General features: G+C 36.4%; 1 protein-coding gene across 1 annotated transcript; it reads left to right on the top strand.

Moving 5' to 3' along the window:
* Positions 1-32,171: 32,171 nt before the first annotated feature.
* LOC125661100 (uncharacterized) lies at positions 32,172-41,204 on the top strand. Its single transcript, XM_048892990.2, has 5 exons — positions 32,172-32,334; positions 35,704-35,828; positions 36,769-36,866; positions 39,419-39,640; positions 40,965-41,204. The coding sequence occupies exons 1-5, from the start codon at positions 32,224-32,226 to the stop codon at positions 40,973-40,975; spliced, it is 567 nt and encodes a 188-aa protein (XP_048748947.2). The 5' UTR covers positions 32,172-32,223; the 3' UTR covers positions 40,976-41,204.
* The last annotated feature ends 30,885 nt before the right edge of the window (positions 41,205-72,089 follow it).

Below are 72,089 nucleotides of genomic sequence, written 5' to 3' on the forward strand. Positions count from 1 at the left end.
TGTAGACTTGTTACTGTGTAATGTAATGACAGGACGTGTGTAGACTTGTTACTGTGTAATGTAATGACAGGACATGTGTAGACTTGTTACTGTGTAATGTAATGACAGGACATGTGTAGACTTGTTACTGTGTAATGTAATGACAGGACGTGTGTAGACTTGTTACTGTGTAATGTAATGACAGGACGTGTGTAGACTTGTTCCTGTGTAATGTAATGACAGGACATGTGTAGACTTGTTACTGTGTAATGTAATGACAGGACATGTGTAGACTTGTTACTGTGTAATGTAATGACAGGACGTGTATAGACTTGTTACTGTGTAATGTAATGACAGGACGTGTGTAGACTTGTTACTGTGTAATGACAGGACGTGTGTAGACTTGTTACTGTGTAATGTAATGACAGGACGTGTGTAGACTTGTTACTGTGTAATGTAATGACAGGATGTGTGTAGACTTGTTACTGTGTAATGACAGGACATGTGTAGACTTGTTACTGTGTAATGACAGAACGTGTGTAGACCTCTTACTGTGTAATGTAATGACAGGACGTGTGTAGACTTGTTACTGTGTAATGTAATGACAGGATGTGTGTAGACTTGTTAGTGTGTAATGTCAGGATGTGTGTAGACTTGTTACTGTGTAATGTAATGACAGGACGTGTGTAGACTTGTTATTGTGTAATGTAATGACAGGACGTGTGTAGACTTGTTACTGTGTAATGACAGGACGTGTGCAGACTTGTTACTGTGTAATGTAAAGACAGGACGTGTGTAGACTTGTTACTGTGTAATGACAGGACATGTGTAGACTTGTTACTGTGTAACGTAATGACAGGACGTGTGTAATCTTGTTACTGTGTAATGTAATGACAGGGCGTGTGTAGACTTGTTACTGTGTAATGACAGGACGTGTATAGACTTTTTACTGTGTAATATAATGACAGGACATGTGTAGACTTGTTACTGTGTAATGACAGGATGTGTGTAGACTTGTTACTGTGTAATGACAGGACGTGTGTAGACTTGTTACTGTGTAATGTATTGACAGGACGTGTGTAGACTTGTTACTGTGTAATGTCAGGATGTGTGTAGACTTGTTACTGTGTAATGTAATGACAGGACGTCTGTAGACTTGTTATTGTGTAATGTAATGACAGGAGGTGTGTAGACTTGTTACTGTGTAATGACAGGACGTGTGTAGACTTGTTACTGTGTAATGTATTGACAGGACGTGTGTAGACTTGTTACTGTGTAATGTCAGGATGTGTGTAGACTTGTTATTGTGTAATGTAATGACAGGACGTCTGTAGACTTGTTATTGTGTAATGTAATGACAGGACATGTGTAGACTTGTTACTGTGTAATGACAAGACATATGTAGACTTGTTACTGTGTAATGACAAGACGTGTGTAGACTTGTTACTGTGTAATGACAAGACGTGTGAAGACTTGTTACTGTGTAATGACAGAACGTGTGTAGACTTGTTACTGTGTAATGTAATGACAGGACGTGTGTAGACTTGTTACTGTGTAATGTAATGACAGGACGTATGTAGACTTGTTACTGTGTAATGACAAGACGTGTGTAGACTTGATACTGTGTAATGACAAGACGTGTGTAGACTTGTTACTGTGTAATGTAATGACAGGACGTGTGTAAACTTGTTACTGTGTAATGTAATAACAGGACGTGTGTAGACTTGTTATTGTGTAATGACAAGACGTGTGTAGACTTGATACTGTGTAATGACAAGACGTGTGTAGACTTGTTACTGTGTAATGACAGAACGTGTGTAGACTTGTTACTGTGTAATGTAATGACAGGACGTGTGTAGACTTGTTACTGTGTAATGTAATGACAAGACGTGTGTAGACTTGTTACTGTGTAATGACAGTACGTGTGTAGACTTGTTACTGTGTAATGTAATGACAGGACGTGTGTAGACTTGTTACTGTGTAATGACAGTACGTGTGTAGACTTGATACTGTGTAATGTAATGACAGGACGTGTGTAGACTTGTTACTGTGTAATGACAAGACGTCTGTAGACTTGTTACTGTGTAATGACAGGACGTGTGTAGACTTGTTACTGTGTAATGTATTGACAGGACGTGTGTAGACTTGTTATTGTGTGATGTAATGACAGGACGTGTGTAGACTTGTTACTGTGTAATGTAATGACAGGACGTGTGTAGACTTGTTACTGTGTAATGTAATGACAGGACGTGTGTAGACTTTTACTGTGTAATGTAATGACAGGACGTGTGTAGACTTGTTACTGTGTAATGTAATGACAGGACGTGTGTAGACTTGTTACTGTGTAATGTAATGACAGGATGTGTGTAGACTTGTTACTGTGTAATGTAATGACAGGATGTGTGTAGACTTGTTACTGTGTAATGTAATGACAGGATGTGTGTAGACTTGTTACTGTGTAATGTAATGACAGGACGTGTGTAGACCTGTTACTGTGTAATGTAATGACAGGATGTGTGTAGACTTGTTACTGTGTAATGTAATGACAGGACGTGTGTAGACTTGTTACTGTGTAATGACAGGACGTGTGTAGACTTGTTACTGTGTAATGTAATAACAGGACATGTGTAGACTTGTTACTGTGTAATGACATGACGTGTGTAGACTTGTTACTGTGTAATGACAGGACGTGTGTAGAATTGTTACTGTGTAATGACAGGACGTGTGTAGACTTGATACTGTGTAATGTAATGACAGGATGTGTGTAGACTTGTTACTGTGTAATGACAGGACGTGTGTAGACTTGTTACTGTGTAATGTAATGACAGGCTGTGTGTAGACTTGTTACTGTGTAATGACAGGACGTGTGTAGACTTGTTACTGTGTAATGGCAGGACGTGTGTAGACTTGTTACTATGTAATGTAATGACAGGACGTGTGTACTCTTGTTACTGTGTAATGTATTGACAGGACGTGTGTAGACTTGTTACTGTGTAATGACAGGATGTGTGTAGACTTGTTACTGTGTAATGAGGAACGTGTGTAGACTTGTTACTGTGTAATGACAGGACGTGTGTAGACTTGTTACTGTGTAATGTAATGACAAAACGTGTGTACACTTGTTACTGTGTAATGACAGGACGTGTGTAGACTTGTTGCTGTGTAATGTAATGACAGGACGTGTGTAGACTTGTTACTGTGTAATGACAGGACATGTGTAGACTTGTTACTGTGTAATGTAATGACAGGACGTGTGTAGACTTGTTACTGTGTAATGTAATGACAGGACGTGTGTAGACTTGTTACTGTGTAATGTAATGACAAGACGTGTGTAGACTTGTTACTGTGTATTGACAGGACGTGAGTAGACTTGTTACTGTGTAATGACAGAACGTGTTTAGACTTGTTACTGTGTAATGTAATGACAGGACGTGTGTAGACTTGTTACTGTGTAATGACAGGACGTGAGTAGACTTGTTACTGTGTAATGACAGAACGTGTGTAGACTTGTTACTGTGTAATGTAATGACAGGACGTGTGTAGACTTGTTACTGTGTAATGACAGGACGTGTGTAGACTTGTTACTGTGTAATGTAATGACAGAACGTGTGTAGACTTTTTACTGTGTAATGTAATGACAGGACGTGTGTAGTCTTGATACAGTGTAATGTAATGACAGGACGTGTGTAGACTTGTTACTGTGTAATGACAGGACGTGAGTAGACTTGTTACTGTGTAATGTAATGACAGGACGTATGCAGTCTTGATACAGTGTAATGTAATGACAGGACGTGTGTAGACTTGTTACTGTGTAATGACAGGACGTGTGTAGACTTGTTACTGTGTAATGTAATGACAGGACGTGTGTAGACTTGTTACTGTGTAATGTAATGACAGGATGTGTGTAGACTTGTTACTGTGTAATGACAGGGCGTGTGTAGACTTGTTACTGTGTAATGACAGGACGTGTGTAGACTTGTTACTGTGTAATGACAGGGCGTGTGTAGACTTGTTACTGTGTAATGACAGGACGTGTGTAGACTTGTTACTGTGTAATGTAATGACAGGACGTGTGTAGAGTTGTTACTGTGTAATGACAGGATGTGTGTAGACTTGTTACTGTGTAATGTAATGACAGGACGTGTGTAGACTTGTTACTGTGTAATGACAGGACGTATGTAGAGTTGTTACTGTGTAATGTAATGACAGGACATGTGTAGAGTTGTTACTGTGTAATGTAATGACAGGACGTGTGTAGAGTTGTTACTGTGTAATGTAATGACAGGACGTATGTAGACTTGTTACTGTGTAATGTAATGACAGGACGTGTGTAGACTTGTTACTGTGTAATGACAGGGCGTGTGTAGACTTGTTACTGTGTAATGACAGGACGTGTGTAGACTTGTTACTGTGTAATGTAATGACAGGACGTGTGTAGAGTTGTTACTGTGTAATGACAGGATGTGTGTAGACTTGTTACTGTGTAATGTAATGACAGGACGTGTGTAGACTTGTTACTGTGTAATGACAGGACGTATGTAGAGTTGTTACTGTGTAATGTAATGACAGGACATGTGTAGAGTTGTTACTGTGTAATGTAATGACAGGACGTGTGTAGAGTTGTTACTGTGTAATGTAATGACAGGACGTATGTAGACTTGTTACTGTGTAATGTAATGACAGGACGTGTGTAGTCTTGTTACTGTGTAATGTAATGACAGGACGTGTGTAGACTTGTTACTGTGTAATGTAATGACAGGACATGTGTAGACTTGTTACTGTGTAATGTAATGACAAGATGTGTGTAGATTTGTTACTGTGTAATGACAGTACGTGTGTAGTCTTGTTACTGTGTAATGTAATGACAGGACGTGTGTAGACGTGTTACTGTGTAATGTAATGACAAGAAGTGTGTAGACGTGTTACTGTGTAATGTAATGACAGGACGTATGTAGTCTTGATACAGTGTAATGTAATGACAGGACGTGTGTAGACTTGTTACTGTGTAATGTAATGACAGGACGTGTGTAGACTTGTTACTGTGTAATGTAATGACAGGATGTGTGTAGACTTGTTATTGTGTAATGTAATGACAGGACATGTGTAGACTTGTTACTGTGTAATGACAGGACGTGTGTAGACTTGTTACTGTGTAATGACAGGACGTGTGTAGACTTGTTACTGTGTAATGACAGGACGTGTGTAGACTTGTTACTGTGTAATGTAATGACAGGATGTGTGTAGACTTGTTACTGTGTAATGACAGTATGTGTGTAGACTTGTTACTGTGTAATGTAATGACAGGACGTATGTAGTCGTGTTACAGTGTAAACTAATGACAGGACGCTGGAAGTACATGTTCCAGTAATTTTTGCAGAATGGATGTGTAAAATAATAAAGCTTCTAGTTTCTAGATTTTGCACATTTTTTGTGACAATCGTTTCTAAAACTGCAACATGTCTGCGGTAAGGCAGAAGTTCCAAAATTATCTCTGCATTGTTTGTAACGCTTTGGGAGTTTGTTTCGTTTGTGGGTACTCTAGGTAATATTGTCGATCAGTGATGAAATGAATCCTAGTAGTACTTCAGCACTTCTACTTATGTTGAACATGGGGAGGTTGAACTCAGTGCAGGGAAAATGTTAATTCGCAGTAAATGTCGTACGCTGTACGGAGAGTCACTCGGCATACCAAAATATCTGTCATTTTCTCTCGTCATTTTTTTTTCTTTTTTCGGTTTAAATCGTTCTCGTCGTCTTTCTCTGAAATAAATCAATAAAAGCCACATTATTTTTCATGTATTTCCGTCAAATTTGACAAGTAAACGATCAAAATTGTGTTTATGTCAGATAAAGACCCCTGGATACCTAAATACCAGAATAATTAACGAACGCATGCTTTACATTTTACTTAACATTCCGTTCACATTAACGAGTCTTTTTCACAACAAACAATATAGGTATGTAAAAAAAAATATCTTGCTGTGGTAAGAGGAAGTTTCAAACGATACATGTCATGCTGTCTGAGGGAGAGTGCAGGCGATCAGTGTCTTTATATCGGATATTTGTGATATATTACATGAGATTTGATATGATTACCTACCACATATCAGCGTCTATATAGACAATATAACACGCATCAGAAAACTTCATACTGTGCAAAACATTTTTTTTTTTTGTATGAAATGAAAAAGTAAATCTAACTAACAGTTACCAATTTCATACATTGCATAAAAAATACAGGCAAATCCGGACCCCTGGACAGACCAGAGATGGGATCAGATGCCTAACAGGAGAAAGCACCCCCTGTTGACCGGTTACACCTGCTGTGAGCCCTATATTATGATTGGGTAAACGGAGTAATTCATAGTCAAAAGCAGTTGGCAAAGAACGACCTAACAATTGGTATCAAACTCGTCACACAGTATTTGACCCCACGACAGGTTGTATTTGTAAATTAGATCAATATAACGGCCATAGAAATCTTCGGAACTCTCTAGTTGAGGAGATAGAAAAAAATAGAATGATGAATTGTAGCAAAACTATGTGAGATGCGTTTAATTTTGGATGTGAGGCGAAACACAGATATGTCCAGCGATGCCAGGCAATCTCCAGTGATCTTCCTCAAGGTGTGCGTTGTAAGCTCCGCAGAAAGTACACACACGTCTAGGCATTAAGATTATAGTCATCAATGTAAGCTCTGCAGAAAGTACATACACCTCTAGGTATTAAGCTTGTAGTAATATTCACCTTGTTTTAACTGGTAAAATATCATGAAATTCATATGTTGTTTGTGCTTCGAATTCCTGGCTAACGTAATTTGATAATTCGATCATTTATGAAGTGCACACGTCCTACGAGAGGAGATATTGTGTGACTGTCACACGCTGAGTGTCACGTTTAAATATTACAAACATGTGTTTCATATCATATCTCATTATTTTTCGGTTAAACCAATTTTCGGAACGGGATTCCATGGACATAAATCAATAAACACCAATCTGATATCGTGTACCATGACAATTTACAGGTTAAAAATTGCTCAAAGCCGAGAGCAGGATACATATCGAAATATGTGCTGGGTTTATTTCAGGACCTTCCGACAACTAATGCATTCTCAGCGTTGTTTGTGTGGGGTTTTTTTATTATCATTTTTGTTTTGTTTCGGGGTTTGTTTGTTTTTTTTGTGTGTGTCGTGTTCTTAGAATGAGCTGCTTAGATTACAATGTTGAAGTCATTATAAAGTACATGTTGTATCATATAAGTATAGAAAGTCCAAATTAGGTCATGCAAGGTGAAGATAACGAACAGTGATCAATCTCATAACTCCTATAGGCAATACAAAATAGATAGTTGGGCAAACACGGACCCCTGGACACACCAGAGGTGGGATCAGGTGCCTAAGAGGAGATTGCCTTCGTTGTTTAAAAAAAAATTAAATAAATTTAAAGCAAAAACCAAAAAATAAAATTCAAATTGAATGACTTATACACTCTTGGTTGGAGGGGGGGGGGTAGAAAAAATTTGATATATAAAATAGACATCTTCGGGGAAAACATCAAACTTTCTGTATTTGTGTTTACTTTCATTATCTAATTATACTCAATCTATTCTAAATATCACACTGTAAACGTATTATTCAGAACAAGAGAGATAATATACAAAATATGGTTGATTTACCGAAATCAGGCTGATTTAGAAATGCATACACTTATTAGTCCAATGACCGAAATAAGATTTATTAAAAGTGTACATCAAATATCAATATGTGTCAATCAAAGCAACTAAATGTGAAAACAAAATGTCGCCGAGAACGTAAAGGAAGCCTTTACCATAAAAACATTAAAATAAGAAATTAAACTGCAATAATTTCAATCAAACCGAAACAACACGTGCCCGAAATTCACAGCAGACGTTTTAGGTGGTTTTTCTAATTTTATGTATTTTGATAAATTTCAAGAAATTTAATTTCAGTTTATTAGCATGTCTCTTGTTTCGTGTTTACCTATACTTAAACTCAATCATTATATCCCCTGATTCCCTATATTTGTATCTAATCATTACCTCCCCAGATTCTCTATATTTGTACCTAATCATTACCTCCCCTGACTCCCTATACTTGTACCTAATCATTACCTCCCATAATTCCTTATACCTAATCATTACCTCCCCAGATTATCTATACTTGTACCTAATCATTACCTCCCCTGATTCTCTATACTTGTACCTAATCATTACCTCCCCAGATTATCTATACTTGTACCTAATCATTACCTCCCCTAATTCCTTATGCCTAATCATTACCTCCCCAGATTATCTATACTTGTACCTAATCATTACCTCCCCAGATTATCTATACTTGTACCTAATCATTACCTCCCCAGATTCTCTATACTTGTACCTAATCATTACCTCCCCTAATTCCTTATACCTAATCATTACCTCCCCAGATTATCTATACTTGTACCTAATCATTACCTCCCCTGACTCCCTATACTTGTACCTAATCATTACCTCCCCTGACTCTCTATACTTGTACCTAATCATTACCTCCCTTGCTTACCTATACCTAATCATTACCTCCCCTGATTCCCTATACATGTACCTAATCATTACCTTCCCTATTTAGCCGCATGAGTCAGAAAGTTGCCTAAGATTATCGGATTTGGTAGAGTTTTTTGGAAGAAGAGGGTGCACTTTCTCGTATCCCTGAACATGATACATAGTCCATATACGGCAAATAGAATAAATTTGATCACATTCTACATGGTATGAGTGTAGAATTCAGTCCTTTGCATGATCGACTTTGACTGCACGGGGTAATGTCTTCCGGCATAATTCGATGTTTGTGAATAAGTTCAGTACAAAAAATACACACGTTTTCAGTTCAAGTGTCATTATTAACGCCACTCATCAACATGCATCAACTGATGTAGGAATTTATAGACATACAATATGAAATCGCTGTCACTTTGAAATAAATATCACTCCGCCGAGTTCAACCAAAATAGTCCCATAAAATGCCACTGATAAATCACGCAATTTACTTGGAAAGAAAAAGACAAGCATCAGATAAATATTTTAATATTGACAGAAAATGGCAAATTCCATCTCTTATTGGCTTGATAGAGACATGTCTTTGTTTTTAGATAGTGCGTCGTGAAATATGTACCTGAGTGATACGATTCTCTAATAATTGTGCGGCTTGACTTTAAACCATGATCTCGTTGTTTACAATTAACTTCAACACACCGAGTGAACCTGCAATTCAGACTATTAGACAAGTAAGAGATAAATGATTCATTAAATGATATTTATTTCTCTATTGTTAGATAACAACAGAAAATGAATGTTTAAGATTACAGCGTTCATCAATTCAGTTTTCTGTGCCGCTTACACAGTTGTTTGCAACACGCTTTTCGTTGTCCTAAGAAATGCCGAATATTGGGGGAGAGAAATTTTTGTTAGAAGTCTTGATACAATGACTGAAGAAAAACTGTGCGTTTAAGAGACGGATAAATTCCCTCGTGAATGAATTCGGGGATGTGTCTTCATGAAAACTGAAGATATCGATAAACAATCAATCTCATAACTTCCATTAAGAGGGCCAACACGGACTGTATGAAAAGTACAAATAACGAAGATTGATGAAGCTCATAAACCCCTTAAAGAATACAACATTAAGAAAAGGGCAAACGCGGATTCCTGCACAGTGATCAATCTCATAACTCATATAAGCAACACAATATAGACATTTCGGCAACCACGGACCCCTGGGCAGACCAGAGGTAGAACCAGGTGTCTAGGGGGTGTAAGTATCCTTATCGACCTGTCATACCCACCGTGAGCCTTATGTCTTGATCAGGTAAAGCCGGTAAACGGAGTAATCCGTAGTCAAACCACATATGGAGGTAATAATGGAATATTGCTACATTTTACATTCTTAGCATGTCTTTCCTAGTTTCGATATTTTTTATCTGTCGCACATGAATACAAACTGCCAAATTTAATGGCTACCGTTCATTCGAGCGTTCCATAGATGATTTCTAAATGTTATAGTTTTCAATGACTGATGTTTCCTTTAAATGAAAGGTGAAGATAACGAACAGTGATCAATCTCATAACTCCTATAATCAATACAATATAGATAGTTGGGCAAACATGGACCCTTGGGCACACCAGAGGTGGGACCAGGTGCCTAGGAGGAGAAAGTATCCCCAGTCGACCGGTCATACCCTCAGTGAGCCCTACATCTTCATCAGGTAAAAGAAGTTATCCGTAGTCAAAATCGGTCAATAAATCACAATTAATGTCTTTAAGTTTTCGTGTTTGTTTTGTACCGTTTCGCTTCCCGTGATTTGTTTACAGTTCAATTACGGTGACACTACTAGACGAAGATGAGGGAAATCCTGATGAATTAATCGTTTCTCTTTTAGCATTGCAGTATTTAAAATAATTTTTTGTCAATTAAGATTTGTAACGAATACAATGAACATACACTTTATTGAATACCGTACTTTGCAAAAATTTATTGAATAATTGAAACGTCATGTTGCATTTCGTCGATTAGCATAACCTTGAAAAGCACGTTTGTAGTTTCCATTGAATCATCTCGAATATTCAATAAAAATGCTTTAAAGGATGATTATAGATTTATCAATACCGGTATGAAATGAAATGGTATTTTACCGGTAATATTGAAACAAGTCCTGAGTACAGTATTGAAATGCGCATCTGGTGCATCAAAATTAGTAATGTATAAGTTTTACATTACGACCTCTGGGTCGAGGTCTCTGCTGGTGGACTGTTAGTCCTCGAGGGTCTCTACAGCACAGTAGCTAAGTACTTCGTTACTAGCTTGACAATACGGATGTATATTTAATTGTTGTGATAAAATTTAGAAATTCATTTCAAAATTAAGGATTATATCACTCATACATAGCTCTGATCCTTAGACGAATTTGACTCCAGTCTTTGGCACTCTGTTTTTCCTTTTAGTTCTTACAAGTTTATTGTTATTTCGGATTTCCAAACTTTCGGCTTTGAGCATCGCTGAAGAGACATTATTTGTTGAAAAGCGCATCTGGTGCATCAAAATTAGTACCGTATAAGTTTTACATACTGAGTGCCGGTGTCCAACTATAGACCCGACATACTGAAACACCTGCTGAGCTGAAGAAGTTTTACTTCATCATTACAACAGGTATCCCATGAAATGTTGCTAGCATGGATTTAAGTTTTGCTCTTGCAAACATTGAATTGTTCTGCGTAAGGATATGTCTGTTCGTCTGTCTGTTTGGGTAGAGATAATCATATAAAGAGGGTCTACAGATAAATAAGTTGTTAGAATCAGATTTTGGCACATTTTATGGTCGTTATTTGCGAACACAACATGTCATACCATTATCTTATACGTCTTCCATATCCGCTTCATATTTGAATATTATATTGAACATTGATGTCAAAGGCAAACTAACAGCAGAACTTTATGACAAGCGGGATGATTTCAGCTTTTCCATCGTCAACTCCCCATATCTATGTAGCAATATCCCATTACCATCTGCATATGGTGTTTATATCTCTCAAATGATTCGATACGCAAGAGTTTGTTCTGTGTATGATCAGTTTTTAAATCGAAACAGGCTACTGACAAATACATTCAAGTAATGTTACAAGGTTTTCAACGGTCTCGTTGAAAGTCAACATTTCGTAGATTATATGGTCATTATATTTATAATGATCTGGTTTACACATGTAAGGTACTGCATGATCTAATGCTGTCTGGCGTGTGTTAGCATTCGTTAGACCATTATTTAGCATACATTGCTCAAGGTAGGTGTAACCGGTCAACAGGGGATGCCTACTCTTCTTAGGCACATGACCCCGCTGCTGGTGTACCCAGAGGTTCGTCTTTGCCCCACTCTTAATTTTCTTTTCTTTGATTTCTAAGATGGAAAGTTGACGATAAAGAACAAAGATCAGTCACACAACTATATGAAATTCAGAGATGAGTAAACAGGGACCCCTGAACATACCAGGGGTGCAGTCAGATTCCTTGGAGGAGTAAACATCCCCTGTCGACTGGTCACAACCACCAACAGCCCTATATCAATCAATGCCCTTCGCTTCACAAAAACCCTTGATCTTTTTATTTAAAGGAAATACATTTATGAAAGGTGAAGATAACGAACAGTGATCAATCTCAGAACTCATATAAGCAATACTAAATAGATAGTTGGGCAAACACGAACCCCTGGATACACCAGAGGTGGGATCAGGTGCCTCGGAGGAGTAAGCATCCCCTGTCGACCGGTCACATCCGCCATGAGCCCTACATCCCGATCAGGTAAACGGAGTTATCCGCAGTCAAAATCAGTGTACCAAGAACGGCTTAACAATTGGTATAAAACACAGTAGACAGCATATGACCCAATGATAGGTTGTATTGACGAATTACATCTGAAGACATGACAGTGATACGTTCTATTAATAATGGTAAGAACTGAGGGCAATCGGCAATAAAGTCGTTAAAGGGACATGGGCACGATTTAAGCTTATTCTTTTCAAATTTTATCTTTCCATTTTCAATGTTTAGAATCCTTAGCTAAGACATTTTTGATGGTCAGCAAAATTTTGAATTTCAGTTGTCGGGGTACATGGGAGATACAGGGCTCACAATTATTTGTTATGAAAACAAGGTTATTGCTATGTCATTGTTTACATTAAATTTACTTGTAAAACTTCATATAAAACAGAAATTTCCATTTACAATTAATTCTGAACACAATTAAATAGTTTGTAGTGTTTAGCACAAATCATTCTCTTTAAACATGCTATTTTCTAATGAGCAATTTATATGTAAGCAAATATATGACACGGGCCTTGTTTACATAACAAAGAAATGCGAGTACTATATCTCACTTGTAACTCAAAAACTGCGATTCAAATTTTGATTGACCACTAAAAATACGTTAGTTAAGCATTGTAAACAATAAAAATAGAAAAATGAAATTGTTAGCTCAACCGTGTCCATGTCCCTTTAATACCTACAACAATCTTCTCATATAACCTACAGCACCTTACATAATATAATATAAAATCCGTACATATCCTTACATAACCTACAACAAGCCGTTATATAACCTACAACAAGCCGTTACATAACCTACAACAAGCCGTTATATAACCTACAACAAGCCGTTACGTAACCTACAACAAGCCGTTATATAACCTACAACAAACCGTTATATAAATCTACAACAAGCCGTTACATAACCTACAACAAGCCGTTATATAACCTACAACAACCCGTTATACAACCTACAACAAGCCGTTACATAACCTACAACAAACCGTTACATAACCTACAACAAGCCGTTACATAACCTACAACAAGCCGTTACGTAACCTACAACAAGCCGTTATATAACCTACAACAAGCCGTTATATAACCTACAACAAGCCGTTACGTAACCTACAACAAGCCGTTACATAACCTACAACAAGCCGTTATATAACCTACAACAAGCCGTTACATAACCTACAACAAGCCGTTATATAACCTACAACAAGCCGTTACGTAACCTACAACAAGCCGTTATATAACCTACAACAAGCCGTTATATAACCTACAACAAGCCGTTACGTAACCTACAACAAGCCGTTATATAACCTACAACAAGCCGTTACATAACCTACAACAAGCCGTTATATAACCTACAACAAGCCGTTACATAACCTACAACAAGCCGTTATATAACCTACAACAAGCCGTTACATAACCTATAACAAGCCGTTATATAACCTACAACAACCCGTTATATAACCTACAACAAGCCGCTATATAACATACAACAAGCCGTTATATAACCTACAGCAAGCCGTTATATAACACACAACAAACCGTTATATAACCTACAACAAGCCGTTATATAACCTACAGCAAGCCGTCACATAACCTACAACAAGCCGTTATATAACCTACAACAAGAGGTTACACAACCTACAACAAGTCGTTACATAGCCTACAACAAGTCGTTATATAACCTACAACAAGCCGTTATATAACCTACAACAAACCGTTATATAACACACAACAAGCTGTCAAATAACCTACAACAAGCCGTCACATAACCTACAACAAGCCGTTATATAACCTACAACAAACCGTTATATAACACACAACAAGCTGTCAAATAACCTACAACAAGCCGTCACATAACCTACAACAAACCGTTACATAACCTACAACAAGCCGTTATATAACCTACAACAAACCGTTATATAACCTACAACAAGCCGTTATATAACACACAACAAACCGTTATATAACCTACAACAAACCGTTACGTAACCTACAACAAGCCGTCACATAACCTACAACAAGCCGTTATATAACCTACAACAAGAGGTTACACAACCTACAACAAGTCGTTATATAATCTACAACAAGTCGTTATATAACCTACAACAAGCCGTCACATAACCTACAACAAGCCGTTACATACCCTACAACAAGCCGTTATATAACCTACAACAAGTCGTTATATAACCTACAACAAACCGTTACATAACCTACAACAAGCCGTTATATAACCTACAACAAACCGTTATATAACCTACAACAAGCCGTTACATAACCTACAACAAGCCGTTATACAACCTACAACAAGCCGTCACATAACCTACAACAAGCCTATATATAACCTACAACAAGAGGTTACACAACCTACAACAAGCCGTTATATAATCTACAACAAGTCGTTATATAACCTACAACAAGCCGTCACATAACCTACAACAAGCCGTTACATACCCTACAACAAGCCGTTATATAACCTACAACAAGCCGTTATATAACCTACAACAAGCCGTCATATAACCTACAACAAGCCGTTATATAACCTACAACAAGTCGTTATATAACCTACAACAAGCCGTTACATACCCTACAACAAGCCGTTATATAACCTACAACAAGCCGTTATATAACCTACAACAAACCGTTACTTAACCTACAACAAGCTGTTACTTAACCTACAACAAGCCGTTACATAACCTACAACAAGCCGTTATATAACCTACAACAAGCCGTTATATAAACTACAACAAGCCGTTACATAACATACAGACACAGACAAATGCAGCGGAAACCAATTATAATAATGAGAACATCAACACTGGCAAGACTACAAGAAGTCGTTATATAACCTACAACAAGCCATTGCATAACCTACAACAAGCCGTTACATAACCTACAACAAGCCGTTATATAACCTACAACAAGCCGTTACATAACCTACAACTAGCCGTTACATAACCTACAACTAGCCGTTACATAACCTACAACTAGCCGTTACATAACCTACAACAAGCCGTTACATAACCTACAACAAGCCATTATACAACCTACAACAAGCCGTTACATAACCTACAACAAACCGTTATATAACCTACAACAAGCCGTTATATAACCTACAGACACAGACAAATGCAGCGAAAACCAATTATAATAATGAGAACATCAACACTGGCAAGATACCAAGATTCTGAAACAAAACCTAAGTAATTTTGCTATGTGTTTGATTCCAAAAACAGAAAGCCTCTTCAGCATTCACCAGTGGAGGTAACATAAGGTTATTGGAGATATAAAGAAATAAATTATCTATGTTAGTGGAAAGAGTTCCTTGACTTTTGCGAAATGAGTCTGCAGTTTAACGTGAGGTATGAACAAAACAACATAGCGAAGAAAAAGAGCTAACCACCAATTGCACTTATCAAACCTGGAAAAGAGAATTTAACCTCAAAAAATAAAAAAAAAATTACGGAAACCGCAGGAGTGATCACCGCCTAGTGTCAGAACAGAATACCGAGAATTAATGCTATTACCACTTATTTAGTGAAAGAAATGAAATATTTTTCTACAACTTGGCGTTCATGTTACAGGGAGAATTGTTGTATACTATATATGGGGAAAATAAATCGAGGTGGACAATTTTGCTGTATTCGATGTTTAGACAAATCCGCAAATCTAATAAATCGTGAATATTTTTATTTTTATTAATCTTTAATACACAATGTGTTTTTAAAAGGGGGGCTTATAGTGATTCGAATGAGCGAAATTATGAACCCGTGAATGTGTTTAAAATGGAAAACCGCGAAAATTACAACCCGTGAAATTATTCCCCTATACGGTACTTCTTAACATTTGTACACTATGTACACTGATCATAAATTCTACCCAAGAAAGAGGACAAACCCGGAAGTCTATTTATAGCTTCTCTCCTTCTCATATTAATTCTATGGTCGTTATAACGATATAATTTGCCCATACAACTTATCATTGGATCAAATGCTGTCTAACGTGTTTCATGCCGATTGTTAGGCCGTTCTTGTCACACTGGTTTTAACTGCGGATTACTCCGTTTACCTGGTCAGGATATAAGGCTCACGGAGAGGGGGGGGGGGGGGTGTAACCTGTGACAAACGGATGCTTACTCCTCCTAGGCACCTGATCCCCAGATCTGGTCAATGGCGGATTTAAGGTAAATCGTGATATATTGTTTAGAAAAATGTACTCAACGATAAAACAAGAAATAATTTCATCCACTCATGAAGAAATAAAGACAAAATGTTTTGATTTCTTGCATTACTTTATTGGTAGAACTTATTTATTTTTTTTCGAAAAAACACTTAATTTGCGTCATTTATTAATTTCACCTTATAAAAAATGATAGAAAACAGTGCAAATGTACCCACGGACCCCCTGCTTCATAAAGTGGCCCCCCGTAACCGCAATTCCTGGATCCGCCTCTGCTGGTGCATGTGTGTCCGGGGGTCCGTGTTTGTGCTACTCTTAATTTTGTATTCTTGATAGGAGTTATGAAATTGATCAGTCTTCGTTATCTTCTCCATTTCACTTGATACTTTGAACTTGACCGGTTCCCTGGGACACAGATAAGCTATCGCATGTACACCAGACCACCAGGGATCCTGTTACTGGAAAAGATCAGAAACTGGAAAAAAAAAGAAAACAAATCATTAATCTTTAAGGTTTTGCTTTGTCATTTAGATTTGTCATCTTATTTTTGGCGTTATGAATTTCCATTTTAGTAAAAGTTGTCAAAAAAAGTAATCATCGTGAATTATTAATATTGATCTGTAAATAAAGGAAATATTGTTACGGTACTTTTTTGTCATAACGCTATTTTAAGGTCACGTGATTTGAATAAATGTCAAACAGTTCCCCCGTATTTTAATAGAGTAATTATCATTTTTGAGACAATGATTATTAGGTCATATATTTCTTTTTTAATTTGTATACAATTAAGTGGACTTGGCGTCGTTTCCTTATAATGTCGTAATGTGAACGAGGAAAAGAATTGAAAAGAACGAGAGAAAAAAACCAAAACATCAAAAGAAAGTTTTTCGTATGCAATTCCAAACTTCCTTTTCCGCTTAATTTCAGTCATGTACCTAATCTCATTTGATGGTGTATTTTCAGGACAATGGCATTATTTAACTTAATTCTTATATTTCCTCTACACTTTATTTGACTTCATTCTTATATTTCCTCTACACTTTATTTGACTTAATTTTTATATTTCCTCTACACTTTTGGGATAGGTTGTCTGTTATGCTTACACTTATTATGAAGTTAACATTAATTACTATATCAACACGTCATCAAATGCCTGGATTACACGATAAATCTAGTCTGCTCAGTGCTGGCTTAGAATCATTTTCATTTAAGATAAATAGACGATTTCCACGAGTTTGTTGATTCCATCTCTGGTATATCCAGGGCTGTGTGTCTGTCCAACTCTTACTTTTGTATTCCTTGATATAGGAGTTATGAGATTGATAACTGTTTTTTATATCTTCACCTTTTCCTGACAACAATCACATCTAGATAATAATAATTAAAACTAGACTGTCTTAACGGTAATATCAACCACGGTTATTGCAAAGATCAAAGGAATGCCGCGTTCATTATTTTGCGATATACCTTCGTACACAATAAGTGAATATGAGGAAATGAAGCACATCTCGTTTGCCCTTCCGTATTTCGTTAATACATCAAATAGGGGCGGATCCAGGAATTGCGGTTACTGGGGGGGTCACTTTATGAGGTAGGGGGTCTGGGGTCCGCCTGCAGGCCCCCAGTGGGTCCAGGGCGAAGCCCAGGGGCGAAACCACCTGAAGCTCCTGGATTTTACAGGCCTTGAAATATGTCTCCTATATAGACATTTGTACTATTTTCTATCATTTTTTATAAGGTGAAATTAATAAAATGACGCAAATATTAGGGGGTTTTGGAGAGAGAAAAAGTTATCCCAAAGTATTTCAAGAAATCAATTGATTTTGTCATTTATTTCCCCGGGAGTGGAAGAAATCATTGCTTCTTATATCGTTTAATATATTTGACCTTAAATTTGAAAATTTAAGCCACTGACAAATAAAGTTGATAACTGATTCTTAATTATTTTTTTTTAATCATGAAAATTAATCAATATATGTTGCAAAACAAATAAATGACTGAAGAATAATTGTTATTCAGTATCAATCAGTTGTCTACATTCCAAGATCGATATACACGTAAACAACATGGCGATCCGCAGATAAGTCGACCCTCTTCCATGCATGTGTATATCGATCTTGGAAATTTATGAATGACAGAAGAACATTTGTCCCACGGTCTAATTCGATCGTCTGCATTCTGAGATCGAAACACATGTAAACATGTCGATGCACGGAAAAGTTCCATGTATGTGTAGTTTTTTCTTGGACTGTGTATTGAACGCAGTTGATATAATCCGCCAACAGCAAACTAATGACAAAATTAAATCTGGAATACCCTACCTTTTGTCGTCAGCAAAACGTGTAAGCCTAGTCCGTGTCGTAAACCGCAATGACGTCACGATGACCGAATTCATAGCTGTATATAGGTAAACGTCTTGGCCATACAAAAATAAAGTTTTCATTTTCATATATGTTGTAGGATGACCTCCTCGATATATAAAGGCCTCGGCTTTAATATTTTACAACGTTTCTCGACCTCGGAGGTTATCCTGCAACTTAAACGAAAATGCGATCTTTATTTCTTAATTAAGTGGGTCATCCACGTGATTTTCATACGATAGCCTATATATCTGCCTGTGCATTTTCCAAATATTTCCAGAATTTGTATATGTAAAATGTACATTTCACGTTTCTACGGAAGCATATTAAGTCCGCAGCAGTATCTTTTTTTTTTTAGTTTGTTATAACAAATTGATAATTTGTTATAACAAATTATTAATCGATTATAACAAATTACTAATTTCTTATAACAAATTACTAATCTGTTATAACAAATTACTAATCTGTTACAACAAATTACTAATCTGTTATAACAAATTACTAATCTGTTATAACAAATTAATAATCTGTTATAACAAATTATTAATTTGTTATAACAAACAAAAAAAAGATACTGCTGCGGCCCTAATATGCTTCCGTACGTTTCACTCTGACAACGCACAATTTGTAAACGGTTTTGAAATTTGTACACACAAAATATACTTTTGACATGTACATTGTTCACACTTAACAGTGGCGGATTTAAAGGGGGGGGGGGGATATCTTGTTTAGAAAAAAAGTACTAAACGATAGAAGAAGCAACAATTTCTTCCACTCCCAGAGAAAAAATCTTTTGATTTCTTGAATTACTTGATTATGAGAACTTAATTTTTTTTCCAAAAAAGCCTTAAAATTTGCGTCATTTTATTAATTTCACCTTATTAAAAATGATAAAATATAGTACAAATGACTAAATAGGAGACATATTTCAGGCCCTATAAAATCTGTAAAATCCAGGAGCTTCCGGGGGCTTAGCCCTCTGAGCCCCCACCAGGGCTTCGCCCTGGACCCACTGGGGGCCTCGAAGCGGCCCCCAGACCCCCTGCCTCATACAGTGGCGCTCCCCGTAACCGCAATATACAATCGATCAATTAAAATCACAAAATAGTAAAACGAAAAACTTTCAACACACACACGTTTCCATTAAACATCTGACTGGATGGGGATCATTAGAGTGCATGTTAACCGGCAATGAAATTCGGACGTGTAAATTTACATGTACAAATTCCAAAGAGATTTTTAAAAAATGTACAGGGTGATATAGGTAATCGTAGTTTCATTTGTCTAGAATATATATATATATATATATATATATATATATATATATATATATTCTTAGAATTGAGCCTGCCCCCAGGATTTAATTTGTGTAAACAAGCGGAACCACCTTCCATTGAAAGGATCAGTCTCCAACCCCAACCCCCACCCCTCCAACCCCGGGGGTATGCATGCAAGTTTCGTCGCTGTAGAAAACATCGAACAACTTACTGAGCCCGCACACAAAAAATATCACTCCTAAAGAAGATATAGGTCAGCTGCAGAACAGAAAATTCACGACTGCAGAAAATATATATACGACATGGGGTCTATGTTCTATGATGATCAAGGTGTGCAGATTTTCTGTACTTTACGACAGAGCGTGTGTTCCGCGTTGTGAGCTCTTTAGTGTATCAAGCTGTGAAATGTAGCCGCAGACCCACACATCACCAGGTGGATGACTCATCACTGACAGCTGGTAAACAAGTGGTTTAATTTAAGAGCTTTTAATGAATCAAAAGAGAGTTTTTAATGGATCAAAAATTATTAAATTAAATATTGAACTTTAGATCGTGGTTTCCGGGAGACAGTTACTCCTACCGACTTTTCAATTCCAAGAATTGACAGTCCAGTCTATATTTCATTTCTCTACCCCCACCCCCTTGTAATCTGTTATTCCTTTTGTACGGAAAAATTGCATGTATCAACATTTGTTTCAAAATTGTATACCAGAATGCATGAATACGAAATATCAACATAACTTTACATTTTGTCACCAACATTTATTTTAAATTATTTATTCAAAAATATACTTTTCCAAGAAGAACTCTTTCCCCCTTTTAATCGTTTAGAATGTTGAACAGGATATCCCGGGAACACTGTTTATTGATAAATGGACAATGTTTGAGTACAAAATTACATACAAACATTTACAACGAAAATACCGGTCTTCTGCAGAAATACACTGCGGCTGAGATTGACGTACCATTTCCAAGAATTAAAGACCACGTAATCACTTTCTTTTTCTTGTATTATCCAATTATTATTTCTTAAACCGTGTACCAATGTGTGGCCAACGTGTCATATGGTAACCGTGTATCAGTGTGTGGACAACGTGTCATATGGTAACCGTGTATCAGTGTGTGGACAACCTGTCATATGGTTTTTCCTCTCACTTTTATGTGACATTTTCAAAAGTTTAAAATGAAAGGTGAAGATAACGAACAGTGATCAATCTCATAACTCCTATAAGCAATATAAAATAGATAGTTGGGCAAACATGGACCCCTGAACACACCAGAGGTGGGATCAGGTGCCTAGGAGGAGTAAGCATGCCCTGTTGACCGGTCACACCCGCCGTGAGCCCTATAAAATGTATATTTGGTTCCTCATCTAAAACGATGCAACATTTATTGTATAAAAACCTTCACACTCATTTACTTTGTTGCATTGTCTTCAGAGACATTTTTTGTACTTAAATTGACTTGACTATAACCTACTTTTCTTTCCCCTTTTAAGTTTTAAAGGAATCTTAATCTGCAATGTGTGACTTGAGTGACTTGATGTAAAATATTTGTAACACCGGAAATCCCCGTCTAAACAGAATCACGTGACATGTAACACCGGAAGTCCCCGTCTAAACAGAATCACGTTATCATTCTCTACCCAGTGTTCCGTGCGCTCCTCGCACTATACCTCTGTCAACGGCTTTTTACAGAAATCCTGTAAAAGTTTCTTTGATCCAACATTTATGTTTTGGACTAAATATTTAGTCATATTTTGATATGTTTTTGGTGCAATCAAATTGATGCTTAGTGTAAATTGTTTAAAATCGCCGTTTTCTGATCATAAATTTGGAACTACTTCGTAATATGCGTATGAATGTAGGATATACACGTGGTGGAGATTTAAATGTAAACATGGAATCAAAAGTAAGAAAAGCTGTAAAAATACGATAAAACTTGTAAATAAGAGACAAACAGCTAAATGGTAAATATGCACTTATTAAAGTGTCAATTGGCTATGAAAAGAGCCTGATGTATCACCTGTTGCCTGAATTTTATTTAAAGGGAAAGGAAACCGAGAATGATTGTTTATATCATGTGATTATATTGTCACGTGATTCCAAGCGTTGACAGAGGTGTATGTGAAGCTTGCGTAACACGCGCTCTGGTGAGAGAATGTCACGTTATAAGTAACACCGGAAGTCTCCGTCCATACAGAATCACGTGTCATGTAACACCGGAATTCCCCGTCTAAACAGAACCACGTGACATGTAACACCGGAAGTCCCCGTCTAAACAGAATCACGTGACATGTAACACTGGAAGTTCCCGCTTAAACAGAATCAGCGCTCCATAAAAGGTATACCGGTGTGAAGTTGTTTTTTTTTTATGAAATATATTTCTTACATTTGATTTTTTATTTCATTGCTATCGGAATTATAAGTCGTTACAATAGACGCGCTATTTTTATTAGGATTCTTACGCGCGTTATTTACAATTGTAGCGCGTTCATGAGGAAAATGCCCATCATAATTCTTAAAGATATCAAATGGAAAAACATTGAAAATTATTATATAAATATGAAGTAAATAGTTATATGGATATGGAAACCCAGATTCGGCTCAGAATGCGAAAATGAAGACGACGATATGGAGGAACAGATGTGTCTTAGCAATGCTACACTCGATATAAACTGGGGGCCGTTTCACTAACCGATCGTAGATCGTAAACGTAGACTTAAATGTGAACGTAGCACGTAAGACCGTTTCACTAAAAGTTACGATTTGCGATTTACGATCAGTATTGATCGTAACCCTACGAGTGGTCTAGGGTTATCGTAAGTGTTCCTACATGCACGTAAATGAGCAATATGGCCGCCATGCTGGCCCCGCCTGAGATCATTTTGTGGTAGTATTTACCTGACCGAGTTTGTTTATACTTTGTAGGAAGAAAACAATCACAATGACTTGCAGTCTGCTTTTGCACAAAAATATTGTACAGTCCGAGCCCGAACCTTAAATCAATTAGAGTTGTCCTTCTTTGTTATGCACACCCACAAAAATGTCAGTCTCACAGGGGTCAAGTTCGTTTTGGGCCCGGGCTCTGTGATACCACAAATATAGTAAATTAATTGTATCATAGAGTTCGGGTCCAAAACGGGCCTAGCCCTTGTTACCAGTTTGCTGAAATAAATATAAAGACAATGCAAGATCGAATTCATATTTTAAAAAGTGAGGGGGGGGGGGGGGTAGTCAATATATCAAACTTTGCATGTAATAATAACGAGAACAGATATTGGGGGAGGGGGGGTATAGTTACATATTCCTGCATCACCGTTAGATCACATGTATATTTAACATTAGAGGGGTTCCAAGACATTATTATTCTCATGTTCAGAAATTAAATTTCTTTAGAAACAGTTGATTTAATGATCCAAGACGTTGCGATTCCACGTACTCAGTTTTTTTTCCCCCGTCAGATCAATACCTTTGATGCAACTGACTAACTGCATAATACATGCACATTTTAAGGAAAATATGATAATAAAATGATTTGGTAATGGGAGAGGGGTTAAAATCCCAATTTTGCAAGTGGATCGTTTCTGTGCTTTTATGAAGGTCGTTAGAAATTAAACATACAGACTAGACCTATATGTATACACAGACAAGGGAAGGGTCATTATCGGACCCTTGGGGTTCCGACCCCTTTTTATAAAGTGAAGTGCACTCCCGTGGGGATCCGGGTTAGAATAGGTCCTCAGAACCTCTTGCTTATCGTAGGAGGCGACTAAATGGGGCGGTCCTTCGGATGAGACTGCAAACACTGAGGTCCCGTGTCACAGCAGGTGTGGCACGACAAAGATCCCTCCCTGCCCAATGGCCGTAAGCGCCGAGTATAGGCCTAAAATTTGTAGCCCTTCACCGGCAATGGTGACGTCTCCATATTAGTGAAAATTTACGAGAGGGAAGTTAAACAATATAAAAATCAATCATCATAAAGTGTAATATCAATAATAATTTTTAATAAATGATCTAGATTATACATCATCACGTAAAGACAGAAGTTATCATATGTTTACATGCCTAAACGGAAAAAATATATATAAATGACAAACGCATGTGGAAAATAAATTTCAAGTCATTTTAGGGACAATTGAGCCCATGATTTGTTTGAAATTTATACAAATAAGTGAATAGATATGTCATTAGTGTTACAGCTTATTTTACAACAATGATTAAACGCCGGAGTACGTACATATCCATGGTTTGATGCAGGGTAAAATTTCCTATACTTGTGTGCAATTTTATTTTCATTTTATGATTTCCTTTTATCAATATAATTTCATTTTCTTATTCATTTTTTTTAATCCGTTGAAGATAGTTTACTTATTGATGGAAATTTGGCTCACATGAGCAGATCGATACATGGCATTTAAAATTCTAAAATGTAATTCTTTTATGTTTTTTCTTATATCACCCCCCCCCCAACCCAATTTTAGTTACATGAAAGTCAATAAAAAATATTCTATCAATTGTTTAAACATTCTAGGAATTTTCTTTACGTTACACTAGAGATCGGGCTCAAAATTTCCATTATTTTTGTTGACAACTTGCATGGGTTACTGCAGACGATAAGGATATGTTTAAAACCATGAAGAAATAATGAATGAATATTTCTTTCCATTATAGGATTAATTTTAAATCTACCTCCATAGAGAAAAGAGTTCTAAAAAGTCAGACGTAAATCGCAATCGTAAGTGTTACGACTACGTTAGGTTTCGTGAAACGCTCGTATACGTGCGAGTCAAATGATCTTAAACGTAATCGTACGTTTACGATCTACGATCGCTTAGTGAAACGGCCGCCTGGTTCCTAACTTTACGTAACAATTGTTCATGTGATACCTATAGCTATGATTTCTATATTGCTTCGACAATGCTTTAGGTTTGCACTCCGTCCGTCTGTCCATTTGTCCGTATGTCCGTCAGATCAATATTCCGCACGTTTTTCTCTCTTCTTGCAGATGAGTTTTGTATATTTGGTACATTGTTTTGCCATATTTAGTATCGGTCCTTTGATTAAAGTTATGTCCCTTGGACTCAAAAAACGAGCATGGACCTTTAGTTTATATCCAGGTTTCTTATTTCTGTAGATAAGAGTACTACACTCATTTTAATTTCTAGCATAGTTAATACAATAAAGTAGCTAAATTATTCGTGATCACTTACATTTCACAGTTCATTGGCAATTTGAATGTCAGTTGTCGAGGTATATGGGAGATACAGGCCTCACTTTTTTTGTTTGTTATGTAAACAAGGTTCGTGTCATGTGTATGTTTACATAGGTTGGATAAACTAGTAAATGTTTCGTTTAATGTAGATTTTCCAGTGTTTGACACCTCTCGTTTTCTTTTACACATTATATTTTCTGTTGAGCAATCTATATGTAAACAAAAACATGACACGAGCCTTGTTTACATAATAAAGAATTGCGAGTGCTGTATCTCACCTGTAACTCAACAACTGATACTCAAATTGTGGTTGACCATTAGATATACTTTAGTTACGCGTTGTAAACAATAAAAATGGCAAAATAAAATTAGAAAAAATTTCCAGCTCAAATCGTGTCCATGTGCCTTTAAAGACTGAAACCTAATTATAAATGTGTCTTTTTCAGGTCTAGTTTTTGTACCTGAAGAGTAGTTGATTTCCAACCACCCCTATCCCGGTTCTCCAACACACACACCCCCCCCCCCCTTTACCATAACCTGCATAATGAATTTTGAATATGGTTACGCCCCAGTAATTCTGCGAGCGGTAGGAGACTATGTATTACCATGCTCTCAACATGTCTGTTCCTTGAGACACTTTTTACTGATTTGCACCAAATGACTGCATATATTTTCTTTTTGTGTTGTAATATTGCAATGCATTTCTTTGCATCCGTCCTAAATTCTAATAATTCAGTTAAACTTCTAAAATGATAGACGAATTGTTAACATACACCTCGACACAATTATACATCTAGATACCGCCATTGAATTAGACACCACCACACACATCAACGCAAACACATCAACAGTCATTAACATTGACACCTCTATACACCTAAATACACGAATGTAAGTGAAGATAACGAACAGTGATCAATCTCGTAACTCCTGCAATCAATACAAAATAGATAGTTGGGCAAACACGGACCCCTGGACACACCAGAGGTGGGATCAGGTGTCTAAGAGGAGTAAGCATCTCCTGTCGACCGGTCATACCCGCCGTGAGCCCTATATCCTGATCAGGTAAACGGAGTTATCCGTAGTCAAAAGCAGTGTGCGAAGAACGGCCTCACAATCGGTATGAAACACGTCAGACAGCATTTAATCAACTGAGAGGTTGTATTGTTAAGCTAGATGTACATCGTAATAACGATATAACGCTACATGTGTGCATATAGACACACATAAACATACACCTAGACACAGGAAACTATCATTAACATTATGTATTATTTAATACAAAGTTGCAATCTGATTTTAATTAGATTCTATGATCCGCTCACGTTGATCGCTATACTAAGGATCCCTAGATCCGTGTGGTCGTATCCTACAGGGTCTGATTTTAATCATATTGTGCAAAGTTGTTGGCAAGAAGATTCCGGAAATTCCTTTGATTATCATTGTTTTTGTATTATCTCATTTTCCTTAAAGGAACTGGTTCACGATTTAAAAAAAAATGTTTTGCATTTTTGATGTTAAACATTTAAAATATACCTCATTTAATGTTGACGGCCAAAATTTTGACCTTCTGAATGCAAGGATGAAAGCACAATTTTAGCCTTAAATCTCAATCATAGGCTCGAGTCTTTTTATGTATAGAAACACACCATAGAAATATTAATTTTGTACTATAAAGCATCTTGATTTTCCCTAGTCACAAATTTTAAGTTTTAGGTGACACATTCTACCCTTAGAATGCTTGAAATGTGAAAGATATAATAAACTTCGATCGATAACCATTTCTTTTGAAAATTTCTTAAACAATAACATACTGCAATCTTTGTTTACAAAACAAATAACAAACTCTTTAAAAAGTGAGATTCTGTGATCATGGATAACCTTAATTTATATGGTAAATCTTTTAAGTAGTAGGTTTTGATCATTAAAAGTAAAAAACAAAATGTTGGGGGCAAATCGTGAATCAGTCCCTTTAATACGAATAATTATCAAAAATATATTTTCTAAAATAAAAGTCAGAACCACGAATCATGACAACCATGATTTACGATATTTTCTAATTATCTAATTCCGTTGATGAGTATATAATGTTTGATAATCATAACTTCCCGATAACATTTCACTGTCCACGAATTCATATAACATGATGTCGATATTTTTATTTTTTTTTTTAGTTTGTGTTAATGTGAACAAATATTCTGTTTTTCACTCGTATTTGATAATAAAACGGTCATTTATGATTTACAGAAATATTAAAATAAAAACTTCACGAAGAAAGCTAACTTATCATAATAAGAAATTATGTAATTCTCGTCGGTTTCCTCGAAGAACCTTTATTTTTTTTAACAAAACCACTTTAGATATATTTCTAAGTATAGTCATTCTCTGTGATAAATCGTTATTTATTAACTGCGTTACATATTTTTCTCTCTCACTTCACCACGAAATGATAAATCACGGATGCTAATTAACTCCCTCGTAAAACCAAAAAGCTACAGATCTAATTAACTCCCTCGTAAACCAGAAAGTTACAAATACACCGTGTTGATTGCATACGTGTAATTGCGGTTCCCCCGATTATAAAATATGCCTTTTGTAATACCACCACATTGACCTCGAACTACAAATGGCATGTCATGGTGTGACCTTTTAACATAGTGGGGAGACTATTCTTTCAAACAAATATGTTATTGAATGGAGAATGGATCGGTTATGATAATTGGGATATATATATTATTTTATATTTATAGCGATTAAAATTCAGCTTGACTTCCCTCCCCCTCCCACTCGGGGGACAACAGAGGACATTACAATTGCAAAAAAACCTTTCAAGGTGCGTTAGGTGTAAACAGACAGAGAATTTGAGCCCCGTGCTTTGCACTTGGTGTCGCACAATGTTTTTCTTCATGGAAAACACTCCTAAATTCGTCCATTTTCTTCAAGTAGAGGTACATGTTGTCGTAAAATAGAGTTAGTGTGTATTTGTGTCTTGCAGTTTTTACGAAACTATGCCCGCTGTTAGCTCTGTTAAAATCACACATTACTAGCGACATCTACATATGAAAAAAAAAATTATCAAAAGTTTGATATTTTCGGAACCCCTACATGCATTTCGTTATAATTCAGTTTAAAATATTTCAGGTTTCGCTATCAGGTTTTTTGTTTTTTTTTTTGTTTTTTTTTATACAGTTTTTATAAAGTTTTTTTTTCCTGCCGATCTAGACAGACGTCCGCCATGGAAGTTACGAACATTGACAAAACTTACTGAAGGTCCATCTATGTTGAGATCAAGTTCCTGAGGTCATTTCTGCTTCCGGTCCACAAGAAAATGTATCTCCCTTTATTTTTAAATTTTTGTTTTGGAACACTCAATGTTAGTATAGTCCTCTTTTGCCTCTACTGAACGAATTGTATCAATAAAGTCTACACCAATGCTATCATTAGTACCGCGAGTCACGAGGTATTACCGTGGAATCATAAAGTGGTGGCTCCATTTTCGAAAAGGTTATAACGACAGTTAAATCGCAACGAAATATACAATTTTCATGATGTTACGGTATACAAAAACAAAATCACAATTCATCGGAACTGGAAAATCTCCACAATTCATTAAAATTGGCTCCCTTAAATTCCCATCACGTTACAGTATATGTTTCAATCAGGGCTCATGGAGGATGTGACCGGTCAACAGGGGATGAGGCTTACTCCTCCTAGGCTCCTGATCCCACCTCTGGTATATCCAGAGGTTCGTATAAAAAATTGCCCAACTCTTTATTTTGTTTTCCTTAAAGGAGTTGTGAGATTGATCAATGTTCGTTATTTTTCGCCTTTTCATTATATCAAAACAATTTTAGTAAGATTTAAGCTCTGATATATGTAAGTTTAAATTCAGAATTAAAGAATACGGGTGTTAATTATGTATTTGAAATGAATGTTTGTACGTTACGTTAACTCTATTAATCATCAAAATATCTGTCAGGAAACGCAAGTTCGCGCAATTTCATTTTAACTCAAGTTTATTTTTGTTCAAGATCTCGGTAAATTGCTTTCTATTAATGGACGCCGTGTGAAAACACACCGTTTGTACTCATGAAATACGATGTCATGTTTGTAATCATCTTCCGGTCATTCATACATTTTTTAAGTTTCAATTCCTATTTCAATCAGTGAAATCAACATTGACGTGTTTCACAACGGATATTAGGCATGTAAATTGCTTTCTTTTTTCACAGACGCGCAGAAGAGAAGAAAACGCATCGTTTGTTTCCTTTCTTCGGAACTCCTAGGTAATTAATGGCGATGTTTTTGTATGTTTTTCATTTGTTGAATAAAACCAAAAAATCATTGGACATGACCGTCTAAGACTCATTGTTCATGAACGGGGAGAGCCATCACGTGACCTCGTCCGTTACAATACATCGCGCCAAGCCGTGGATTGTCACGTGGTTTGTCTTTCTTCAGTTGAAGTTTACGAATTCTTTCAATTTTATTAAATAATATAAGACCAGAATTTGATAACTTATTATCAAGTCTTTATCTCTTTTTTTTTAAAATTTTATTTTACATAATTGAACTACCTTCCCTTGTAAATTGGTTGTTCGGGCACCTGCTGAGGTGTGTACCTATATAAAAAAAATATATTAATGAATATTAACGAAAATTAAATACGGTTATATTATAAATGATAATAATAATAAGACTTTATATATACAACTTTACCCGATCAGTGTATTTGTAAGACATAACATATTTACAATATGCATACATGTATAAAAAGCAGATTTTAAAATGTGTATCAGAAGTATAAACTTTAAACGCTATACAACGAATGGATTAGAACATTGTGATTTTATAGCCATGTAGAGCTAAGCATGGTATACATGTCATGTAAAGCTAAACATGGTATACATGTCCACATGTATAAACTTTTCAATGTTACATTTAGACATTGCACGACATTGGGCTTGTCTTATACTAATAAACAACTCGTTCCTGATAATGATTCCTGAAAACTGCAGATAATTTTAAAATGAGTTTGTTTTGTGTATCGGGAGAAAAAGTTCTGAATTCGAATCCCAAGTGTAAAACATATGAATCCGGATTTTTAAATTTAAAAACATCACGAATATAATGAAGAGGTTTTGAACAATGGAATACTTTTCTGTGAATAACGTAATTCATAAAGAAAAATTAACTTTAAAAAAAAAAACATGTATGAAATATGTATGAATCCGGATTTTTACATTTAAAAACATCGTGAATATAATCAAAAGACATACCATGAAATTTAAACAATGGAATACTTTCCTGTAAATAAAGTAATTTATGGGGAAAAAATTTACAATTCTTTTTTTTTATACTTAAAAGCATACTTTTTAAATTATTTAAGAAATAAATTCCAGTTCGAAAAATACACGAATGCATGAACTGCAATGTTTCACGCCGACATAGGTCATGGAGTGCGGTCGAGTTACCTTAATGAATAATACTGAAGTGAAGCATCGTAGTTTATACCTTCATGTATTTTTTTTTTTTAAATGAAATTTATTTTTCATATTTACATTCCACATTCATTTCTGTCGTTATTCCTAGTCTGTAGGATAGACACACTAAATGTCTGTAATCCATACGCGGGCCGTTTACAACTACAGCGCGTTAATGGGAAAATGTATACATGTATCACTTTTAATTTGTAAAGATATCATAGGCAAATGAATTGAATACGTAAATATTTTTGAAATATAATTAGCAAAAGCCCAGTTAAATCTGGAAGGAAACAATTTTAAATTCAAATTCAACAACTTTACTGAAAAATGTAGTAATATTATTATTATATTCTTACATTTAATAGTATTTTGAAATTTTGGGGCAATTTTCCAAACTAAGATAATCTTTCATAGCATTACAAAGGTATTTATACTTATATGTATTTACACCTCAATGTTATCAGAACGTCTCCGTCTCTCTCTATATATATATGTAGAACGGCCCTGTGGAAAATTATAAAGGAAAACACTTAATGAAATGCACATGTTGTTAACAATGTTTGAAAAATCTGTTTGGCTGTCTAAAATTGTGCAGACTTCTTCCATTATGTGGGCCTTATGTACGTTATAATTTGTTTATGTCGTTTTTGTTTGTATAATTTTATTTTCATTTGGCAGTTTCAGGTGTATCCATGATTTTTACATTTTTTGTTGATAACTCCATTTCATACTCAGACTCAAATTGAAGTGCCCTTATTTAAAACATAAAACTGCGAAATTTTAATTTATCTTAATGTGAAATTAGAACGACAGCAAAACGTCTCTCTCTCTCTCTCTCTCTCTCTCTCTCTCTCTCTCTCTCTCTCTCTCTCTCTCTCTCTCTCTCTCTCGTATTTGAGATCCACTAAAATTTCTTAAGGAATTTATGCTATGAAGTTTGCTTTTTCACATTACATTCTATTATCGTAATAGTATGTGTATTGCATCAGTCCACAAAGAATATACCGTATACACACAACTTCTCGATATTATTCCGCTTACCTTATTAAATGTTTCATCGATTATGATAAGAAAGATTTTTTTGCTAGTTTTCCATCGTATTAATCACATAAAATCACTCCGATAATCACAGCACTGTGGGCGTGTCTATCTGAGTGGTATCTGATAATTGACATGCATATTTTATGTGAATAAATCAAACTTCAAACCTAAATCCGAAAGACAATTACTATTTTTGAGACGCCCCAGCTAAAGAAAAAAAAATGAGGAGGTTTTTGAACCACCCCCCGTGACGGAGAAGAGAATAAAAGTCAAAAGTTGGACCATTGTGTAATAGTGTTAGTAAAGAGTTGCTTAAGAAACTTAAAACCATGAACACAGTTTTGTTAATTTCTTGCTTTTCCATATTGGAAGTGACCTCCTTATCACTATTTAAACGGTCATGTACCGTGACAATAGATTCGGACTTTGTGACCGATCGGGTGAGTAGTTTTTGCAACAATATGTTTGCATCTTTTTATTTTTCTTTGTCTGCAAATGTTAAGTAATAGGGTGAGGTCAATGTAACGTTATCTTATTTTTATTTTAATCACGAAGTACTTAAAGTTGATCCAGAAATTAAAAAAATAATCATCTTGATAGCGGATGATAAAATAAAATTTTAATAAAAAATGAGGCACTAAATCATAAAAACGTATTATGATAAAAAATTGCGTCCTTTCAGCAAGGAGATTAAAATCGTTATAGGTATAGATATGTTAATTATAATTAATAATAATACAATGCAATAATGATAATAAAACGACCAAATTGTGGCTTGTCAAGGTTTGACACCAATCCATTTCTCGACTTCAATGCTTGTCAACAGACACATAGAAACATGCACTGGGGATACTTACGTAAGGCATTTTGTTGTAGTCGGCAGGTATCGTATACTCGTGTGATAGAAAATTCATACCATCGAAAATACGTGATAATCTTAGAGAAATGTATACCGTATTCGATAATGAATCTGAATTTGACTGTTTTTTACTTTTCTTTTCTTTCTTTTTTTTTTTTTTTTTTTTTGGCATTTTAAAACAAATGTAAAAAAAAAAAGAAAAGAAAAAAAAAGAAAAGAAACAACTATCTCGATAGGTTTTTAAAAAATGTAATATTTTTTTTGGGGGGTGGGGGTAAAGTAAACTGTAAGACTTCATGGTAATTGATAGTTTACCTGATATAAGCGTGAGCGTGCGAATATTTCAACAATTGAATCTCGTAACAACACCAGGTCTCTATTAGAACTTCAAACATCTTCATAAAACCGCAGATACTAGCTGGATTTTTTTTTATCCGTCACAGCCACGCATAAGACATACGTAACATTGTTATTGACCGTCCAGATACAATATAATTATGTTATTCACCGTCCAGATACAATATAATTATGTTATTGACCGTCCAGATACGATATAATTATGTTATTCACCGTCCAGATACAATATAATTATGTTATTGACCGTCCAGATACGATATAATTATGTTATTCACCCTCCAGATACAATGTAATTATGTTATTGACCGTCTCGATACAATATACTTATGTTATTGACCGTCCCTATGCAATATACTTATGTTATTGACCGTCTCGATACAATATAACTATGTTGTTGACCGTCCCGATACATTATGTTTATGCTATTGATCTTGGCGCCTCACTGTGGCTCGTTATGCCATTGTGTTGTGAATTGTAGTATCGCATCATTGTACCACCTCGTGGCTCGTTTTGCGGCCTCGTTCTGACTTGTTGCACCTTGCTTAGCCGCCTCGTTGCGGTTCCCTTTGCCGCCTCGCTCTGACATGCTGCTCCTTATTGTTGTTCGTTTAGCCGCCTCGTTGCTGTTCGTTTAGCCGAGGCTTGTTGCACCTCGTTTATAGCCACCTGGTTGTGGTTTTTATTTTGCCGCCTCGTTGTGGCTCCTTTTGTCGCCTCGTTGTGGTTCGTTTTCGCCTCGTTGTGCTTTGTTTTGCCGCCTGGCTCAGGCTTGTTGCACCTCGTTTAACCACCTGGTTGTGGTTTTTATTTTGCCGCCTCGTTGTGGCTCCTTTTGTCGCCTCGTTATGGTTCGTTTTCGCCTCGATGTGGTTTGTTTTGCTGCCTCGTTCTGACTTGCTGCACCTCGTTGTGGCTCGTCATTGTGGGATGTCCAGGAAGGTGCATTCTACAGCGTGTAACGTGGAATGTTTGACACCATGTGGATGTGTCAACAACGACAAGTGTAAATGAATTGAATCCTAAAATACTTCACAATGCATGTGCCTCACACACCTTTAATTGTCAATGCCAAATATAGCGACCAGCTGACATTACTCAGAGCTCTATGACCCGTGTTATATTTTGTGCTTAATCTCGTATCCACACACTTCTTAATTCATAATGACACGAATTTATGGGCTCGCTGTAGTGTAACACATATCTTGTTTTATTTCCTGTTATATTTTTCCCTTCCCTTAGAATAAATGAGCGAAAATTTCTAATGTGAAAGGTATTTTTTCTGCACAAAATTAGATTATCCTTGATATGGAATCAAGTGACACATTTTGCCTGTATATTATATCATTTTTGACATGCTTGTAATCAGAAACTTTCAGTGAATATTACAATATTACGCAGACTTTCTCATTGCACTCTTTTCAAACTAATGAGTTTCAAAAATTACGCTAATAATGTTTGACGACGTATCTGAAAGTCTAAAGTTTTACAAAATGTATACCCATTTGAGAGCGACTAGGTGGTTTTTTTCTTTCTTTTTTATGTACATTTTTTTTCATTCTATTTATCTATTTCTCTATTCTAATTTTTTTTTAATCATTTGGTATTTTGATGAACACTCAAAAACCGCGTGTCGTATTCTTTATAAATCGGCGTCTGGAAATTCAGTCACGAAATCAAAACAGTTCACCTGATGCGTTAAATAAGACCGGCAGTTTATGACATGCATTAATGCTAACCTACAAATATCGTGCTAACAGGCTGTCAAATTATAAAGCCTGACTACACCACGGCATCGCATCGCTTGTTTCATATTTCATTAACACCCAGACTCCGCTGTGTGTGGCTCGTCTGCTAACCTGAATCTACTATTTTAGTTTTTAAAAATGTTCATTGTCTGCCGTCTATTTATAAATCGACGAAAACAACCTCAGTTATTTTTAATCACACATTTCCTTTACCTTTTTAAATATATTTTTTATCTTCATGTTTGCGGAACTCTATTTTGAAATTGATGTGTCTTTACAAATCAACATTTTCGAATGGCTCATCACTTTTGTTAAGATATTTTGATAACTTTTAGAATATCCCCAGGGTCCTATTCGCCCGCAGTATCATTTTCTATAACCGCTTTCTTGATTAAGGACATATTTTCCAGTTCCTATATCTACATTTGGTGACATGGAATAAGATAAATTAAACCAAAATAATTAAAATCAAACTACTTATCGCCATTAACCAATGAAAAACTCAGTTCCCCTGCGTCACACACACACTAATCTTATTAGTAAGACAATATTGTCCTGTATAGTATAAAACCATAAATTACATGAATTATTTTTGGCAATATTTTCTATTTCTAAATTACAAAATACCATAGATTCTCAACAAAACCGTCAGGAAACTTTCAATCGCAAACATATATAATATGTCATTTAAATCAGAAAAAACCCATGCATTTTTTATTAATTAGAAAATAAGCAGATTTATGGCTAAATATATAATACTTCTACTTTTAGTATAGCACAAATCATGTTAATTCTCTCGTAACACAATTAGAACTAATTAATTTTCACGGATCATTTCCTGTATTTAGTTTCTCGGGGACTGGTACATGGTGAAAAGGAAGCCAACCGGAGCCAATAAAATATCCGTACAGAAGTATGCATGGCACGTGACCAGGGGCCAGGGCAACGTCCTCAACGTCCGACAAACGGGAAGGTAAAGCGTTATTTCTGTCAAACGTAAAATTAAGTCTTCTCTCCATTGGGTTTAATAATGGACTTCAAAAAAATGAGATTTTCAACCTTCAATCTGGCTTTCATTATGCAATTCTTAAATTCGGATTTTACTACGCATTCTTAAATCTAAAGCTTGAATTTTAAAATGCATTCTTAAATTTGGAACTTGAATTTTAAGATGCATTTTTAAATCTAGAATTTAAATTTTAAGATGCATTCTTAAATCTAGAGTTTGGATTTTAACATGCATTTTTAAATATAAAGTTTGGATTTTTAAATGCATTCTTAAATCTAAAGTTTGGATTTTAAGATGCATTCTTAAATCTAGAGTTTAGATTTCAAGATGCATTCTTAAATCTAGACTTTGGATTTTAAGATATATTCTTAAATCTAGACGTTGGATTTTAAGATACATTCTTAAATCTAGAGATTGAATTTTAAGATGCATTATGAAGTATAGACTTTGGATTTTAAGATACATTCTTAAATCTAGAGGTTAGATTTTAAGATGCATTCTTAAACCTAGAGTTTGGATTTTAAGATGCATTCTGAAATGTTGAATTTGGATTTTTTATGTATTCTTAAATCTAGAGGTTGGATTTTAAGATGCATTATTAAATCTAGAGGTTGGATTTTAAGATGCATTCTTAAATCTAGAGGTTGGATTTTAAGATGCATTCTTTAATCTAGAGGTTGGATTTTAAGATGCATTCTTAAATCTAGTGGTTGGATTTTAAGATGCATTCTTCAAAAATCGACACATATATATCTTATAAGCAACGAGAACGTTTTACTATTATTTATTTTTTTATTACAGATTTACCATTGACGGAGTACGCAAACCTTTATTTATCTTTATATTTATTTATTTATTGTTTTTTTTATTCATTTATTGGTTTTTATTTATTTATTTATTACAGATTTACCATTGACGGAGTGCACAAACCTTGCTTTAATAAGAGCGCAACACTGACCCCAGGGGCGAACAACGGGGAATTTATCTGGCAATCCAAGACGAGTAAGCACCTATTCATTCTAGCAACTCTAGTGAAAATAACATACTTATTCCAGTGAAAGCACGGTTAAACTAGCATCCCATAAATTAAATCCTTTATTCCAATAGATGCACGGTTAAACTATCACCCCATAGATTAAATCCCTAATCCCAATAGACGCACGGTTAAACTATCACCCCATAGATTAAATCCCTTATCCCAATAGACGCACGGTTAAACTATCACCCCATAGATTAAATCCCTTATCCCAATAGACGCACGGTTAAACTATCACCCCATAGATTAAATCCCTTATCCCAATAGACGCACGGTTAAACTATCACCCCATAGATTAAATCCCTTATCCCAATAGACGCACGGTTAAACTATCACCCCATAGATTAAATCCCTTATCCCAATAGACGCACGGTTAAACTATCACCCCATAGATTAAATCCCTTATCCCAATAGACGCACGGTTAAACTATCACCCCATAGATTAAATCCCTTATCCCAATAGACACACGGTTAAACTATCACCCCATAGATTAAATCCCTTATCCCAATAGACGCACGGTTAAACTATCACCCCATAGATTAAATCCCTTATCCCAATAGACGCACGGTTAAACTATCACCCCATAGATTAAATCCCTTATCCCAATAGACACTCGGTTAAACTAACACCCCATGGATTAAATCCCTTATCCCAATAGACGCACGGTTAAACTATCACCCCATAGATTAAATCCCTTATCCCAATAGGCACTCGGTTAAACTATCACCCCATGGATTAAATCCTTTATCCCAATAGACGCACTGTTAAACTAGCATCCCATAGATTAAATCAATTATCCTATTAGACACTTGGTTAAACTATCACCCCATAGATTAAATCCCTTATCCCAATAGACACTCGGTTAAACTATCACCCCATAGATTAAATCCCTTATCCCAATAGACACTCGGTTAAACTATCACCCCATAGATTAAATCCCTTATCCCAATAGACGCACGGTTAAACTATCACCCCATAGATTAAATCCCTTATTCCAATAGACGCACTGTTAAACTATCACCCCATAGATTAAATCCCTTATTCCAATAGACGCACGGTTAAACTATCACCCATATATTTTGTCTGAAGTATAGACTTGTCATCTTGTTTAATCAAACTCAACCACTTTGTCCTTTTACTACCATGTTTTATATAAATTCTTTCTATTGTTTTATTATTTCCTTTATAGCTCTTGTAGGTCTTTTTTTTTGGGTATATTGTCATTGATCATTAGCACACACATTGTACAGCGCATAGAAATTATATGTGATTTTGCGCTTTATAAATGAATAAAATAATAATAGATTAAACCCCTTACCGAAAGGAAGACAGAGCCAAACTATCAACCAATAAAAATATCTTACTTCAACAAACTCATATCCAATTTATTACCAAAGAAATTGAAATATTGACCTCGATCAACACACAGCTAAAATATCACACAACAAATGAACTCTCTCATTCTTGTGGAGTGAAAAGAGGAAAATATTACTACTCAGTTTGTTCTTATACTGGAGGGTTTAGCTTTCTAAAGCCAATCATTTCGAATCCCTCCACCCAAGCCTCTCAAATAACATACATTATAACACACATTATGACATACTTTATGACACATTATAACATACATTATAACATACATTATGACACACATTATGACATACATTATGACATACACTATAACATACACCAAACATATTATGACATACATTATAACATACATTATAACATACACTACAACATACATTATGACATACATTATAACATACATTATAACATACATTATAACATACATTATAACATACATTATAACATACATTATGACATACATTATAACATACATTATGACATACATTATAACATACATTATAACATACATTATGACATACAATATAACATACATTATAACATACACTATAACATACATTATAACATACAATATAACATACATTATAACATACAATATAACATACATTATAACATACAATATAACATACATTATAACATACAATATAACATACATTATAACACACACTATAACATACATTATAACACACACTATAACATACATTATAACACACATTATAACATACAATATAACATACACTATAACATACACTATAACATACATTATAACATACATTATGACATACAATATAACATACAATATAACATACATTATAACATACATTATAACATACATTATAACATACATTATAACATACATTATAACACACACTATAACATACATTATAACACACATTATAACATACAATATAACATACACTATAACATACATTATAACATACATTATGACATACATTATAACATACACTACAACATACATTATGACATACATTATAACATATATTATGACATACATTATAACATACATTATGACATACATTATAACATACATTGGTTTCAATAATAACTTTTAAGATACCTTTACGCTGTGTTTAGACATAGAAGCACAGACATATCCACAGAAACTACATATAGCGTGATTTCTGCTTGTAGAGGTCTCAAGGGCGGATATAGAAATAATTAAATTGGAGGCGGATCTAGCGTTTGTGGATATGTGCGTCCCCAGCAAAACATCGGGGAAGTGTGGCGCCTTCGTGTTAGCGAGAGACGATAGTCCTAGTGAACAGGAAGTAGCGGCCATTGATGCGGGAATTAACGCTGAACTTTGTGAAGATAGTTCTAAATTCAACAGCCTGATAAATAACGATGTCGAGAGTAAGTGCACCTGTACTTAACATTCGGTATTTTTCATTTGACCTCTTCTGTTTCAGAAGGTAGAGAGGGCGTCAAATGTAACAGACCTGGGAAATAAGATGTGGATAAAAAGTGGGGGATACGTACAATTTGAAATTTCAAATTTATCTCATCTAATTTGAAAATAGAGTTTTAGAAGAAAGTGATCATATATAAAATTAGAATCCCTGCTGGACTCGAACCCACGATCTACAGATCGGTGGTTGACCAGTTGTTTGTTTGTTTTTGCTCTTTTCTAAGTCGTTCGTTAATCTGCTGAGCTACCAATTAAATTTAAAACTAATATACAAGTATTGCTACTACTTTCATTCTTATTTCAAAAAGAAGTCAGCCATTATAACCATGTGTTACGCCTCCTTAAATATTTGAACAGCGTGCTTCTAGTTGTGCGTATTTGTCACAGCTCATTTCCGATAACATTGCAACACACATTTGATTGGTTGGTTGGTTGTATATTGTTAAACATCGTTCACTTACCGGTGAATGGCTGCAAAATTTAGGCCTATGTTCGGCGCTTATGGCCTTTGAGCTGGAAGAGATCTTTGTCGTGCCACACCTGCTGTGACACAGGACATCAGTTTTTGCGGTCTCGTCCGAAGGAACGTCTTATTCAGTCGCCTCGTAAGATAAACAAGGTGTACTTAGGACCTAATCTAACCTATTCTATCCCGGTTCCACACAGGGTAAAACATATTTTGAGGGTCATAAAAGTTTTGATTTTGGAAGCAAAGTCATAATTTGATGTTTGAAAATTGTTATAATTCCCCTGTATGCCCATTATTGGAATTAATGAAAACAATCCACCATGGTCACATGAAAATACATTGGCCTCTTAAATCCTCTTCGAGTATGATATAAATACATATAATGTCCATATGATATATCTCTCCGTGGGGACCTGTGTTAGAATAGATCCTCAGTACCCCTTGCTTGTCGTAAGAGGCGACTAAATGGGGTGGTCCTTCGGATGAGACCGCAAAATCCGAGGTCCCGTTTCACAGCACGTGTGGCACGATAAAGATCCCTCCCTGCTCAATGGCCATAAGCGCCGATCATAGGACACAATTTTGCAGCCCTTCACCAGCAAAGATGACGTCTCTATATGAATGAAAAATTCTCGAGATGGACGTTAAACAATACACAATCAATCATGTCTGATATATCACGTGATGTAAATTCGTTGATATGATACACGCGGTGTAATATACGTTGATAAAGTATATATCACATGCCATGCGATATAGATATGCTGACATGCGTCTATTTTACCTTTTTCTCTTTTCAGTATGTCCATAGTGCCAAAGAGTATCCTAGATTTTCAGCAATTCCACACCTGTACATAGTTTGTTATGTAATCGTTATCTAATAGTTATGTGATAGTGAAGCAATAGTTATGTGATAGTTATGCAATAGTTATTTAATAGTCATGTAATCGTCATGTAATAGTTGTGTAAAAGTTAGTTGTAGTTAATGTAACATTGCGGTAGTTGTTATTTATACTATTGAATAAAACATTGGAAAAACACACTGTTTCCTGTTTTATTTCTTTAAACATGAATTCATAGGCCGTTCTTTACACACTGAGGTTGACTACGGGTTACTCCGTTTACATTATCAAGATATAGGGCTCATGGCGGGTGTGACCTGTCGACAGGGAATGCTTATTCCTCCTAGGCACCTGATCACACCTCTGATATATCTAGGGCGTCCGTGTTTGCCCAACTCTCTATTTTGTATTCTTTATCGGAGTTATGAGGTTGGTCTTTGTTCGCTATCTTCACCTTTTCATGTTCAGAAAAATACAGTAACAGCTGTTTTTATTATATCTTATATGTCTCAGGTGATAAAAAACATGTGAACCTTCATAGAATGTGTGGAGGCGAGGACCACGTTAATGTTTCCAGAAGGTGGTCAGGTGTTGTTCTGGGATATCATGCCTACTATTACTAAACACAACGTGTTGCTTGATTGTATGCTGTTTAACGTCCCACTTGAGAGTTTTTCACTCATATGGATACGTCACCACTGCCGGTTAAGGGCTGCAAAATGTAGGGCTATGCTCGGCATTTATGGCCATTGAACAGGGAGGAATCTTTATCGTGTCACACCTGCTGTGACTCGGGACCTCGATTTTGTAGGTTTCGTCCGGAAGACAGTCCCATTTAGCCGCCTCTTACGACAAGCAAGGGGGTATTGAGGACCTATTATATCCCGGATCCCCACAATGATAAAGAGTTAACGAACAAAGGAAGATATCGAAAATTCATAAATCTCATTACTCCTTTAAAGAATACAAAATTTACAGGACAAACACGGACCACTGGACACAATATTGAGGTGGGATAATTTGCCCAGGAGGAGTAGGCATCTCCTGTTGACCAACGTCCAGCCTTACATCTTGGTCAGGTAAGTCGAGTAATCCGTAGTCAAAATCAGTATGTAAAGAAGTGTCTAACAAATTGTTTGAAACACGTCAACCCAGTGATAGCTTGTATTTGCGAGATCGATCATCATAACGACCATAGAACTTATGAAATGCTGACTTTAAACGAGACTGCTGAAACCCCTGTAACATCAACTTGTTTGTCAGAAGCCTGCCTCGATTTAAAAACTTATCATACACAAGCTGACGTCATTCCGTTTGTCATGTTTTTAGTTTACCGTTGAAATATATGTTCAATAAAATATCTAAATAGGAAGCAGATATAGAAGACTCCGTGGTGTCTTTTATTTGGAGTTCACTTGGATATATCGATTCAACATATGAATGAAAATCAATATTGTTAATAGATTATCCGTCGTCAATCTATCTGCAGTAAATGTAATCACTGACAGTATAGGAGTGAAGTATTTATTTTGACAATGAAATGACAATCACGTATTATTTTGAAAGTACTATACGGTGCAGTAAATATACCACTACATGACGTGTAAGTAACATAAAATGTCTTTCTTTGAATATTACATTTAATTTAACGATAGACATAAAAAAAAAATATGGGGAAAAAAGCTGTATAAAATATTCAGTATATCAAAACATGCATTTACACAAAATGAAATCATGTCAAGAAAAATATTATTGTCAAGATTGTAAATGCACCAAACGTGACGATGAAGAAAAAGGCAATCTTGTATGAGTGTGTACTTTTAATTTCCGTATTAAAGGTAATTTTTCATCTAAAATAAAGGTTAGATAAATCAAATTTTAAAAAAACCAAAACACGATGACTAAGACGACATGACATTTTGTAGGATTTGTGTTATTTTAGACATTCTGAAATATACCGTAAACAGAATCAATAAATCACTTATAATTACAAAAAAACAGGTTTTAACTAGATAGCACCAAAATTAACGTGAGCTGACATTTGTATATTGTCTTTTATGACAATACATACAAACTAATGTCTACTAATGTCATGCATGGAGTGTTTTTTTTAATTTTTTGTTCAGTAAATATTCAAAATAAACTAGCATATCTTTTAAGCTCCGATTGCATGTCTCTTTCCGTTAATTAGCAAATGTAAAATTTTATATGATTGTGGGCGTTTTAAAATAGCTGTCAAAAGTAAACCTTCAACGTTTATATCAACAGCAATTTACATTTTAGTTCAAATTTTTGGGACCCAGATTATCATATCAAAGAATGAATTTCAAATTTTTGAATTATAAGCAAGAATTGAGTTTAATTAAAACAAGGATTTATCAATATCAAGAAGAAGCGTGTTAACATAATTATTCATATCGAGGTCAGTATTGTGTATTTTGTTCGGTTTTTTTTTTTTTTTTTTTTTTTTGGTGGTTGGTTGGGGGGGGGGGCTCTTCTTTAATTTTAGATAAGACTCAAGAGAATTTTTTTATTGGAATATGACAATATTTACGTCAAAGTGTACTTGATGAAAAAAAAAGATGTTATTTTGTTTGTTTGGTTTTTGTGTTGGTTTTTTTTTTAAGGGGGGGGGGGGGGGGGGGGCGCTGCCTCTTAGATGAAAAAAATAAATAAATAAAACTGAGTTGCATGAAAGATTCCGAGAGTCCAACTTATGAATATATTGTCACGTCACGTGATAAGCATGAAATGTCTTCAGATACACCGAAACCTAAAGCAAACTCGGTCATAGCAGCTCAGTTCCCTCTTCAGTCGCGTGTTCCAGGCGCTAATCCTGTTGACCAAATGATTATCGCTGCACAATCGATAGGAGACAAATTCAACCACGACAAACACTCTACAGTTTAACATTACGGTTCCGATAGCTCAGTGGTGGGGCATGCATAGTGGTGGAGCGTTCGCTTCGGAACCGGGAGGTCGTGAGTTCGAGCCCCGCTCGTGCCATGGTCACATCAAACCTATATCGTAAACATAGGTAGTGATTGCTCCTTCGCCAAACGCTCGGCATTAAGAATTGAGAATCACGGGACTTTCGGATAGGACCTTAAAAAACAGAGTTCCCGTGTCGCAACAGGCGTTAGCACAATAAAAGAAACCTCAATGCTTCGGCCTGAGCACTAAGCATAGGTCTAATTTGTGGTACTTCACCAACAGCTGGTGACATCTCAATATGAGTGAAACATTCTCGACGGGACGTAAAAACCAGCAACCAACCAATTATATAGTATTAGACAACTAGTACTGGGAAACCCGAGATAAATACACGCCATGCACATGCGCAACGAATTTACAGATGATCTGACAGTGGTTTACAGAAGAACTGACTAAGTGTAGTTGTACTGCACAGAAAAAAAATTGCCGGCATCGAGGATTTCTAATTTATTTTTTTTTTTTATGTTAAAGGGGTTGGTGTGCTTGTTGGTTGGTTGTGTATTGTTTAACCAATCGCAACTACTCGGCCATTTCCGCGAACGAAAAATAAACAGATAGAAAGAATCCTTCTTAAATTGTTCGCCGGAAGTTACGGCGCATATAGTGCACAGCAATATGGAGGGTCAGCTAGAATTTGCTATGCAAAAATTAAGTATATTTATATAAGGCTTTTTTTAAAAACTGTTTGTAATTGATCTTTACATGTACCTTTCCCATACTGAATGTCTCTTGTGTACGCTCAGCTTTTCCACAGAAGAAATTACATTTATAATTGGTTTAAAACAGTTTTTCGCTTTAACTGCGAGGGTGGGGTTTCAGCCAATCTCTTATTCGATTTGTGGATCGGCGATCCAGAATTCCCAATACCAGTCAAAATATTTTTTCGAATATCAAACACTTTATGAAGCAATTTTAAGCAAAATTCACATACTACATAGTCATGAAGTTAGTAGATTAAAGTTAATGTCATAACGGAATAAATTTTGAATGCTGTTCCTTAAATCAAATAACTCCGCCTTTTTACTATACATGCAATAACATTTGCTCTTTTTCTCATGGCATCAAACACACATGGGAGCTGCTGTGTTTTGTTACGTCACGTGTTTTTAAGGAAATCACCGAATTCATCCGCCGTCTAAATCCGAGTTTGTTTTTTTTTTTTGGGGGGGGGGGGGTCTTTTTTTTCTTCAAATTGTTGTTTAACGTCAGACTCTAGAATTTTTCACTCATATGGAGATTGAAAGGATGTAAAAATTTAGGCATATGATCGGCGCTTATACTCAATGCAGCATTTGAACAGGGAAGGATCTTCATCGTGCCAAACCTGCTGTGACACGAGGCCTCGGTTTTTACGGTCTCGTCCGAAGAACCGCCCCATTTATCACCTCTTACGACAAGGAAGGGTTACTGGATACCTATTCTAACCCGGACCCCCCACGTGAATATATCAAAGATGAGACAAATTCGAACTTAACTTTTACTTATTTCTGCAGATCTTTTTTTTTCTTTCCTTCAAACAATGCACCAATAAAACAAAAAGTAAATAAATCAGACACGGCTACACAGATTACGGCTATCATTGTCACGTACACTATTCGATAACACGTGGGTTGAACCCAGCTATGATCGGGTAAGGTCAATAGGTCATATGTATGACGTTTTAGGCTGCTCGATACGTTCGATTCATTATCGGGTTAACTCGGATCGAAAATCAACTTATATTGAATTAGACATTAGAGAAAGACGAACACGGTCTTCACCAGAATGTCATCCAAAACTACTCGGATAAAACCGTAGGTACAGTGGCTGCACTGCGCCTACAAAGTAAAATCAGGAAATGGTGAAATTCAAAACTGTCTGTATTCGTACTAGGAAACCCACACAGAAAAAAATTATCGAACTGACACATCGAAAGTCTTGTCAAGCGGAGAACTCGAACATTGGAAAAAAGTTTGTAAGGCAAACAATTATATATAAAAACCCTCAGCAAATTCATTTGTGGTTCTTCTGAACACGGTGAGGAGTAGGACAACTGCTGATTCAATGGACACCTGGATGTGTAGACATTTGTGGTCTGAGCTAATCTAATTGTAAATTATAAGCTGACTTTAATTAAACAAATTGTGACCTATATAGTTCTAATGAGACGCATTTAGTTAATGGGGGCGAAATAGACACATCTGATGGCGGTTACACGTAACATACATTTCAGGCGCCAAAACCTTACAAAACGTTGTCATGTTGGTGAAAATTAACTTGGTTAAAACATACGATGAAAAGGTGAAAATAACGAACGATGATTAAGTCTTTTTTTTGGGGGGGGGGGGGATGCATGACTTTCGTTACCGTGTCCTGTCATATCATGACGAAGTTCAAAGGTCAACACAGGATTATTAGGTAGGTATCGTACTCGTTTCATGTTTGAGCAGATCTCAAGTGTTCCATAAAAATCAAATCATAAATGTCACTGGAACATAGGTGAAAGATGAAGATAACGAACAGTGATCAATCTCATATACATGTTATAAAGAACACAGTCAAGAGTTGGATAAACAGACACCTGGATATACCAGGGACCAGCTGTCTAGGAGAAGCAAATACCCCCTGTCGACTAGTCGCACCTGCCGCGAGCCCAACATCTCGGTAAGGGAAACAAAATCAGTGTGCCAAGAACGGCCTAACAATCGGTATGAAACACGTCAGACAGCATTTGGCCCAATGATAGATTGTATTGGTAAACAAGATCGTTATAACGACCATAAAATTTGAGAAAAGCTTACTTTAAGCAAGATTGCTGAAACCCCAGTAACATCAATTTGTTTGTCAGTAGCCTGCTTCGATTTTTCAAACTGATCATACGCAGAATAAGCTCTTGCGTAACGAATCAACATCATATGCAGGTGATAATGGAATATTGCTACATAAAGCTGACGATGGGGATGCTGAAACGTTCGTCATAAAGTTAGTTGTTAGTTTGTCGTTAGCATTTATGTTCAATGAAATATCTAAGTACCGGTACGAGACAAACAGATTATCATCTCATAATAAGCTATTGCGAAAGACATTTCTATGTCGAAGCATTATTTTACAGACTATAAGTTCTACAAAAGGTACACACACACCCTAAAATATTGAAAAAATACGCATCATATTTTTATAAAGCATACTAAAATATTATGAAGTTTGAGTATTAAATTTGATCAAGATATAGGGCCCACAGCGGGTATGACCGGTCAACAGGAGATACTTACTCCTCCGAGGCACCTGATCCCACATCTGGTGTGTCCAGACGTCCGTTGTGTGTCGAACTCTCTATTTTATATTGTTTAGAAGAGATTTATCACTGTTCGTTATCTTCATCTTTCATGTTGAATACTCTACGGTGAAGAAATTCTGTAGGAGCACGATTCAGCAATAAATGTAATGCTATCCTTTATTTAATCTTATTCATTTCACTAATTTTTTTTGTTGTGAAAAATTTGCCATTGGGACGTAATGTTTCTCTCAGGTTCGTTGGTTGGTTGGTTGTTTTACGTCACTCATATTGTGAGTCACCAGCTCAATTTGATGGTTTCTTAAAAGCCATTCTAATTCTACGCACAAGCAATTTAAAGATGATATTAAAAAGATGCTGGAGTTCCTCATTGACAATAGCTGCGAAGTTTTTTTTTCGATCAGGTCTTCGAATAGTCTGATGGAATTCCCATTGGTACGAATTGCGCTCCTTTATAAGATGAACTGATTTTGTTTGTTTTTTTTTTTTTTTTTGTATTCCTATGAGGCAGAAGTATTCAAAAGCATTGACTACGGACACCTCTGTTTGCCTGATCGGAATATATTGAGCTCACGGTGGGTGTGACCGGTCGACAGGGGATGCTTACTCCTCCTAGGCACCTTATCCCACATCTGGTATGTACAGGGGTCCGTGTTTGCCCAACTATCTTTTTTGTGTTGCTTATAAGAGTTATGAAATTGATCACTGTTCGTTATCTTCACCTTTTATCTACATGAAAAGACGCCATCTTTCTCGACATTTAGATAAATCGACAACGTCTTATCTATTAACAAAACTCGCTTTCATTCATATATCGATTTGTCTTAACCCAATGCAAGGTGAAGATAACGAACAGTGATCAATCTCATAACTCCTATAAGCAATACAAAATAGATAGTTGGGCAAACACAGACCCCTGGAGACACCAGAGGTGGGATCAGGTGTCTAGGAGGAGTAAGCATCCCCTGTTGACCCAATAAAAGACACCAGAGAGTCATCCATATCTGCTCTATATTTGAATATTTCATCAAGCATGGATTTTAACGGCAAACCGACAACTCAACATTATGACAAACTGGATGACATCAGCTTTTCCATCGACAACTTCCTGTTATTTGGTTTCAACTGTCTCGTTAACGTAAGCATTTCTTAAATTCCATGGTCGTTATAATGATATGATTTGTAAATACAACCTGGCATTTCATCGAATACTGTCTTACGTGCTTCATACCTATTGTTAGGCCGTTCTTGGCACACTGATTTTGATTACGCATTACTCTGCTTAACTTATTGAGATAGGGCTCACGGCGGGTGTGACCGATGAACTAGGCATGCTTTCTCCTCCTAGGCATCTGGTGCCATGTTGGTGTGTACAGGGATCTGTGTTTACCCTAATCTTAATTTTATATTCTTTTCAGGAATTATGAGATTGGTCATTATCTGTAATCCTGATTGATTGGTCCTATCTTGCTTAACGTCTCACTCGAGAATTTTTCACTCATATGGAGACGTCACCAAGACCGGCGAATGGCTTAAAATTTAGGTCTATGCTCGGCGCTTACGGCTATTGAGCAGTGAGGGTTCTTTAGAGTGCCACATCTACTGTGACACGGGACAGCCGTTTCTAAGGTCATATCCGAGGACCCGTGACATTCACACCTGATGCCGAGCGTTTGGCGATGGAACTGTCACTACCTGTTTTAACGACTTAGGTCTGTTGTAATATTGCCTTACCGTACCGGCATACAATAGAAACGCCCCATACTCAGCGTGAGACTGTTTTCGGAAGTTTGGATTCATTGACTATGACAAAATTAGTCTCTGTTTTCTGGTCGCCATATTTCGTTCGTTTGTGTTCCACTATGTCCCAGTTACATTTAAGATTTGATTGTGAACTGCAAAGACATTTCTGAACACTGCAATCCGCTCTTACATGACAAGAGTACGGCACCTACCTAATGATCACGTATTGACCTTTGAACTTGGTCATGATATGACGGCACACTGTAAGGCTTAACACAATTATATGCTTCCGGTAACCCAACCAACCTTACTTTATAGCCCCCGACCCTAATTTCTCTATGGGTGGACAGAGAAAAAAATATAAGTCCATAATTCGGGGGTTTTCGACATCGGTTTCACTTTGGAACCGATGTGGAGGCTAAAAAGCTATACAAAACAAACGTCATGTCTATCGCCAGCTCAATATTGATTTGAGACTCCTCTGACTCTTACCACCACTATCATAATGTGACATGTGCGGGGAGATACCGAGAGGACTCCATATTGAGAAGTGGGAATTTCAGCGACACCAGTTGATGTTGGTTTGTCTACCTTTTACAACTTTATTTCGCGGGTCTGCCTTCCAAGATCTGGTGATTCAGTACCCGGATGATCAATCTACAAGTTAACAATGACTAATATCAAGCTATCGCTGTTTACGTAACACTTAACACCAACAAATGAAGCATCACTTTGACTTAGGTTCGATTTGTTTGCGCATGACGTCAGCACGCAAATGCACACAATTCCAATCGTTGTCAAAGTCAGTATGATAATCCGACAGCTGAGTCCTCGCGTCTTGGAAGGTAGATATAGATCCGCGAGGGAAAACAAAGTTTGTAAAAGGTAGGCAAAGCAGCGACAACAACCGGTGTAGCTGAATTTCCATTTGTCAATCTGAGCACCCTAACTCCCCCATGTCACAATATAAATACGGGGATAAGAGTCAAAAGAATCCCCGATTAGCTCGATATTCGCAATCAAAATTGCAAAATGTATTTAAGCAGCTAGAAACTGAAAACGTGCTTACACCGGTATATGCTGAGAGCACCGTCAAAGTTTGACAGACGTCTTTGAGGAAGAACATGAGAACTTCGCACGATGAAATGTTTCAGGGAGTTTCAGATGCATTTTTTCTACCAAAAAAAAAAAATACCGATCCAAATTTTGAAGATGTTATCGGAAACAAAGATATTTTTAGGCCTAATGAAAGTCATGCATTACAAAAAGAGACTCAATGGCATGAGCTTACTAGTGTGGATGCGATTAACTCATTGATTACCAAGAATGATCTTTTTCACAGAGCACAATATGAAATAATGTTTGTGAGGACTTTTGTGAAGTTATCGTGGGGGCATTGACTATCTCAATACCTGCGTTCGACTGGTCCTCAAACACCCCGGGTCTACGAACCTAACGGAGTCTCGAGGTGACAGATTTCCGCAAAATTCAGTGAACGCGCGTGCACAAAAAAACCCAGCTTGTGAGAATGTCAATTTTTAAAACCAAGGCAGGCAATTGACAAGTCAATAAGTTAATGTCACAAGGGTTTTAACTTTCTCGTTTAAAGTCATCATTTTGCGAATTCTAGTCATTCTGTTGATCTAATTTGCTATCACAGGGTTGAATGCTGCCTGACGTGTTTCATACCGATTGTATACTAATTTTGACTACGGATTACTCCGTTTACCTGATCAAGTTATAGGACTTACGGCGAATGTGACTGGTCAACAGGGGGTGCTTACTCCTCCTAGGTACCCGATTCCATCTCTAATGTTTCGAAGAATCCGTATTTGCCATACTCATCATTTTATATTTATAAGAGTGGTCACTGTTCGTATTTCTTAATTCTTTCATGTTTAAAATCGTGATATTGCGTTGAACGTCAATCATGCTTAAAAAGACCTCACTTGACCATTTTGCCAATGTGTAGTTTGTGCAAGCCATGACGCTGCAAAGGAGTTTATCATGTCCAAATATATATTCATTATCAACGCCTTAATTAATCCGAACATGGTGTTTGGCGTGTCAGCTATATATTTCGGTGTCAGCTGTATATTTCGGTCTGAAGAGATTGACACCACCGTCTCCTGATACAAACGAAATCATGTTAATTACCACACATAAATAGGGTCACATCAGGAAAAGACCCTGTTAATTTCAACATTTTATATTGTTTTATTTCATGTCGATTTCCTGCTTCATGCCATGATCAGGAGAGATTCGCAAGCCGTGGCGTACTTTTCAAAGAAACTTACTAATAAGCACAGGCTCATTAAATCTCCTTGACAATATAAAACATCATCTTCTGGGATTGGTAGTATTTTTCATGGAATAATTAACACACTATTATCTAAAGAAACCTACAATTATATATCATTTATTAATGGTGTATCGGTAATAAATCTATGTATTATATATCATTTATTAATGGTGTGTCGGTAATAAATCAATGTATTTTATTTCTTGATATAGGAGCTGACATTTTACTTCACTTGAGAACATCTATACTACAAAACATCACTTTAGTAAATAAAAGTGTAAACTTTATTCGTATTACTAATTACAGAAAATTATTCTTTCGCCTTCGTTGACCGTGAGCGAATATAAAACTGTAAATTTAAAACCTCTGGACTATAATTGCTATAATTCCCTGTGTTTGGGCGAATTCAAAACGGAGTGGAGCAGTTTACACGTGTAGAAAGGCAAAATAAAACAAGAGGCGAAAATAACTGTATACTTGAAATCAAAACTATGGGGACATGTAGCGGTTTTTTGCGTAGTCTGTTAAACAATAATGTTACTTGCCCGTATTATGTGTTTATACCTCTGCAATATGTAGCTCAGTGGTAGGGTGTTCACTTCGTAACCGGGGAGGTCTTAAGTTCAAGCCTCGCTACTGCCTACTTTTAAGACGTAAACATAGTGATTGGTCCTTTGCCAAACGCTTGGCATTAAGAAGTGAAAATCACGGATCTTTCGGGTATGACATTTTAAAAAAACGGAGGTCCCGTGTTGCGGTTGGCGTTGGCACCTTAACGAACACTCACTGCTACGACCCTGAGCGCGAAGCATCGGTCTAAATATGTGGTACTTCACCAAGAGCTGGTGACGTCTCAATATGAGTGAAAAATTCTCAACGAGACGTAAAACAAACAGAACACAACCCATAAATTTGTGTTTAGAAAGAGTTTTGACCGACATTCTTTTTTTTTTTTTTTGGTACAGATCTAGTTTTTTTGTTTTTTTTATTAAATTCTAAATATCAAAATTTTTTTAAACAGTGAGTTTTACTTGTCAAACATGTTACTTTGTCAGTTAATTAAGTATAGTTCGTAAAGATTAACAAGAATAAACATAAATAAGAGTGAAGGTGTCGTCTGCAGACAGAATTAAGTCAAACATCGCCTTCAGCTTTCAATTTACATGTACACATTGATTACGAACGCTTAATTGGTTGCGATATTCAAGGCAATATTTAAAACGCATTGTGGTACAAAACTCTCAAAAGTTGGTTATGAAAATATGAATGCTTAATACGCTGATTATTGTGGTAACTAATATAAAAGAACTGTGAAATTACACTGAAATATGGGCTTAAATTACTTACTGGATCTCTAGAGGTTCGTAGTTTGTATATTGTTTAATATAGGTCGCTCGAGAATTTTCCACCCTTTTGGAGACGTCACCATTGCCGGTGAAGGACTGCAAAATTTAGGCCTATGCTCGGCACTTGCGGCCTTTTAGCAGGGAGGGGTCTTTATCGTGCCACACCTGCTGTGACATGGGACCTCGGTTCCCCCCCCCCCCAGTTTCATCCGAAGGACCACCCCATTTAGTCGCCTCTTACGACAAGCAAGGGGCACTGAGGTCCTATTCTAACCTGGATCCCCACGGGATCTTGCAAGGATGAATGTATCGTATATCTCAACAAAAATCGTCAAAAAGAATGTTATCAATTACTATTTATGAAAATTCAAAGCAAAGTGGGATTGATTGATTTTTAATTGTTTTACATCCCGTCGAGAATTTTTCACTCATATTGATATGTCAGCAGCTGTAGATGAAGTACCGCAAATTTAGACCTATGTTTAGCGCTTACGGCAATAACAGTCAGTCTTCTTTATCGTGCCAATGCCTGCCGCGACACGGGACCTCTTATGTGTGTCTCACTTCTAAATGCCGAGCATTTGGCGCAAGAGCAATCACTGCCTTTGTTAACGTGTTCGGTTGAAAACGACCATGGCACGAGCGGGTCTCGAACTCGCGACCTCCCGGTTACGAACGCTCTACCACTCATTTACTGGTAAAATCATGTAGTCCTGAAAGCGAGAGTTGAGGAGAAGAACTGTTAAAAGGGGCGTGACCACGATCTTGATGCCAACAATTCCAGAGATATTAGTATTTGTTTAAAACTTGACAACAAATCCAAATTTAAAAAAAAAACTGCCACAAACTGTATTTCAGACATTCACATATCAATTTCAAAACAAGACGTATTTTTATATATCACGTGTCTCAACTTCTGGCCTCGATGAGGAAAAAAAATTCAACGAACATCTGTCCCTTATTCTTTGTGATTTCTCCAATGCTTTTTAAATCTTGGTGTTTCCCTTTCCGCTCGTGGGATCCTGGCTATGACAAGCGTGCTGACAAACTCGATTTAGGCAGCCGGATTTTATGTAAATACAAAGTATATCTAATTTAGAAATATTCTTAATTCACTTATTCATAAAATATCTTTATTTTATAACAAAACACATGTACTGTCAATTTCAATCGATCAACAACCGTGGACATGCCCCTGTAACATGTTCACTTAAAACATTCCATTAAACAAGAGGCCCAAGGGCCTAGAATCGCTCTTCTGATAAATTGTACAACCCCACCATTTCTATTCTTAGCCTCTTAGTATTCTAAATCTTTAGTTAAATCCTAAGAATTCAAAAAAAGTAGGTCAATGTGACCTACTTTTTGGTTTAAACATTTCGAGAACCCAAGAAATATTAACTGACAAAGTTTGATGATTTTAAGCCAATTAGTATCTGAATATTGAAATATAGCTGTCAAATTCCAATCGTAGGTCATGGTGACCTACTTTTTGATCAGCGTACTCCGAACATGCAAGACCCATCAACTGACAAAGTTTGATGACTGTAGGTCAAATAGTATCTGAAATATATAAATATAGCCGTCAAATTCCAAAAGTAGGTGAAGGTGACCTACTTTTTGGTCAACACCCTTCAAACATGCAAGACCCAACAACTGACAAAGTTTGATGACTGTAGGTCAAATAGTATCTGAATTATATAAATATAGCCGTCCAATTCCAAAAGTAGGTCAAGGTGACCTACTTTTTGGTCGAAACCCTTTGAACGTGCAAGACGCATCAACTGACAAAGTTTGATGACGGTAGGTCAAATAGTATCTGAAATATATAAATATAGCCGTCCAATTCCAAAAGTAGGTCAAGTTGACCTACTTTTTGGTCGAAACCCTTCGAACATGCAAGACCCAACAACTGACAAAGTTTGATGACTGTAGGTCAAATAGTATCTGAAATATATAAATATAGCCGTCCAATTCCAAAAGTAGGTCAAGGTGACCTACTTTTTGGTCGAAACCCTTCGAACATGCAAGACCCATCAACTGACAAAGTTTGATGACTGTAGGTCAAATAGTATCTGAAATATATAAATATAGCCGTCCAATTCCAAAAGTAGGTCAAGGTGACCTACTTTTTGGTCGAAACCCTTCGAACATGCAAGACCCATCAACTGACAAAGTTTGATGACTGTAGGTCAAATAGTATCTGAAATATATAAATATAGCCGTCCAATTCCAAAAGTAGGTCAAGGTGACCTACTTTTTGGTCGAAACCCTTCGAACATGCAAGACCCATCAACTGACAAGTTTGATGACTGTAGGTCAAATAGTATCTGAAATATATAAATATAGCCGTCAAATTCCAAAAGTAGGACAAGGTGTCCTACTTTTTGGTCGACACACTCCGTAGACTCAAGATGCATCAACTGTCAAAGTTTAATGATTGTAGGTCAATTAGTGACTGAAATATATAAATATAACTGTCAAATGCCAAAAGTAGGTCACAGTGACCTACTTTTTGGTCGATACACTCCGAAGACTTTAGATGCATCAACTGACAAAGTTTGATGATTGTAGGTCAAATAGTGTCTGAAATATAGTAATTTAGCTGTCAAATACCAAAAGTAGGTCACGGTGACCTACTTTTTGGTCGACACAAACCGAAGACTGAAGACACATCAACTGACAAAGTTTGATGATCCTAGGTTTTACAGTGCCCAAAATATGCATCTAAAATTGAAAATGTGAAATTTGAATATCTGCAAAATTCAAAAAGTAGGTCACTGTGACCTACTTTTTTTATAAATATGTTTCAAGGCCTCAAGATGCATCAACTTACAAGATTTGATGATTCTAAACCTCTCGGTATTTGAAATAACAACTTAAAATATATCTATAAATGATAAGCCATAAAATTCAGAAAGTAGGTCACGGTGACCTATTTTTCAGTTGACGCATTTCAAGGTCCCATGATCCACCAACTGACAAGTTTTGATGATCATAGGCTTCAAAGTGTCCAAGATATGCATCAAAATTAATTTTAAAATAAATACCTGCAAAATTCAAAAAGTAGGTCACCGTGACCTACTTTTGAGACAACTTGACACAAGGTCCTAAGATGCATCAACTGTCAAAATTTGATGATCCTAGTCCTTATAATGACTAAAATATCAAAGATTTAAGGAAATATAAATTTAGTTCAACTTTGAAGTGACCTTGAGACCACGCCCTTTGCCCCAGGGTAATGCCTTGAAGAATTTTTAATCTACAACATATCCTCATCCTTATGTGTAAGTTTGGTGATAATCTGCCCAGTGGTTCTTGAGAAGAAGATTTTTTAGCAACCACTACTTTTGTTTGTATTTTCCTGATTATCTCCCCTTGTTAAAGGGTCACATCCCTCTATTTAGTATGTATGAAAGCCCTTGGGCCAATGATACCCTGTAAGAAATTTGAAAAAAAATGGCCAAGGGGTTCTTGAGTTATAGCCCTTTTTCTAAAAAGTTTACGCACAACGCACAAATGGCCATAGTATTAGCTCTTTGAGCCTTCGGCTCAGAAGAGCTAACAAGCAGCATCTGGTAAAAAAAAAAATTAAAAACTTTTTAAAAAAAAAATTAAGAGTTTTTTGCGCTAAGTAATGACTAACAGAATTAAGACTATCATCGTTCAAGGGCGAAATCAAATAAAAGATCGATGTCGGGTAAAGAATAAAAACTTAAGGTTGATCGATCCTTGTGTGATGTCATAGGTTTTAGTAAACAAATCTTTATTAAATTAACTTTGCGTATGATAGAAGCTTATGTGTTCTAAGGATTTTATTCACTGTTTAAAATAAAAGAAAAGTGGTGTATTATTGATAGTGAAAAGGTTCATACCTCCCCTAATAGATAATCAATTATTTATAATAAAAAATGTTGTCAAGGGCAATAACTCCTATACTGGTATTTCCTCTACTTTATGTCTATCATACAATGTTTTCCCTAACATCCAATTTATACATATTCATAACTATGACGTAAATTTATAAATAATTATAATTAATGATTTTCTTTAGGGGGGGGGGGGGGGGGGGGGACTGCCATCTTAAAAAAGGTGGCAACATACACATTTTCTTTGGTTACTAATCAAATCAAATTATATTCAACTAGTTCGTATAGGGAGTGGTGTGAATAAAAAATATAGAAACAATTTGTCCGACATCCTTTCACACGATTTATTTCTATAGAAAATGAATTTTTAATGTACATTGATGTGATATTTAAAAATATATACACACGAGTATATGGAGTGACATAACAATAGAACATGTTCATTTACATTTATGTACAGGGTACTGAAAATGTTTTTGGATCAGGATTCATCCTATCTAACTTTAAAAATGTATGTCTTAATCAAAACTGTATCGATTTAGTTTTGTCAGATATTGAGCTGCTCGTCTTGTCCAATTTCTTAAATACGTTTCGGTTTCCAAGCATTGTTAAAAAAAATACGCAAAGAAACCCATAAAAACAGACGACGATAGTGAGTAAAACAGACGATGATAGTGAATAAAACAGACGATGATAGTGAGTAAAACAGACGATGATAGTGAGTAAAACAGACGACGATAGTGAGTAAAACAGACGATGATAGTGTATAAAACAGCCGATGATAGTGAGTAAAACAGACGATGATAGTGGATAAAACAGACAACGATAGTGAATAAAACAGACGACGATAGTGAGTAAAACAGACAACGATAGTGGATAAAACAGACTATGATAGTGAGTAAAACAGACGACGATAGGGAGTAAAACAGACGACGATAGTGAGTAAAACAGACGATGATAGTGGATAAAACAGACAACGATAGTGAATAAAACAGACAACGATAGTGAGTAAAACAGACAACGATAGTCGATAAAACAGACGATGATAGTGAGTAAATCAGACAACGATAGGGAGTAAAACAAACGATGATAGTGAGTAAAACAGACGATGATAGTGTATAAAACAGACGATGATAGTGAGTAAAACAGACAATGATAGTGGATAAAACAGACAACGATAGTGAATAAAACAGACGACGATAGTGAGTAAAACAGACAACGATAGTGGATAAAACAGACGATGATAGTGAGTAAAACAGACGATGATAGTGGATAAAACAGACGATGATAATGAGTAAAACAGACGATGATAGTGAATAAAACAGACGACGATAGTGAGTAAAACAGACGACGATAGTGTATAAAACAGACGACGATAGTGATCGAGTAAAACAGACAATGATAGTGAGTAAAATAGACAACGATAGTGGATAAAACAGACGACGATAGTGATCGAGTAAAACAGACGATGATAGTGAGTAAAACAGACAACGATAGTGAATAAAACAGACGACGATAGTGGATAAAACAGACGACGATAGTGATCGAGTAAAACAGACAACGATAGTGAATAAAACAGACAACGATAGTGAATAAAACAGACGATGATAGTGAGTAAAACAGACAACGATAGTGAGTAAAACAGACAACGATAGTGAATAAAACAGACGATGATAGTGAGTAAAACAGACGATGATAGTGGGTAAAACAGACGACGATAGTGAGTAAAACAGACGATGATAGTGTATAAAACAGACGATGATAGTGAGTAAAACAGACAACGATAGTGGATAAAACAGACGATGATAGTGAGTAAAACAGACGACGATAGTGAGTAAGACAGACGATGATAGTGAATAAAACAGACGATGATAGTGAGTAAAACAGACGACGATAGTGGATAAAACAGACAACGATAGTGAATAAAACAGACGACGGTAGTGAGTAAAACAGACAACAATAATGGATAAAACAGACGATGATAGTGAGTAAAACAGACGACGATAGTGAATAAAACAGACGACGATAGTGAGTAAAACAGACGAGGATAGTGGATAAAACAGACGACGATAGTGATCGAGTAAAAAGACAATGATAGTGAATAAAACAGACAACGATAGTGGATAAAACAGACGACGATAGTGAGTAAAACAGACGACGATAGTGAGTAAAACAGACGATGATAGTGAGTAAAACAGAAAGCGATAGTGAATAAAACAGACGACGATAGTGGATAAAACAGACGACGATAGTGAGTAAAACAGACAACGATAGTGAGTAAAACAGACGATGATAGTGAGTAAAACAGACAACGATAGTGAATAAAACAGACGATGATAGTGGATAAAACAGACGACGATAGTGATTGAGTATAACAGACAACGATAGTGAATAAAACAGACAACGATAGTGAATAAAACAGACGATAATAGTGAGTAAAACATACAACGATAGTGAATAAAACAAACGATGAGAGTGAGTAAAACAGACGATGATAGTGAATAAAACAGACAACGATAGTGAGTAAAACAGACGACGATAGGGAGTAAAACAGACGACGATAGTGAGTAAAACAGACGACGATGGTGAGTAAAACAGCCGATGATAGTGAATAAAACAGACGACGAAAATGAGTAAAACAGACGACGATAGTGGATAAAACAGACAACGATAGTGAATAAAACTGACGACGGTAGTGAGTAAAACAAACAACGATAGTGGATAAAACAGACGATAATAGTGAGTAAAACAGACGACGGTAGGGAGTAAAACAGACGACGATAGTGAGTAAAACAGACGATGATAGTGTATAAAACAGACGATGATAGTGAGTAAAACAGACAACGATTGTGGATAAAACAGATGATGATACTGATTAAAACAGACGACGATAGTGAGTAAAACAGACGATGATAGTGAATAAAACTGACGATGATAGTGAGTAAAACAGACGACGATAGTGGATAAAACAGACAACGATAGTGAATAAAACAGACGATGATAGTGAGTAAAACAGACGATGGTAGTGAGTAAAACAGACGACGATAGTGAGTAAAACAGACGACGATAGTGGATAAAACAGACGACGATAGTAATCGAGTAAAACAGACAATGATAGTGAATAAAACAGACAACGATAGTGGATAAAACAGACGACGATAGTGATCGAGTAAAACAGACGACGGTAGTGAGTAAAACAGACAACGATAGTGGATAAAACAGACGATGATAGTGAGTAAAACAGACGATGATAGTGAATAAAACAGACGACGATAGTGAGTAAAACAGACGACGATAGTGGATAAAACAGACGACGATAGTGATCGAGTAAAACAGACAATGATAGTGAATAAAACAGACAACGATAGTGGATAAAACAGACGACGATAGTGATCGAGTAAAACAGACGATGATAGTAAGTAAAACAGACAACGATAGTGAATAAAACAGACGACGATAGTGGATAAAACAGACGACGATAGTGATCGAGTAAAACAGACAACGATAGTGAATAAAACAGACAACGATAGTGAATAAAACAGACGATGATAGTGAGTAAAACAGACGACGATAGTGAATAAAACAGACGACGATAGTAATAAAAACAGACGATGATAGTGAGTAAAACACACAACGATAGTTAGTAAAACATACAACGATAGTGAGTAAAACAGACGATGATAGTGATTAAAACAGATAACGATAGTGAGTAAAACAGACGACGATAGTGAGTAAAACAGACGACGATAGTGAGTAAAACAGACGACGATAGTGAATAAAACAGACAACGATAGTGAATAAAACAGACGACGGTAGTGAGTAAAACAGACAACAATAATGGATAAAACAGACGATGATAGTGAGTAAAACAGACGACGATAGTGAATAAAACAGACAACGATAGTGAGTAAAACAGACGAGGATAGTGGATAAAACAGACGACGATAGTGATCGAGTAAAAAGACAATGATAGTGAATAAAACAGACAACGATAGTGGATAAAACAGACGACGATAGTGAGTAAAACAGACGACGATAGTGAGTAAAACAGACGATGATAGTGAGTAAAACAGAAAGCGATAGTGAATAAAACAGACGACGATAGTGGATAAAACAGACGACGATAGTGAGTAAAACAGACAACGATAGTGAGTAAAACAGACGATGATAGTGAGTAAAACAGACAACGATAGTGAATAAAACAGACGACGATAGTGGATAAAACAGACGACGATAGTGATTGAGTATAACAGACAACGATAGTGAATAAAACAGACAACGATAGTGAATAAAACAGACGATGATAGTGAGTAAAACATACAACGATAGTGAATAAAACAAACGATGAGAGTGAGTAAAACAGACGATGATAGTGAATAAAACAGACAACGATAGTGAGTAAAACAGACGACGATAGGGAGTAAAACAGACGACGATAGTGAGTAAAACAGACGACGATGGTGAGTAAAACAGCCGATGATAGTGAATAAAACAGACGACGAAAATGAGTAAAACAGACGACGATAGTGGATAAAACAGACAACGATAGTGAATAAAACTGACGACGGTAGTGAGTAAAACAGACAACGATAGTGGATAAAACAGACGATGATAGTGAGTAAAACAGACGACGGTAGGGAGTAAAACAGACGACGATAGTGAGTAAAACAGACGATGATAGTGTATAAAACAGACGATGATAGTGAGTAAAACAGACAACGATTGTGGATAAAACAGACGATGATACTGATTAAAACAGACGACGATAGTGAGTAAAACAGACGATGATAGTGAATAAAACTGACGATGATAGTGAGTAAAACAGACGACGATAGTGGATAAAACAGACAACGATAGTGAATAAAACAGACGATGATAGTGAGTAAAACAGACGATGGTAGTGAGTAAAACAGACGACGATAGTGAGTAAAACAGACGACGATAGTGGATAAAACAGACGACGATAGTGATCGAGTAAAACAGACAATGATAGTGAATAAAACAGACAACGATAGTGGATAAAACAGACGACGATAGTGATCGAGTAAAACAGACGACGGTAGTGAGTAAAACAGACAACGATAGTGGATAAAACAGACGATGATAGTGAGTAAAACAGACGATGATAGTGAATAAAACAGACGACGATAGTGAGTAAAACAGACGACGATAGTGGATAAAACAGACGACGATAGTGATCGAGTAAAACAGACAATGATAGTGAATAAAACAGACAACGATAGTGGATAAAACAGACGACGATAGTGATCGAGTAAAACAGACGATGATAGTAAGTAAAACAGACAACGATAGTGAATAAAACAGACGACGATAGTGGATAAAACAGACGACGATAGTGATCGAGTAAAACAGACAACGATAGTGAATAAAACAGACGACGATAGTGAATAAAACAGACGACGATAGTAATAAAAACAGACGATGATAGTGAGTAAAACACACAACGATAGTTAGTAAAACATACAACGATAGTGAATAAAACAGACGATGATAGTGATTAAAACAGATAACGATAGTGAGTAAAACAGACGACGATAGTTAGTAAAACAGACGACGATAGTGAGTAAAACAGACGACGATAGTGAATAAAACAGACGACGATAGTGAATAAAACAGACAACGATAGTGAGTAAAACAGACGACGATAGTGAGTAAAACAGACGACGATAGTGGATAAAACAGACGACGATAGTGATCGAGTAAAACAGACAATGATAGTGAATAAAACAGACAACGATAGTGGATAAAACAGACGACGATAGTGATCGAGTAAAACAGACGACGGTAGTGAGTAAAACAGACAACGATAGTGGATAAAACAGACGATGATAGTGAGTAAAACAGACGATGATAGTGAATAAAACAGACGACGATAGTGAGTAAAACAGACGACGATAGTGGATAAAACAGACGACGATAGTGATCGAGTAAAACAGACAATGATAGTGAATAAAACAGACAACGATAGTGGATAAAACAGACGACGATAGTGATCGAGTAAAACAGACGATGATAGTAAGTAAAACAGACAACGATAGTGAATAAAACAGACGACGATAGTGGATAAAACAGACGACGATAGTGATCGAGTAAAACAGACAACGATAGTGAATAAAACAGACGACGATAGTGAATAAAACAGACGACGATAGTAATAAAAACAGACGATGATAGTGAGTAAAACACACAACGATAGTTAGTAAAACATACAACGATAGTGAATAAAACAGACGATGATAGTGATTAAAACAGATAACGATAGTGAGTAAAACAGACGACGATAGTTAGTAAAACAGACGACGATAGTGAGTAAAACAGACGACGATAGTGAATAAAACAGACGACGATAGTGAATAAAACAGACAACGATAGTGAGTAAAACAGACAACGATAGTGAATAAAACAGACGACGATAGTGAGTAAAACAGACGACGATAGTTAATAAAACAGACGACGATAGTGAATAAAACAGACGACGATAGTGAGTAGAAGAGCTGCATATCTCGTTGTTATTCTGCCGTGTGATTACGAATTCTGCAATCGATCACGTGACAGATATAGTGAATTTTTATGTGCAATTCCAATCATCATCAGATATAAAAAATGATTACAAAAATTGAAAATAATTACAAAACACAATCTGATTATAATTAGACTTGCAGATTGCCTTCGTTTAGAGGAATGGAATGCATCACACGTCTGATTTTGATTGAACTATTACATTAGCAGGGTGGAGTGATGGAAACTAGAATGTTGACTTAGAAGAGTATTGTTGATTACAGATATTTTATAAGATTGTTACGCGTTGAAAACGATGATGATATAAACAAATATTCCCGAAGAAAAAGTCCGAGGGGTTAAATAAATCGAAAGTCAATTGAACGCATCTGACTGCAACTCAGACGGTAAATTATGACGTCAAACGTAATAGTTCTACGTCACACGGATTACGTATCTATTGCTGATGTCTAAAAATACAGTTCATTTTTGAAATTGCATAAGGGAATCAACTGCAACACTTCGCGCCGACATAAATTTCATGAAGCTTAAAACATACCGACGTGGAACGACGCAGTTCATGCCCTCGATCCGGGTTAGAATAGGTCCTCAGTAGCCCCCCCCCCCCCCTCCCCCCCCCCCCCCCCCCCCCGGGATCCGGGTTAGAATTGGTCCTCAGTGCCCCTTGCTTGTCGTAAGAGCCGACTAATTGGGGCGGTCCTTCGGATGAGACCGCAAAAACCGTGAGCCCGTGTCACAGCAGGTGTGGCACAATAAAGATCCCTCCCTGCTTAAAGGCGTCAAGTCATAGGCCTAAATTTTGCAGCAACCAACCTTTCTGCCGGAATTCCCTGCCGTTAAATGTACAACCTTTCTGTTGGAATTCCCTGCCGTTAAAATGGACAACCTTTCTGTTGGAATTTCCTGCCGTTAAAATGGACAACCTTTGTGTCGGAATTCCCTGCCGTTAAAATGGACAACTTTTCTGTTGGAAATCCATGCCGTTAAAATGGGCAACCTTTCTGTCGGAATTCCCTGCCGTTAAAATGGACAGCCTTTCTGTCGGAAATCCCTGCCGTTAAAATGGACAACCTTTCTGTTGGAATTTCCTGCCGTTAAAATGGATAACCTTTCTGTCGGAATTCCTTGCAGTTAAAATGGACCTTTCTGTCGGAATTCCCTGCCGTTAAAATGGAGAACCTTTCTGTCGGAATTTCCTGCCGTTAAAATGGACAACCTTTCTGTCGGAATTTCCTGCCGTTGAAATGGACAACCTTTCTGTTGGAACTTCCTGCCGTTAAAATGGACAACCTTTCTGTTGGAATTTCCTGCCGTTAAAATGGACAACCTCTCTGTCGGAATTTCCTGCCGTTAAAATGGACAACCGTTCTGTTGGAATTTTCTGCTGTTAAAATGGACAACCTTCCTGTTGGAATTCCCTGCCGTTAAAATGGATACACAATGTATTATTATAACCAATTTCCGCACATGCATTGTTCACAACTTCAATGCATTCATGAAGAAATATTTATATTACAAATCGCATTTTCCTCTATGAACCAACCAATTTCAGCGCGCGACACAATCAGTACACATTGACTATGAATGGATTATGAACGGATTTGAATTTGAGGCAAATTATCTGTGAATCGCTAACGCGGTTCACAGAATTTGCCACTGAAAACCCAAATCCGTTCATACTGACCATGAACAGCTCAAAAGTGATGTTCATTTCTTAAGTGACCATCATTAAATTTTGTAATATGAAAGGCGAAAGCCTTGGAAATGGAAATCATTGCCTGTTACATCTTTAAATCAATCATACTGAAAATCAAAAACTTATCGATTTTTTTTATATACCTGTATGTTAATAGATAAAATCTTTAATGGTCTAACAACTTAGCAACCAAGCCGAAACATACGAACTATAATTATGTTACTTCAAAATAAGATTGAAGCCTATTTCGAAAATCATACAAAAACTCATCATATCGAGGAGATAAAATTAGTATAAAAATAATCATGGCAAAAACGTTGTGTTTGACATTGATGAATTGGGTGTGATATTCAAGGCAATATCAAGGTTATAGAAAGTTCTCACTGACTTTTTTTTACTGTTGATGCTAGCCACGCTCGGTCAGAGCGAGACTTAGTACAGTGTATGTTAATATTTTTCACATACTATATTAGTATATTAATTTTGCTATATGACTGACCTGTGACCCCCCAGTGGAGAGAGCTAATAACAGCAAAGCGCCAGCTGCGCAATATTATTTATGTGTTTCATTTAAATGTATATATGTGGAGAAACTACTAATTAAATCCCGTATTTCTGTTTTCCCTAATTGGATAGCAAGATTGTAGTTTACCCCAATTAAATTAAATCTGTCAAATAGTTCGTTGGCCAAGTCAGATTTTTTATTATGTAGAAATTTTGAAATCCTGAAGGATTTGGAACAAAAGGGGAATTTACAAATCTTACAACTTAAACTAAGTTTTGATTCAATTATTTTATGAAAATCCGATGTTTTCGGCCCTGTATGAATAGAGGGGTGATTGATTCAGTGACCCTGCAACATTACGCATGCGTGTAAAAAAATGAAAGACTTTTTACCATCAAAACACAGGAATAAGCATGGCTATTATTCGTGTCGAGTGAAGACTTGTCGTTTTGTCAGGCCTGTGGTTTATTATGCACTAGTTGTAATGTAACGCTTACATTGTCAGATTTCAATAGAGTGAATGCGTGCCCCTGTCTCATCCCTACTCCCTAATGTGCAAATATTTCTGACAGAAAACAAAAACCCACTTCAATTATCCAATCTAATCACCTTGAATGTTTATGCAATCTTAAATCAAAATCAATTTTACTTATGAATCGTCTAATTACACAGTAACCTTGATGTTTTAAATCGTGCCGCGGAGAGAGTTGACAGGCGGAATCCATAATTCTTGTACGCCTTTCCTGTCTGAACTCAGCATTCCTCCTGAATACCTCATATACTAATTTAATGAAGTAGGTCCTTTAAGTAAGTAACGTTTGTTAAAGGGTGTCCTGCGTCAAGGATCCACCAACCCTTTCGGGACGTAAAAGATCGTTTCTCTAATTTCGATCAAGAGAAAGCTCGCTGGGAGCCGTCTGAAAGAATTAAAAGCCCTAAGATCCGATATTTCATTTACTTTTAAAAACCTCCTTAAAATCACTGAAATTTTAAACCCAAAATAATCAATGAAACAAGATATCAGCAACTGTTTATTATCAATAATTTTCTAATTCCTGACACGTCATCGTTTAGAATAATTCTCGCTTATTTCATCAACTTTAAAAAGGGGAAAAAATGGAGATAAACGAAGGGAAATATAACACTTGCTATGGAACAAAATTTTTGATCGATAAAATTTATTAGAATATCTTATTTTCCAATATGAAACCGGGGGATCAAAATATTTACAACCGTGAAAATAAAACCCCTGACCCAATTAAGTTCAGTTTATTCACTAAACCAACAAACACTAATCGCTAAAATTTCAATCTTTGAATGACTACTGAAATGTTGGTTGGTTATATTGTTTATCGTCCCGCTCGAAAATTTCTACATTGCTGGAAAAGGGTTGCAAAATTTAGGCTTACGCCCGGCGCTTACCGCCTTTGAACAAGGAGGGATCTTTATCGTGCCACACCTGCTGTGACAGAGGGCCGCGTCTTTTTTTTGTTTTTTTTTTTTTTGGTTTTTTTTTTTTTTTGGTTTTTTTGTTGTTTTTTTTTGCGGTCTCATCCAAAGAACCGCCCAATTTAGTTGCTTCTTACGACAATGAGTACTGAAGCTACTGAAATGTGAATAAATAATATATTACTGTAAAGTAATGGAGTTTTCACTATTAATAAAAACTGCCAATTGATGGTCGCTCAAATTTGAACCTCTAAATAAAAACCGCCAATTGATGGTCACTAAAATTTGAATCTCTAAATAAAAACCGTCAATTAATGGTCGCTAAAATTTGAATTATCAATGGCCACTGCGAAGCGATTATTCGAATCATTTGACGGCCATTCATTAAAGTGAAAACTTCGATTTTCATCCCTTTCAACTCGTGCTTGTGATTAAGTTAAAGTCGTTAATCAAATACATGAACGATGCAGGGCTGGACCGAGAATTTGTCAAAATTGCCTGCAAGTTCCATCACTAGACCTTGTGCATATTCAAGAGCTTCACGAGGGAGGAAAACACCGTCACGATCGCCGACTATTTCTGTGCTCTGCAAGAAAAAAAAGCCTTCAACAGTATCCTGCCAGGAATCATAACGTATAGATGATTTATACTTACAAGAAACCGACATGATGGATCACGTGTCGAGGTCTACATTTTAATTAAATCAGTTTTTTCAATGACTGTGGTAAAAGTAAAATACTAATTTATGACATTGCGCTTGATTTATCGTGCTTTGTTGACTTCATTCATTCAAATTCAATTCACAAAGCAAGGAGTTTCTGAATCAGGACATTAGATAGATAGTATATAGTACATTATTACACATCGGATTTCAAGGTTGAATATTCACATTTTCAATTTATGCTATAACCATTCCCCAATGAATCCGATTTAGGTGTGAATAATGCGCGTATGGATTTTGATCAATGTTGTAGATCGATTTTAGCGACCGAGAGTTCAGACAGAAATGAAAATAAAGAAGGCAAATATAAGAAGTAAATTCCATACGGGTATGACCTGCAACGCTTCACGCCAGCATATTTTTCAGGAAGCGCTAACGCCCTCATTTTTTTTTTTTTTTTTCAAAAATGAAAATTTATTTATTGAAAACAATTCATTCTTAAAACTAACAAGACATTAGTATTCTAAGGATCTGGAGGAAACGAACAGAGTGCGACAGACAGAGAAACGTTATGATATATATCAACTGTTATGTAGTCTACTTGGAACTTTATTAGGTCACCTGAGTAAACTCGGGTGACCTATTGCAATTCGTTGTCGTCCGTCGTTGTCCGCCGTGCGTTAACAATTAAAAATTTTAACATCTTCTTAATAACTAACATTACAATTCTTCTGAAATTTGGTATGAAGCATAGTTGGGACAAGGGGAACATCAGTTGTAAATTTGAGTCCAGCACCCCTTGGGCTCTAGGGGCGGGGCAAACACTGCCCAAAATTGATCTGTTTTCAAAAATCTTTTCAAAAACCACACGCGTGTAAGAAAACCTAAATGCATAGTGATGTAAAGCAGGAAGGCCTCTATCAAATTGTAAATTTCATGATCCCAGGGTAAGGGGTTCTGACCCCAGAGTGGGGCCAAACTTGGTATATAGTGTTTATGTGTTAAACACTTACATAATATCTTCTTCAGTGCTATTGATACTAAATTGAAGATAAATAGATATTTAGAAGTTTTAAGAGCACATCTTGTTTTATACTGTTGCTAAACATTAGAATTTATCTCAGATATTCAGAACAGGAAATATTTTCTAGATTTCATAGAGTAGTGATACTTTTTCACTAGTATTCAGATGACCGATAAGGCCTGTGGGCCTCTTGTCTCAGTGAACGGAGATATTTTACCGATGTTGAAACAATGTCGGAGGAAATATTCCTTTAGATTGTGTGGCAGAATGGGTAATTTGGGAAATGGAAACGTTATGCCCCCCCCCCCCCCCCCCCCCGCGCCTCGTGAAATATCTTTTCATTTCTCTTGGGGCTGTTAAATTTGCTCCTCACACCCACCCTGTAACTGCAAACTACTGTAGACAATGAAATATTCGCCTCCCTTTATTTTCGCCCTTGTTGTCAGTCGGTGAATTTAACACTGGGCGAATTTTTTTTCTTTAACATGACTGTGTCTTTGCGAGTACAGAAAGGCGAAAATAACACGATATACAGTATAGCTTGAAAATCAGACTGCATTTTTGTTATTTAAAAAGTTCTCCCTTTTGAATATGCAAAAAAAAAAAAAAAAATAATAATAATAATGATAAATGGAAATATTGTGTTCTTAGCCATTTTTATTAGATAGCAATGTAACTATATCCTCCTATAATTAGAAACATTTTACGATGGAAGTGCCTCTTTAATTCGCCTCATTCCTTACGTGTCTTGGTTGCGTCGAACCTTTAAGGAAGAATATTACTCTTTTTTATTTCGGCATTCTGTACTAGTGAGAGAGAGAGAGAGAGAGTCAAGCCAATCAAACTGCGTGTTTACAGGTGAATTATGATGCTTAAAATAGCAGTATTTATGCAAAAGATTGTACATGATTAGAACGAGATCTCTTGCTGAGAAACATTAGATATATCAAAAGCATTTCATCTATTAACAATAGTCATGTTCATTCATATGTCGATTCGTATCCCTGTGAACTCGAAGATAACACAAGGTCTTCCACACCTGCCTCGTACTTAGCTATTTTATTGACTATTATTTGTTAACGGAAATTAACAACTCAACTTTAAGATAACCAGGATAATTTCAGCTTTTCACCTATGTAGCAATATTCCATTATCACCTTATATGGTGTTTTTATCTCTCAACTGACTCGATACGCAATAGCTTATTCTGCATATGGTCAGGTTTTAAATCGAGACAGGCTACAGACAAAGAAGTTGATGGTGCAGGGTTTCAACAGCCTCGTTTATAGTCAGCATTTCGCAAATTCTATTGTCGCTATAACGATCTAGTTTGCGAATACAACCTATCATTGGGTCAAATGTTGGCTGACGTGTTTCATACCGTGTTAGGCACACTGGATTTAAAATAAGGATAACTCCGTTTACCTGATCAAGATATAGGGCTGACGCCGGGTGTGGACAGTCGACAGGAGATGCTTACTCCTCCTAGGCACCTGATCCCATCTCTGGTATGTCCAGGAGTCCGTGTTTGTCCAACTCTTGATTTTGCATTCCTTATCGGAGTTATGAGATGTACATTTGTATCACTGTTAGTTTCACCTTTTCATTATGATGATATAATTTGCAAATACAAGCTATGACTACCTCGAATGCTGTCTGACGTCTTTCATACCAATCGTTCTTTACATGACTACGGGTTACTCCGTTTCTCTGATATGACTCATGGCAGATGTGACCGGTCGACAGGGGATGCTTACTCCTCCTGGGCACATGATCCCACCTCTGGTATATCCAGGGGTCCGTGTTTGCCCAACTCTCTATTTTGTATTGCTGATAGAAGTTATGGAGACATCACCATTGTTAAGGGCTTAAACATTTAGGTCCATGTTCGGGGCTTACAACCTTTGAGCAGGGTTATCGGGGTCTTTATTGAGCCACACCTGCTGTGACAGGGGACCTCGGTTTTTGCGAAGGACCGCCACATTTAGTCGTACGACAAGAAAGGGATACTGAGGACCTATTCTAACTCGGATCCCCATTGGATTAAAGAAAAGTCATATATGGACAGATTTAAATTGTCCAAGGAACATAACTCAGCAAAAATCAATAAATCGGCAGACAATTCGGACTTGATCTGTAACTTGTTACGCTAAAGCCATATGCCAAATATGAAATGAATATCTATGAATATTTGTATGCATTCATGACACCCCCCCCTCCCCCCCCCCCCAAAGCGGAAAATTGATTGGACGGAGTGACTGATTTACAGACGAACGGACGGACGGAGTCTTCCCTCCGTTTTCACCGGTTTGGGGTTACGATATGAAGGACTCTCACGGCTACAGCCCCGAGTTTTACGGTTTTAATTCCACGTGACCTATATTTTGAACTTGGTCCCTGTACACACAGTAGATTGATCCCAGCTGATGAACCATTACCTAGAAATGGAACTCAAATTCACACGGAAATGTCTTTCGATAAATGCATGTAAAACAGTTCTCAAATAATTCCGATTTGTCTGACAAATGGATATTGTTTCGTCTTAGAACCCCATTAGAAATTATCAAATGTCATCGAATACATTCAAAAGGCTAGCTTGTGTAATCATGATGACTTAACACATCTAAATAAATCGCCGTGTGCTAAATAAAGGTTATGTGATTGTAGTTTTAAGTGTAAATTAAGGTCACATTGTCTATAAATATGATATAAATAAATATTAGCATGCACATATGGAAATGTGATCTCTTGAAATGATTGATCTGAGAAATGGAGTCACTAAATTATATATTTTGGCAAGAATATGTTTTGAGAGATTTAGCATATGTTCTCTTCCAAAGCTATTTTGGTTTACGAATTTCTATTGGAAACCAGAATGTATTTTTTATTTATTAAGCGCATATTATTAAATGGTTACACAATGTATCGCGTGATCCACCGGTCGATATTGAATGATATAGCATGTGCTGTATGCATTTGTTATGTAAACACACCAACAGCAAAATGGTGCATGCATTAATATATGTACAAGACTCTTTGTGAACAGAATAAATTTAAGATAAGTTTTAACAAATGTTTTGCCATACGTATTGAGAATGAAGCTGATTTAAGGTAAAAGTCGGTTCTACCTTTATTTAACTCGTGGTACGTGTATTTAACTCGTGGTACGTGTATTTAACTCGTGGTACGTGCATTTAACTCGTGGTACGTGCATTTAACTCGTGGTACGTGCATTTAACTCGTGGTACGTGCATTTAACTCGTGGTACGTGTATTTAACTCGTGGTACGTGTATTTCCACGAAGCCGAATTTCAGATCTATCTTTCTTTTGATTTAACATAATGGTAAAGCAAACCCTATTGTTCTTATTTCTTCTCCTACTTTGGTTTTGACGCCCCCCCCCCCCCCCCCCCGATGATTATGAGTCCCCTCCCCATCTCTTTCTGAATAATCCCCGCTATATATCTGAGTCCCTCCCCTGTGATCCTGAGTCCCCTATGTTTCTGAGTCCCTTCCCCTACGTTTCTGAGTCCTCCCTATGATTCCGAGTCCCTTCCCTGTGATTTTGAGTGCCTTCCCTATGTCTCTGAGTCCCTCCACCTATGTTTCTGAGTCCCCTCCACCTATGTTTCTGAGTCCCTCCACCTATGTTTCTGAGTCCCCTCCACCTATATTTCTGA

This window comes from Ostrea edulis, chromosome 8, assembly GCF_947568905.1.
Source record: "Ostrea edulis chromosome 8, xbOstEdul1.1, whole genome shotgun sequence".
NCBI classification, from domain to species: domain Eukaryota; kingdom Metazoa; phylum Mollusca; class Bivalvia; order Ostreida; family Ostreidae; genus Ostrea; species Ostrea edulis.

What these genes read in the sequence shown, in the direction of transcription:
- LOC125661100 (XM_048892990.2), top strand. Translation starts at nt 32,224, where the DNA reads ATGAACACAGTTTTGTTAATTTCTTGCTTTTCCATATTGGAAGTGACC. An exon ending in AACGTCCGACAAACGGGAAG is followed by an intron (nt 35,829 to 36,768) that starts GTAAAGCGTTAT and finishes TATTTATTACAG; the next exon opens with ATTTACCATTGACGGAGTGC. An exon ending in TATCTGGCAATCCAAGACGA is followed by an intron (nt 36,867 to 39,418) that starts GTAAGCACCTAT and finishes TTCTGCTTGTAG; the next exon opens with AGGTCTCAAGGGCGGATATA.